This window comes from Cavia porcellus, unplaced genomic scaffold, assembly GCF_034190915.1.
Source record: "Cavia porcellus strain 051 isolate PalLab524CR breed Dunkin Hartley unplaced genomic scaffold, mCavPor4.1 scaffold_22, whole genome shotgun sequence".
Taxonomy (NCBI): Eukaryota; Metazoa; Chordata; class Mammalia; order Rodentia; family Caviidae; genus Cavia; species Cavia porcellus.
This window is the reverse complement of record NW_026947505.1, coordinates 32,858,551-32,930,639: the sequence shown is the minus strand read 5'-3', so window position 1 is coordinate 32,930,639 and position 72,089 is coordinate 32,858,551. Positions and strand designations below refer to the sequence as shown.

General features: G+C 43.4%; 1 protein-coding gene across 2 annotated transcripts; it reads right to left on the bottom strand.

Annotated features, from left to right (window-relative positions):
- Nucleotides 1–35,588: 35,588 nt before the first annotated feature.
- Zc3h12d (zinc finger CCCH-type containing 12D) lies at nt 35,589–61,252 on the bottom strand. Of its 2 annotated transcripts, XM_063233019.1 has the most exons (7): nt 60,583–61,252; nt 53,372–53,730; nt 52,864–53,250; nt 45,810–45,949; nt 41,936–42,170; nt 39,394–39,500; nt 35,589–38,787 (listed from the first exon to the last, which is right to left on the bottom strand). In XM_063233019.1, the coding sequence occupies exons 3-7, from the start codon at nt 53,178–53,180 to the stop codon at nt 38,228–38,230; spliced, it is 1,359 nt and encodes a 452-aa protein (XP_063089089.1). In that variant the 5' UTR covers nt 53,181–53,250; nt 53,372–53,730; nt 60,583–61,252; the 3' UTR covers nt 35,589–38,227. The 2 variants fall into 2 exon arrangements, with proteins under 2 accessions (XP_063089089.1, XP_013004293.1); XM_013148839.3 differs by lacking the exon at nt 53,372–53,730.
- Nucleotides 61,253–72,089: the final 10,837 nt, after the last annotated feature.

Here is a 72,089-nt window from a genome sequence, read left to right as displayed (position 1 = left end):
TTATTCAGTATTCCATTTTAATTGGTTTTATTGTTTTGTTTTGGTTTGATTTTTCTATACCTGATGGAATGGTCAACTATTGTGAAGATAGCAAGATATACTATGGTAGCAATTGTTGTTTTCCTAGTATCCTGCTTCAAAGTTCTGTACCAGTTTCACTGCTTTGTTTTGATTGGATTTATTCTGTTTTGTTTTGTTGGAGTTTATTATTTTAAAAAAATACCAAACACAAGTGCTGGTAAAAATGTGGGAGTAGGGGGCCCCCCTACATTGTTAGGGAAAATATAAACTAGTACAACCACTAGGGAAATCAGTGCAGAGATCCCTGAAAACAAAAAAATAAATAAATAAAACATAGAAAAACCATTTGGCTTGTCTATTCTACACTGTAGTATGCTCATAAAATAATTAGAGTATATTTTATTGTAAAGTATGTGTAACTATATTCTTATCACATACAATAGCTAAGCTGTGGAAACAGCCTGGATGCCCATCTACAGATGAATAAATAAATAAAATGTGGTCTCTGTCTGTACATTTTCAGCCATGAAGAATTAAACCATGTCATTTGTAAGAAAATGGGTGGCACATTAAGCAAAATTCACCAGTCTCAGTTAAATATTGTGTGTTTTATCTTAGTGAGGAATTTAAAAATGAATAATAAAATGAGAGATAACAGGAAACTACAGAGTAGGCCTCGAGGGATGTGTGAGGGGATGGAGAAAAGGGTTAGAATGAAAATAATCAAAATATGTTCTGTGCGTGTACTAACATATCAAAATAAACCTCATTTTGTATTGTTAAAATGCACTATTTTTCAAAAGCCTCCATTTCAGCCCTTGTAACTGTAAGCAAGTTTCAGGCTTTGCGGGGACATGTTTTTCACATTTCTTGTTTGTGATTTTTTTTTAATGACCCGAAGCACAATGCTGATGCACCATCTATAGTCCAAAGCCCAGGAAGGCTGCACTGCACCTCAGGGAGAAAATACACACACTGGAGAAGCCGCCTTAGGGCAGTGGGCACAGTGCTGCTGGCTGTGAGTTCGAAGTTCATGAGTCAGTAGTACAGTTCTGTGTTCAAAGAAACACAGCAAACAGCTCATTATGGAGAAGTTGCTAAAAATGTGAGCAAGTCCCTTCTCAGCGTTCACTGATGCAGTAGCTCTAAAAAGTTTGCAGAGTAACTGCTTTAGCTTTCATCTCTATGGCAAAATACCTGAAAAAAAAAACTTAAAGAAGGAAAGATTTGTTTTAGCACATAGTTTCAGAAGTTTTAGTCCAGGGTTAGCTGGCTCCACTGTTTCTGGACCTATGATGATGCGGACCATCAGGGCAGAAGCATGTGGTACAGCAAAGCTGCTCACTTCATGGTGGCTAGAAAACAGCATGAGGGAGCATCAGGTGAGGAACAAGATGCACCCCCAAGGACATTAGTTTCCACCGCCTCCCAATAGTGCATTCGATGGGGCCAAGCTTTCAACACAAGGAAAGTGCCATGCAAAGTGCAAGGCGGGATGACCCCTCATGCTTAAATTGGGGACAGTTGATGAAATGGAAGCATCTGAGATGGGGTTAGCCTGACAGTTGGAAAGCATTCCACATGCCGAAAACAGTGTGAGGCATGGTGGAATTCAGACACTTCAGGGGCTGTGTAAAGATCCACAGGCATCCTCACTTGAGCCCGTCTGTGAGGATAATTAACAGTATACTTAATATCAGGGTAGGGGCGGACAGGAGATTGAAGTCAAGTGCACGTTAAACACATGCATCATCACTAAGCCCCCACCAACACCATGTACTTAATTTGACACTCAGAAATGCGCTATGAAATGTTTGAGGGATCCTTTGCATAATAGAAATGAAAGTCAGACACAGACCTTAATGTGAATGTTAATAACAATTTTAATCATTGTATTCCTAAACCGGAAACATGAGTGTCCATCAACAGGTAGGTGATACATAGATTATGCAGTATCTCTACATTGGGATACTACTCAGCACCAAGAAAGAACAAATACTGATACAAAATAGATAAAACTTAAAAGCTGGCTAAGGTGCCAAACTCCATCTGGGTTACAGGACGAGGACCCTTAACAAGACACAAATTTACCCATGCTCCATACCCTCCCATCATCTACTGGCTCCTCTCACACGCCCGGGGCTGGAGGCTGCTGCCTTCTGGGCTTCTATGTGTGTTCCTAAGAGCTGTCAGAGGGGCCTTGTGAGTCTTTTCATTTCGGTGTCCCCATAGTAGCATGTGCTCAAATTCAGAAGAATAAATTTCTAAATGTGAGCAAACATTACCTTTTATGAAAATACCTTCTACTTCTTTGTAATAGAGTGACGCTCTGTAATCAAGAAATAAGAAACCAGCCCTTAGAAACCCGATACTGGTAGCTGTGACCGCCGCCGCTGCTGCTGCTGGGAAAGGAAACAGACCTGTGAGCAGCTCTGGGTCACAAGGCCCGAAGGTCTGGGAATTTCTGCTCCAGGTCCTCCTGCTGGTTGCATCTTACACTGTGGTTTACTCGTTACCAGAACTCGTTTTCTTCAGCGGGGTGAATTCCTGAGTTTGACATCACTCTCCCACCCTTTTAACAGGGAAGGGAGAAAAGGGCATCTTAAAAAACAGCATTCCACATTTAATGCTGTGCAGGGGAAGGAACAACCCCCGAGTTTCTTCCTAAGAGCTCCCTTCCTTGCTTTCTAATCACACACAGGGACAAATGTCAGTCCACTGCACCCTCCGTGGCGTGCCCCAAACTGCTGACTGAACAGAACAGAAGCGAAGCAAGGAAAACACAAACACAGACAGCATAATTACAAGGGAACATTTGAAGCTGAAAACATTGCTCACCAGGAAAAACTTTACAGAGAACATTTTAAGCTGTTTTCAGTTTTCCCTTCAGAAATATTTTCTTACAGGGTTGATATTTCCATAGTTCAAAAGAAACCATCAGAACCAAGAGTGACAGCAGTGATTCATCAGGGAGACAGCACCAGCACGCCAGTCCACAGCAGTGAGCCCCACGAGCTCTTCTGCCGCATTCTGTGGAGGGACATGGTCAGCTTCCACCCCCACCTGTGAGGTCTCAGCTCCAGGCCGGAAGATAATGGTTTTGAAAATCCTAGCACAGTGGTGCGCTGCATCGTACAGGATTAAGTCTCCATCCCAGGCTCTCCTGATCCCCAGGGATGGAGTTAAACCCATCCCTGCTCCTCTCTGCAAGGCATTGATGGAAAAATCACACAGTCACCAGTCTGAGTACAAGCTTATGAGGAAGGACCTCCCTCCAGCAGCCACTGTCCTGGGGAAACCAAAAGCACCCAAAGGATGACTTCACACCTGTGCTTCTCAGACGCCAGGCTCCCAATCACTCCCGATCTGTAACTGAGGGTTTTTTCCCCCCAGTGATCTGCAGCAAATGTAGAAAATGAATTTTTATAAAGCCACATTGATTATGCATGAAAGGCAGCCTTTTATTCTAACATCTCTTGAGTTTGTTACAGCCCCTCCTGAGACATGGCTCCACAGATCTTCGGAATCCAAGCAACAGCTCTGCTGGTCCCAGGCGCCGTGCCTGGGTTGAGTTGCAAAGTGGGCTGCAACCAGGGCCAGGGGAGTCCACCAACAGCTGCTGCCTATCACAGAAGTGCAGTGCCTTTGCACAACTAGGTTGACTTCACAGCCCACTGTGGAGGCCAGCGAGCACCCATGGGAGGCTCCAGGTGATGTTGGAAATGGAGTAGACTCAGCAGCCCCCACAGAACATGTCAGCTCACAGCTGTTACTCCAGCCAAATTCCTCCCTTCTACCATCTTCTCTTGGAGTCTGGAGAGCACTTCCTCCACGGGGACAGAGGAGCTGAGAGGAGCTACACCACCTGCCACTGCAATGGTCTTAGGGCTGACTGACACTCACACATCCTCCTCCTATTATCCACTCCAAATCCCCCTCACTTCACAGCAGATCTACGTAAACTCAAACCTCCTTTCCCTGGCTTCTGAGTCTTTAGCAATCATGGCTCATAGGGTAGCTGCAAATGTCTGTTTGCAATCACATGGAGGCTGGAGAGGACCAAACATGGCCAAGAGGCTCAATGACTCCCACACATCTTCCTCTCTGACCTCCGGTTTAACAAGAAACCCAAGTTGAACGTGGTAGTACATATCCATTACCCCCAAAGTTCTAGAAGGATGACACAGAGGATTAAAGGTTAAGCCCAGCCTAGGCAACCTAATGGCTTAGCAAGACTCATGTTTTAAAAATTTTTTAAAAATCTAAAAAAGTATAGGAATTGAGCTCAGTGCAAAGGCTCAGAGGCCATGTTTTGGTACTCTCCAGCCTCCATGTGATTGCAAACAGACATTTGCAACTACCCTATAAACCACAATTGCTAAAGACACTGTTCCCATTACCGGGAGGAAAAGCACCTACTATACTGTCATGGTGTTCTCTCACCAGTTGATCCCAGGAGACAAAAACTATATGACCTTTCAAGTCATAGACCCTAGCCGTGTCCTTTTTCTGAGCCAGGACTAGTAGCCCTGCAGAGCTCACAGTAGGGCAAAAGGAAAATAGTAGTCCTTTGGTGGGTCATTGATGGTCACAGTAGGTAGACCCATTCCTATTAACTCTTTGTGTCCTAGTCACACAGACTCTTTTCTTGCTAGAGATGCAACCCCACAGAGGAACTTCTGATTCAGGCCAGCACTACCCCCTGTAACATGGCAGTCTGTCTGTCTTCCCAGTACGCTGCTGCTTAGTTGGGGCTTCAGCTGTTCCTTCCAAATGCTACTTCTGTGCTCTGTGAAATTTACTGCTTCCAGTGAGACAGAATTTGAGATGACAGTGAATCTTGGAACCCACGAATTGGCTGTTTCTATGCCTCTCCCACTGGGAAGAGGCTCTGTGCAAAGTGCCACGGCTAAAACCTTCTGGAAGCCCATACACAGGCACCAGCTAGAACTCTAGGCACACAAGACAATCCCATTCCAGAGTCACTGTGGCTTCTCAGTCTTGTTTTTGTTGGCTCAGATCCTACAAGTAGATCTTAAGATGGGCTGGGTGTTGAAGGGGCATATGGAGAAATGCTGTGAAGGATGAAGGAAGACGCAGGAGAAGGAAGGGAGAGAGAAATAAGAGAGAAGAGGCAGGAAGGAGAGCCAAGCAGGACAAGCTTTGGGCTGCAATCAGTCTAAGAAAGCATCTGCCATGTCCACGGACATCCTTGAGCAAAATTTGCCTAGCAGGAGGCCTTCCAGGTTCAGCGATGAGCTGAGAGTAGTTGGTGGGAAAACTGGCCTCACACAGACACTGTGGGGCTCACAGGGGAGCATCTGGGGATGTCAGTCACACAGGCTTCCTAAAGAGATCTGAGGAATGTGTTTTTATGGCCATCACAGCAAATCTTCTCCTGGCCCCACCATTATGCCCAAGGATGGTTTAATCTCAGAGGCCAGCAGCTGGAAATGGCTTTCACAGGAAGGACCCAGGAGCCTGATGACAATACTTGCCTGGGCCAAGAGAATGAGGCCACGCAGAACCTAACAGGTCAACAAAGCTGTTGTGTTCTCTCAGGCTTGTTTGACATGGTATTAACAATGCAACATCAAGACTTGGTTTTACTGCTGTGAAGCCACAACATAATAAAAGATGTTATTCCATTTGGAGAAAGATTCCCACTGCCTATAAGTGTATGGAAACATGTAACATTATATTAGCAATACACGTTAGCATCCTTCATTATAGGTATTTTTAAATCTCACAAGAGGCACAGCCTTTTTATCTTTAGAAATGTTGGGAATATAGCATCATAAAGAAAATAAGAAGGAAGGAAATGGGTCCCCCAGACCCAGGAAGAATCTGAAGTACAAACAGAAGCCCACAGAGAGTGTAAAGAGAAAAACTTCAACAAAGAAGGCAGTAGCTGGTGGCGCCTTCACCCAGAGATGAAGCTCACTGTGCAAGAGAAGCTGTTGGAACCTGCGGATGCACGGTCACAGTGACCATGATGGCTGACGACCCCAGCGGCCTCTGCAGGCAGACACAGCAGTGGAAGGGAGTGGTGGATGAGGAGGGACTGCGCTGGCTGGCAGTGAGTACACGGACTCAGTCCTCCTGCAAGAAAGAGCGGTTATCCGGGAACAATTTTGGAGCCAGGCAGAATAATCCCTGAACCCAGAACTGCTGCCAGCTTCCTCTAGCAGCTCCTAGCTGGGTACATACCATGGAAATTGCTTGGACTGCAGCGAGCTCAGTGAGTCTGGTCTCAGAGCACGCCTACTGAGATTCTCTACTGCTCTGCCATAAAGCAACTGCTGGTTTGCTGGGGTAGAGTGGTATGATTTGGGACTCTGTCTCCACAGGCCGTCTGCTACTGAAACCAGAGAGAATCCTGGAAATGGACTATTTGTTTTTCTTTTTCATTTTCATTTTTTTGTTTGTTTGGTTGGCTTTTTTGTTGTTGTTTTCTCTTTTGTTTTTCTTTTCTCTTTCTCCTTGTTTATATGAGTGTGAAAGTGGTTCCTAACCTCTTTGTGGGTGTCATTCTTCTCGATCTTCCTTTTAGCTCTTCCATCTCTCCTTTCCTTCAGTCTTCTGCACCCAGGTTGGCGTGATGCCCCTTTGTCCTCGACCCTTCTAATCTCTTTCTCTTCTTCCACTTCTCTATTTTCTTCTTAATCCATTTTAAATCTTAAGCCTTAGAGCAAAACTGGCAGATTATGGACTTATATATTGCATATAATTAACTGATTTGTTTTACATTTTGTTATATAATCAGAAACCTAGTTCACAATGTTAAAAGTTGCAAATTAAGGGTTAACTCAGTTCATTGTTTTCTAAGCTGTGTTTGATGCTATTGGTACCACTACAGCCAAAACTGATATAATTGTTCTATACAGCTGTTGGTCCTGATAGTCCATGACTGAGATTAACTAAGGGTCACAGAAAATACAGCACAGTGCCCAAGAACCAGAGATAAGGTCAAACAAACAACAACTTCTCATCCCCAACAAACTGAAGGTAAAATCTTCCAACAGACTCAAAACACAAAATCTAACTACATCTAAGAGAAATAATCATCATCTAAGGGTCTTAAATACTACCAATAAGGCAGTCCACCATAGGGAACTTACAAGCATCATCCCAGAAATTAAACTTAAAAAAGAGAGAAAATAAAGTGAAAAGATACTTAAACAAAATACAACCTCAGATATCCAGTTCACCAAAGACAAATCCAGGGGGCAATGAGGTGGGACAATCTGATAGCCTCCCACCAAGTCACTTTGAAGTGGAAACAACACAGCAATCAAATGAGGCTCTGGAAAAAATAAAATCAGAAATAATCTCTCAGATAACTATAGAGATTGCCAAAATATATACCATGCTTAGTGATGTTAGAACAGACACAGACAAAAAATAGACAATCTCAAGCATATTATGGAAGCTTAGCATAGAAGAGAAATGGAATCCATAAAACAGATTCAAGCAGATATCCAGGAGAATAAAAACTCTATTCAAAATATTCGAAGAAACTTAGGCTGGTGTAAGGATAGAATCTCAGATATTGAAAACAGACTTGCAGTTAGTGACCAGGAAAAGAAAGATTTCTCAAAAGTAGAAAGGGACCATGAAAAATCAATCCAGCAGCTGCTATATGAGATAAAGAAGAATAATTTAAGATTAATAGGAGTCGATAAATAAGCAGGAGATGACACATAATAAGCACAATGACATTTTTTTAAAAGTTCACAGACATCATGACAGAAAATTTTCCTGGTAGAGAAAAAGAATTTGACATAAAAATAAATGAGGAATATAGAACTCTATTTAACAGTGATCAAAAAATCTATAGCCTGATATCATAGTCAGGACTCCAGAAATTCAACACAAGAATAAAATCTTAAAAGCCATTAGAGGGAAAAAAATTACCTATAAAAGAAATCCCATTAGAATTATAGCTGAACTCTCAGCACAAACTCTCAAGTCAAGGAGAGCTTAGAGAGAAGCACTCCAAGTGCTAAAGGAAAACAACTTTCAACCTAGATTGACGTACCCCACAAAACTACCTTTCAAAATTGATGGAAAAATATTTCCATGACAAAGAACATCTGAGGAACTTTACAACTACCAAACCAGCACTCTGAAATGCTCTGAAGGATATTCTAGAAAGAGATAATAAGGACTGCAGCTCCATGAAGCCCAACAGAAGGAATCCACCAGGGAAGGCAAACAATTGGAGAGAAACAGGGAGGAGCCAACAACAGGAAAGTAACATGACAAGGATAAATCAATACATGTCAGTTATGGCCATCAATATTAATCGTCTCAATTCACCAGTCAAAAGGCAGAGACTGACAGAATGGATCAAGAAGCAAGATCCAACAATATGCTGCATTCAAGAAACACATTTAACCCAAACAGAAATTCATAGTCTAAAATTCAAAGGGTGGAAAACAATTCTGCATGTCACAGGAACCCAGACAAAAGCAGGGGTAGCTATTCTATTTGCAGACAATGCAAACTTTAAACCAAAACTGACCAAAAGAGATGAAGAAGGTCATTACATACTGGTAAAAGAAGCAATTCAAGAGGAAGAGATAATAATCATAAATATATATGCAATAAATACCAATGTACCAAACTATACAAAGCAGATACTAATGGGCATGAAAAATCAAATAATCCCTAATACAATGTATTGGGAGATCTCAATACCCCACTGTCACAAAAAGACAGATTAGCTATTTTGAAAAGAACAAGAGACATTATGAAAGCCATTGTTGATTTTCCTATTGTCTGGTTTTGAAGGCCTATAATGCTTTCCTTCTTTTGTTTTGATCAGTTTTATACTATTTTGTTTTGTTTGAATTCAGCATGTGTGGAGGTTTAGACAACTATTTCAAAGAAAACAAGAGATATTATGGTAGCCACTGATGATTTCCTGTTGTCTTGTTTTGAAATCCTGTGTGGCTTGCATTGTTTTGTTCTGATCTGCTTTGTTCTGTTTTGGTTTGTTCTCTTTAAAATAAAAAAAACAGATCAACTAAACAAAAAAATCAATAATGAAATATTAGAACTAAATCAAACTTTTAAACACATGAATCTAGAAGATATCTATAGAGTGTCCAAGCCCACAACATCAGAATACACATTCTTCTCAGCTGCACACAGGACATTCTTCAAAATAGACTATATTCCAGCCCATGCTTAAGTAAATGCAAGGGAACTGAAATTATTGCATGCATACTATCAGATTACAGTGCAATTAAATTGGAACTCCATGCCAGAAGTAACCACAAGAACTTCATAAACACATGGAAATTAAATAGCACCCTACCTAACAAATGGGTCACAGATGAAATTAAAGAAGTTAGACAGTTTTTAAAGTTGAATTATAGCAACACAACATACCAACATTGTGTAGGACACAATGAAAGCAGTTTTAAGAGGAAATTTATACCAGTAAACACCCATGTCAAGAAAACAGAGCAAGCTCATTTAATGACTTAATGTTGAACCTCAAACTTATAGAGAAAGAAGAGCAGGCTAAACCAAAAGCTTGTACAAGGGAGGAAATTATAAAGATCAGAGCAGGAATTAACACACTGGATACTAAAAAACTAATACAAGGGTCAGGGATTTAGCTCAGAAGCATAAGCACCTACCTGTCTGATGAGCAAGAGGGTATGAGTTCAATCCTTGGTACAAAAAAAATACAAAGAATCAATGAATTAAAGAGTTGGTTCTTTGAAAGATTAAATAAAACTGACAAACCCTTAGCCAATCTTATCAAAAAAAGTAAAGACTCAAATTCACACAATTAGGAATGAAAAGAGTGAAATCACAACAGACCCTGCAGAAATCCAAAAAATCATCTATACCAACTTTGAAAATTTGTATTCTAACAGGATGGAAAATACAGAAGAAATGGACAGATTCCAAGATACACATGAATTACAAAAGCTGAATCAAGAAGACATAAAAATCCTAAATAACCTAATATCAATAAAGGAAATCAAAGATACAATTAAAAACCTATCAACAAAGAAAAGCCCAAGCTCTGACAGTCACTGCTGAATTCTACAAGAAATTTAGAGAAGACCTAACACCACTACTTCTCGAACTCTTTAATGAAATTGAACAGAAAGCAACACTCCCAAATTCTTTCCTTGAAGCAAACATTACCCTGATACCAAAACCAGAGAAGGACCCAACTAAGAAAGAGAATTACAGGCCAATCTGGGAGGAGAGAGAGTGGCAACACATTGTCAAGAAGATTGTACACCATGATCAAGAGGGATTGATCCTAAGGATGTAGAGATGGTTCAACATATGTAACACATAAATTTAACACAGCCAAGGACATAAATCATATGATCATCTCAATAGATGCAGAAAAGCCTTTGACAAAGTTCAGCACCCATTCATGATAAAAATCCTACAAAAAATTGGAATAAATGGTCTTTATCTCAATGTGGTAAAAGCCATCTGTGACAAATCAACAACCAACATCGTACTAAATGGGCAAAAACCGAAAGGTTTCACTCTAAAATCAGGAGCAAGACAAGGATGTCCACTGTCTCCACTCTTATTTGATGTAGTCCTCAAAACTTTAGATGGAGCAATTAGATAAGAGAAATAAATAAAGATAGAAAAGGAAGAAGTTAAGCTATCATTATTTGCAGATGACATGATACTCTACCTAGAAGACCCGAAAACTCTACCAAAAGACTTCTACATTTAATAAGCAAAATCAGCAACATAGCTGGTCACAAAGTCACATTAAAAAATCAACAGCCTTCCTGTACACAACAAACTCACTGAGAGAAAAATCAAGGAAACAATACCTTTTAAAATAGCATCCAAACAAAAATGGAATATCTACAAATTAATCAATCTAACAAAGGACGTAAAAGACCTCTACATTGAAAATTACAGTACTCTGAGAAAGGAGATTGAAGAGAATATTAGGAAAAGGAAAGATATCACTTGCTCTTGGGTAGAAAGAACCAATATAGTGAAAATAGTCATACTTTCAAAACTGTTTTACAGATTAAATGCAATCCAAATCAGAATATCAATAGCATGTATCACAGAGTTAGAGAAAACAATCCTAAAATTTATCTGGAAATAGAAGAGACCTAGAAAAGTAAAAGCAATCCTGGACAACAAAGACAAGAAACAAGGGCGTCACAATCCCTGACTTGAAATTATATTATAAAGCTTCTGTGATAAAACTATGTGGTACTGGGAAAAAAAACAGACCCAAAGATCAATGGAACAGATTAGAAGATGCAAAAATACTGTTTTGTTCAATTCTATTATACCTTATAATATGGGCAACTCTTTTCAAGATAGCAAGAGGCATAATGGTAATCATTTTTGATCATCTGGTATTCTATTTTTGCATCATATATTATGTACATCCTTCTGTTCTAACTGACTCTGTTTTGTTTTGTCACATTTGGTTTTATCCTCTTCAAAAAAAAGTAATAAGAACTATGGGAGTAATGAAACCCAAAAAGTGTAATTGTTATTGTAAAAAAGAGAAGAAAAGAAAGTGGCCTAAGGATATAACTGCATGTATATTTAAGTGTGTAGGATAGAAAACCATATTACTGAGTTTTTGTTGGATCATTGAACAGAACTGTCTGCAATCTCATTGTATGAATGTCCACTTTGTATGCTTTAATTTTGTAATTTGGACAACTATTTCTAAGATAACAATATGTAATCTATTAACTAGTGATTTCTTACTGTATATTTTTTACTTGAAATTCTGTACTACTTGTACCCTTTTACTGCTGTTTTTTTCTCTTTTTTGTCTTTAAATAAATAAAAAAAATAACTCCAGACATACTAAGCCACCTTATCTTTGAAAAAAGATGCCAAACACAATCACTAGAAGAAAGATAGCCTCTTTAACAAATGGTGCTGGAAAAACTGGCTCTACACATGATGAAGATTAAAACTGGACCCATATCTTTCACTGTGTATTATAATAAAATCAGAATGGATCACATTTAAACAGAAACATTAAATCTTCTGGAAGACAGAGTAGGTAAAAGTCTTGAAGACATTGGTGTAAGTAAAGACTCCAAGAACAAAACCCTGATTGCACAGGCACTATCACAAAAAATCAATAGCTAGAGTCTCACCCTGCTGAAAAGCTTTTGCACAGCAAGATAAACCACGAACAGATAGAAATGACAACACACAACATGGAAGAAAACGTTTGCCAGCTGTACCTCAAACAAAAGATTACTATCTAGAACATATAAAAATTCAAAAGAATCAGTCCTCCCAGATTAAAAGATCCCATCCAAAAATTGGCATCTGAGATGAATACACATTTCTCAGATGAAGAAATATGAACAGCAAATAAATACGTGAAAAAATGTTCAACATCACTGGTCATTCTAGATATGCAAATTATAATAACACTGAGATTCCACCTTATTTCAGAAAAAAAAAATGGTTACTATCAAGAAATCAAGCAATGGACTTCTGGGAGAACATGGCGGACAGATAACAGCAACTACCGGAGGCTCTCTGAAAAACTAGGCTCAGAAGCCAGGAATGGTGCAGACTAAAGAGAATAAGCAGGTGGAGATATGCTCTGCTGACTCAGGAACGAACTGGGCTGAGAGAAACCAACTTGGAATGCAGTCCTGGTGCTAAAACAGGAACAGAAAAGCCTCGGTGTGGAGGCTGAACCCCACGCCATTGGAAGCCGCGATCTGGGTTTCCCGCTGCGGCGGCTGGCCGCCTCTACATCAGCTTGGCAAGGAGAGAGACGCGCGGAAGCTCTCTGAGAACGGCAATCTGCGAACGGAATCGAAAACAGGATGGGCAGGGAGGCGTGCACTGACTTGTGGTGAGGTGAGTGAGAGAAACTGACACTCCACCACAGTTTGACTCCAGCGGACTTTCTGGGCCCAAGCAGTCCTGCGGGAGCAGGGCGCAGTGGCGACTCCAGCCACACATCCCCCTCTCGGACGGGATTGGTGAAAAGTACCTGGCCTGCGTGACGCTGCCGGTGGACCCAGCAGGCTAGCCCAACCCAGATCCCAGAGTCTGATGGTGGCCGGGAGGGGCGGGCCCCGCATAGGCTGCCTGGTGCGCAGCGGTGAGCGGGAACACCTAACCGGCGCAATTCGATCAGGCTGTGGCTGACAGGGAGAGAAGCTAGGCCTCTCATATAAACTTGCATATATAAGAAACAGAGAATATGGGAAGAGGAAGCAACAAGAAAGGCTCCTCAGCCCCCAATTCTGAGAAACAGGCAATAGCGGACACCGCACCAATAGACATTAAGTGCCATATAGAGAGCCTCATAGACCAATTCAGGAATGAAGTTATCAACGACCTGAAGCTAGAAGTATGCAGAATAGTTAGAGAAATGCTAAGCACCACCCAGGAAAAAAAAAATGGTGGAATGAAAGAACAGAAAAAGAGGGGAGAATTGTTTGATGGAGAAAACAGAGAAAGCATAGAGTACGTGAAGCAGGTTCAAAGGGACTATCAAGAAACTAAGAAGTCTATCCAAGACTGGCATAACAGCTTGAAAGAAACTAAGGACAGACTATCTGATCTGGAGGGCAGACTTGTAATATGGGAGAATGAAATGAAAAACTTCTTTAAAATAACAAAGAAACAAATAGCAATAATACAAAGACAAGAAGATGATAAGAGGAACCATAACTTAAGGATTAAGAACATAAAAGAAGAAGTAGGGACACAAACAAGTGAACTACAAAAGCTACTCACAGAAATAATCCAGGAGAATTTTCCTAATTTAGCAAAAGGTAAAGATACTCAGATGTATGAGGCATATAGGAACCCAGCTACCTACAACCCAAACAGAGAAACACCCAGGCATATAATAATAAAAATTCCAGAAATTCAATACAAGAACAGAATATTAAAAGCTGCCAGAGACAAGAAACAGACCACTTACAAGGGAACACCCATCAGAATTACAGCAGATTTCTCTGCACAAACCATCAAATCATGAAGAGCATGGGGGGGAGATAATTTAAGCTTTGAAAGATAATAATCTCCAGCCAAGATTGAGATATCCTGCACAACTGTCCCTGGAAATTGATGGAAAAACAAGGTGCTTCCAGGATAAAGAGGAACTGGGAGAATTTGCAACCACCAATTCAACTCTACAGAAAGTATTGCAGGATATTCTAAAAAAAGAAAAATACAAAGAACCCAGAAATATTGGCGGGGAGGCCACAACGAATGGAGCAGAGAACAAAATGAAGAAGACAAACTGACAGATACTGACAGAAAAAGAGCTCAACAGAAATGAGACAGAGAAGATTGGATGATAGGAACAGCTATTTTGGAGAAAATGACATCTTAATAGGTAATACTGATTTAGTATCATCTTGTTTTGAAGTCTCATCTAGCTTTTGTTCTTCTGTCTCCAATGGTCTAAATAGGTTGTATCTTATTGGATTTTATTATGTACAATAGTATAAGCAAAAACCTTTTAAAGACAAGGAGATTATACAGTAACCATTGTTCATTTTCTGTTAGTCGATTCTAAATATCTGTAATGCTGTCATTCTCTTAAATGGTTTTACATTGTTTTGATATACTTAATGCTACAGTATATGAAGTTGTACTCAAGGACTTCAAGGAAAGAGTCAATATGGTAACTACTTTTAGGTCAGGATTATCTGGTGGTGAAACACTATTCTGCTTAAATGGTTATGTTTTGATCTGCGCTGTTTCGCTGTTATGCCCTCTTTTATCTCAATCTTCACTCCATTATTTACTTTTTTATTTTTTTTATCCGTTTAATTAAAGGGAAAAAAATAACAGGATATATTATAGTAACCCACTTTGACCTTCTATTATCTCGATTTGAAGCCCTGTATTACTCTCACCATCTTGTTTTTGTCTGATGTTCCCCTATTCTGTTTTGCTGGATAGTATCAGGTTCGAAAGTTTAGGCATCAGCTGTGAAGATAATGAGATTCATTATAACGCCCATTCTCGTTGACTTTTATCTACTTTTGAAGACCTACAATGTCTCCAATGTTTTGGTTTTGTCGGTTTTGTTCTTTACTGTTTTGTTCAATTGTATTATAACTAATGATATAGGCAATTCTATTAGAGATAGCAGGAGGCATTATGGTAACCATTGTTGATCACCTTGTATTATGTTTTTACATTTTCTATTATGTCCACCCTTTTGACTTGACCGATTCTGTTCTGTTATGTCACATTTGGTTTTATTCTCTTCCAAAAAAGCAATAAGAACCGTGGGAGCAATGAAACCCAAAATGTGTAATAGTCATGGTACAAAAGAGAGGAAAAGAAAGTGCTCTAAACTATATACCTGCATGTATATTTAAGTGTATAAGATAGAAAATGATATCACAGAGTTTTATTGGATCATTGAACAGAACTGTTTGCAGTATCATTGTTGGAATGTCCACTCTACAAGCTTTAATTTTGTGACTTGAACAATTAATTCTAAGATGGCAATATGTAATCCATTAACTAGTGATTTCCTACTGTTCATTTTTTTTCCTCTGTAAATCTGTATAACTTGTACCCTTTCACTGTTTTTTTTTTTCTTCTTTCCTCCTTAAATAAAATAAAATTAAAAAAAAGAAATCAAGCAATAACAAATGCTGGAAGGGCTGTGGGGAAAAAGAAACACTTCTCCACTGTTGGTGGAAAAGCAGACTGGTGCAACCACTGTGGAAATCAGTGTGGAGACTCCTCAAAAACTAGGATTGGAGGTCCCATTCAACCCAGCTATTTCTCTCCTGGATATCTTCCCAGAAGAATTAAAACCATCATACCACAGTGATATATGTGCATGTTTACAGCACCACATTTTATAATAGCCAGGTCTTGGAAACAATCTAAATGCCCACTGACTGAGGAACGAGTAAAAAAGATGTGGTATTTTTTACAGTGTAGTGCTACTCAGCCATAAAGGATAAACTGGAGACTTTTATAGGGAAATGGATGCAACTTGAGAACATACTAATTAGTGAAATAAATAAGACACACCTGGGTAAACATCATTAGTTTCATTAGTGTGAGAAGCTGAAAGAAAAAACATGTATATGCATATATAAAAAAGTTAAAATAGTTATACCACTAATTCTTTTTTTATTTTAAGGAGATTAAGACAAAACAGGACATAACAAAGCAGAGCAGAACAGAACAATGTAAGCAACACAGTATTCACCAGAAGACAACCCGTAATTAACAGTAAATACTATAATGTCTCTTTCTTTGAAATAGTTGAGCATAACTTCATATACAGTAGTATCAAACATAACAAAATATTATAAAACCATTCAAGAGAATGAAAGTATTACAGGGCATTCAGAACCAAATCACAGAAAATGAACAATGGCTACTCTATTATCTCATTTTCATAAAAATTTGTTTATACTATCACATAAAATACAATCCCATAAGATACAACATAATAGAACCAATGGAAACAGAAGAACAAAAGCATGGTAGGACTTCAGAGTAAGATGATATTAGATCAGCACTGGCTATTATAATGACTTGTTTTCTTAAAAATAGCTGTTCATACCATCACAGATCATAAAATCCAGCAAACTAGGATAAACCCATTCCAACTAATGAATGCAATCATTATAAGGCTTCAAAGCAATGTAATGGGAAATTATGACTACCATAAACTCTTATGTACTCTTATCATTTCTTTTTTTTTTTTTTTTTTGTCTTTTTCATTTTTATCGGTACCAGGGATCGAACTCACGACCGCCTGCTTGCAAGGCAGGTGCTTATGCCGCTGAGCTAAATCCCCAGGCCCTCTTATCATTTCTTATACTAGGGAGACTATATGGTATTTACACATGTGAGTTTGATTTATCTTGCTTATGAGTATGGTCTCAAGTTGTGCCCATTTATTTATAAATATTTCAATGTGATCATTCTTTATAGCTGAGTAGTACTTCATTGTATAAAATACCACATCATTTTATCCATTCCTCAGTTGATGGACACTTAGGTTGTTTCCAAGATCTGGCTATTACAAATTGTGCTGCTATAAACATGGGTGCACAAATATCATTGTTGGTTTGGTGTTTTCAGTTCTGGGAATATGTCTAGAAGTGGAACAGCTGGAACAAATGGGACTTCCAATCCCAGCTTTTTGAGAAATCTCCAGACTGACCTCCACAATGGTTGCACCAGTCTACACTCCCACCAACAGTGCAGGATAGTTCCTTTTTCCCCACAGCCTCTCTAGCAGTTGTTGGTTTTCTTGAACCTGGCCATGCTTTCAGGAGTGAGATGGAATCTCAGTATTGTTTTAATTTGCATTTCTCTAATGACTAATGATGATGAACATTTTTTATGTGTTTATTTGCCATTTGTATTTCTTCATCTGAGAACTGTGTATCATCTCAGATGCCCATTTTTGGGTTGGGTCTTTGCATTTTGGGGGTCTGATTTTTTTTTTAATTCTGTATATGTTTTAGACAGAAGTCCTTTGTCTGAGGGACAGTTCACTAAGATTTTTTCCCAGCTTGTGGGTTTTCTTTTCACTATGCTGGAGATTTCTTTTGGTGTGCAGAAACTTTTTAATAAGACGTGATCCCAGCTATTGATTCTGGGAAGTATATCTGATGTGGTTTCATTCCTGTTCATGAATTCTCTACCTATACCTATGTCTTCAAGATTTTTACCTACTTGTCTTCCAACAGATTTAGTGTTTGTTTTAATATTCAGATCTTTGTTCCATTTAGATTTTAGTTTAGTATATGGTGATAGGCATGGGTCTAGTTTTAGTTCTCGGCATATGGAGAGCCAGTTTTTCCAACACCATTTATAAAGAGACTGTAGTTCTTCCAGTGAACATGTTTGGCCCCTTTATCAAAGATAAGGTGGTTGAGTGTGTTTGCAGTTGTGTTTGTATCTTCTAATCTATTCCAGTGATCTTTGGCTCTGTTTTGATTCCAGTACCATGCTGATTTTACTACAGTAGCTTGTGTATAACTTCAAGTCAGGGATTGTGATGCCTCCTGCCTTGCCTTTGCTACTTAGAATTGCCTTTGCTATTCCATCTTCTGGTTCCAGATGAATTTTAGGAGTGATTCCCCTAGATCTATGAGGTATGTTGATGGTATTTTCGTTAGGATTGCATTGAATCTGTATAACAGTTTTGGGAGAATGGCCATTTTCACAATATTTATTCTTCCTATCCATGAACAAGGAATGTCTTTCCATATTCTGACATCCTCTTCAATTTCTTTTTTCAGGGTATTATAATTTTCCCTGTATAGATCTTTTACTTCTTTCATGAGATTAATTCCTAAATATTTCATTTTTTTGGGTGCTAGTGGGAGGGGTGTGGCTTTTCTTATATCTCTCTCTGTAATTTTGTTGTTAGTGTATAGAAATGCTATTGATTTTTGAGTATTGATTTTGTATCCAGCTACATTGCTGAGTTTATTTATTATATCTAGGAGTTTTTCAATGGAGTTTTGGGGGGTGTCTATGTGGAGTATCATGTCATCTGCAAATAATGATAATTTGCCTTCCTTTTTTCCTATCTTTACCCCTTTTATTTCTCTCTCTTGTCTAATTGCTCTGGCTAGTATTTCCAGTACTACATTGACTAGGAGCAGTAATAAGGGACATCCTTGTCTTGTGCCTGATTTTAAGATAAAGGCCTTCAGTTTTTGGCCATTTAATATGATGTTGACTGTTAGTTTGTCATAGATGGCCTTTATCACATTGAGGTAAACACCATCTGTTCTAATTTTCTGTAAGGTTCTTATCATGAATGAGTGTTGGACCTTATCAAAAGCTTTTTCTGCATCTATAGAAATGATCATGTGATTCTTACTTTTGGCTTTATTGATATGTTAGATTACATTTATTGACTTATGTATGTTGAACCATCCCTGCATGCCTGAGATGAATCCCACTTGGTTGTGGTATACAATCTTCTTGATGATTTGCTGGATCCTATTTGCCAATAGTTTATTGAGGATTTTTGCATCTGTGTTCATTAGGGAGATAGGTCTATAGTTCTTTTTTTTAGTTGGGTCTTTCTCAGGTTTTGGTACTAGAGTAGTATTTTCTTCCAGGAATGACTTAGGAAGAATTGCTTCCCTTTTGATTTTATTGAAGAGTTTGAGGAGTGTCAGCATTAAGTCTTTGTATTTCTTGTAGAATTCCACAGTGAATCTATCTGAACCTGGGCTCTTCTTTGTAGGTAAGGACTTAATTACATTTTTAATTTCATTAATAGAAATTGGGTTATTCAGCAGTTTTACATCTTCTTGACCTAGCTTTGGTACTTCATATGTTTCTAGGAATCTGTCCATTTCTTCTGTGTTATCAAACCTATGAGAGTAGAGGTTTTTGAAATAGGTGTTTATGATCTTCTGCATTTCCACTGAGTCTGTAGTGATTTCATCTTTTTCACTCCTGATTGCATGAATTTGAGCTTTTTATTTCCTTTTTTTAATTTGGTTGAGTAGGGGCTTATCAATTTTATTTATTCTTTCAAAGAACCAACTCTTTGATTCATTGATTCTTTGGATTGTTTTCTTAGTCTATATTGCATTAATTTAGTCTCTATTGCATTAATTTCTACTCTGATTTTTATAATTTTCTCCCTTCTTTTGGCTTTGCTTTTCTTTTTCTAGATGTTTGAGGTGTAGCATCAGATTGTTTATTTGTATTCGTTCTGTTTTCCTGATGTGGGAGCTCAGTGCAATTAATTTTCCTCTGAGGACTGCTTTCATTGCATCCCACAGATTCTGGTAAGTTGCATTTGTATTTTCATTTGCTTGTAGGTATTGTTTAATTTCTTCTTTAATTTCCCCTGTTACTCACTGATTGCTCAAGAGTGTATTATTCAATTACCATGTGTTTGTGGGAGTTTTGCAGTTTCTTTTATCATTAATTCCTAGTTTCATGGTGCTAGGATTTGATAACATGTATGGGATAATTTCAATTCTTTTGCACTTATTTAAATATGTTCTGTGGGGTAGTAGATGGTCTATTGTAGAGAATGTCCCATGTACTGCTGAAAAGAATGTATATTCTGACATTGTTGGATGGAACACTCTGTATATATCTATCAAGTCCATTTGTTCACAGGTGTGATTCAGTTCTGTTATTTCTTTGATTTTCTATCTGGTTGATCTGTCCCCTGGTGTCAATGGTGTGTTAAGGTCTCCTGTTATAATTGTGTTATTGCTAATTTGATTTTTCACTGCTATTAATACTTGCTTTGTATAACTGGGTGCTCTGGAATGTGGTGCATGTATATATAAGATAGTTATCTCTTCCTCTTGAAGTTTTCCCCTAACCAGTGTGTAGTGACCTTCGTTATCTCTTAGGATCATTCTTGGTTTGAAGTTCATATTGTCTGCAAGCAGAATAGCTACTCCCACTTTTTTTTTTTCAGTTCCTGTTGCATAGAGTATTGCTTTCCATCCTTTGACTTTCAGTCTGTGAGTTTCCTTTTGGGTTATATGAGTTTCTTGTAGACAGCATATGGTTGGATGTTGTTTCTTGATCCCTTCTGCCAGTCTGTTTCTTTTAATTGGTGAATTGAGACCATTTACATTAATGGTTATAACTTTTATATATTGGTTTATTGTTGACATGTTATCTTTCTGCTGTTGCATCTTTATCTTTCCATTCTGTTTGTCTGCCTTGCTTAGTGTTTTTTTCCTATGTGTGTCTAAACTGTCTTTCAGTATTCTTTGCAGGGATGGCTTGGTGATCATGAAGTTCTTCAGCTGTTCTTTGTGATCCATTTTGAAGGACAGTTTTTCAGGGTACATCAGTCTAGATTGGAAATCATTTTCCTTTAGGATCTGAAATACTTCACTCCATGCTCTTCTTGATTTCATTGTTTGTATTGAGAAGTCTTCTGTGATTCTGATAGGTTTTCCTTTATAAGTGATCTCTCCTCTCTAACAGCTTTTAATATTCTATTTTTAAGTTGGATTTCTTGGATGGTGATTATTATATATCTGGGTGTAGTTTTATTTTGGTTATGGCTATTTAGAGTTCTATATGCTTCACTAATTCTAATGTCAGTTTCCATTCTCATGTTTGGGAAATTTTCAGCTATTACTTCTGTAAATAGTCTCTTGATATCATTTGTGTTGTCACCTTCTTTTTCATTTATCCCTATCAACCTAATATTGTTTTTCTTTGAATCAACTTGCAGCTGTTGAATTGTTATTTCTTGATTCTTTGTTATTTTTAAGAGATCTTTCCTTTCCTGTTCACTAGCTGCAATCTTGTCTTCGAGGTCTGAAATTCTATCTTCACTTTCATTGAGGCAGTTTTGACAACTTTCAATTGAATTTTTGATTTCCTGTATATCTCTTTGAATCTGCTTTATGTATTCAGTTTGTTTCTTATATTGTTCATCCAGGGATTCTATCTTTTTGTTTTGTTCCTCTAATTCTTTAACTGTGTTTCTTTAGATGTGTTCAGCATCTTTTTCATTACTTTTATCATTTCTTCTTTTGCCTGGGAGATTATTTCTAGTTTGAATTCCTTTAAAGCTTCCCAGAATTGCTTCTTTATTTGTTACTATTATTTTGTGTATTTCAGGTGTATGGCATATATTTTCTTCTATGCACATGGCTCCTATGCTTTCTTGGGATGGGCTGGATGTTTGAGACTTAATTTTGATCTTTAGTTTTGTCATTTTCCTATATTTCCATGTTTCAAATGTTGTTTCAAAGTTTTCCCTGGGCGTGTTGGAAATCATCTCCTATGTCCTGGGCTCCTGGGACTCCTCTGGCGACGCAGCTCCCCAGGTTGAAAGAAGGTCACTGGGCATGGCCCAGGGAGGCCTAAAACCTGCAGAGCCCCATCCAGAGTGGCTGCAAGCCGGGTGGGTCCCTGACCACCAGGAGCAAGGATCTCAAACTCTCCCGAGTTTCAGATGGTGTGCAGGAACCCACCTCCTCAAGCAGTGAAGCCTGAAAGAAGGCTGAAAAAGCCTTGAAAGAAGGTCACTGGGTGTGACCCAGGCAGGCTCTAAACCTCCTCCAGCAACTCAGCTCCCTCCTCTATACTACTAATTCTCTGAGTTCACTGAAGAGAAAGATTTATTGGTATTGTTCAGACAATTGAATGCAGATATACTGTGCTCTGGGTGAATGATTTGGGGATGAAAAAAATAATTTCATTTGTGACCCACTGATTGGTCAGGAAGGTGTTATTTAATCCCCATATCTTTATGTGGTTTTTATGGTTTGACATTGATTTCCAGTTTCATTGCACTATCATCTGAGAATATGCATAAGATAATTTTATTTCCTTTGCATTTACTTAAGGATGTTCTTTGACATATTTTGGAGAAAGTCCAACTTGCTATTGAGAAGAATATATATTCTGTTGTTGCTGGATGAAATATTCTGTAGACACCTACTAAATTCATTTGTTCAAAGATTTGGCTTAGCTCTGATATTTCACTGTTGATTTCTTGTCTAATTCATGTCTTTGTGACAGTAAGGGGTTGGTGTCCCCCATTAGAGTTGTACAGTGTTTATTTGATTTTTAGTATCTATTAACATTTATTTTTATAGTTGGGTAGACCAGTATTTGGAGCATATAAATGTATGATTTTTAGCTCTTCCAGTTGCATTATTTCCTTACAAGTATATAGTGACCTTTTTTTTGTCTCTTTTGATCAGTCTTGGCTTGAAATTCTCTTTGTCTGCAAATAAGATAGCTACCCCTGCTTTTTTCCAGATTCCTATTGAATGGATATTGTTTTTCATCCTTTGACTTTCATTCTATGAATTCCTTTTTGAGTTAAATGTCCTTCTTATATGTAGTATATTACTGAATCTTATTTCTTGATTCATCCAACTAATCTGTTTCTTTTGATTGGTAAGTTAAAACCATTCACATTAATGGTTATAACCAATATGTATTGATTTATCATTGTCATTATTTTCCTGTTGTTTGCTCCTTTCTTTCCCTTTTGTTTAACTGCTTGCTTTGCCTGGTGGATTCATTCTATTGAGTTCTTGAAATTGTTGTCTTTGTTGTGTTTTTCTAGAATATTCCTCATAACTTTTTTTCTTATTTTAAACAGAATAAAACCTAACAAAATAAAACAGAATAAAGCCAATTGTGGTAGTCAGGGCTTGTGCAAAGAACAATTAGAATCAGGACATGGAGTTTATAATATTATTTTTATAATGGTCACCGGAAGTTAACACAAGAAATGCAGGAAATCTATCTGCAACACCAAAGACATAGAATATTTAGTCAAGGGCCTAAATCTCACAGCAATGTCTCACATGAGTCCAGATGAAAACCCAGAGCTCATGACAATGCCTCCCATGAATCCAACTTGAGGTCCAGAGCCCACAAGAATGACTCAAGCCAGTCTCTTTTATAGATTCATGCCGAGAAAGCCTAAAGGTCTGCGGTGGAAGCCAGAAAGTCCATGCCAGCGGGGTGAAGAAGCTGTGCTGGTGGGATGAGGGTTCTACTCTGGAGCCAAAAATCACACTCACAACAAAGGCCAGCGCTATCCGGAAAGGCGCCATCCTCAGCGACACTGAGAGCCCGAGCTCCTCTGACGACAAGCACAGTCAGGTACATGCCAGGAAGCCAGTGTGACAAGTTTATCCTGGAGACCAAGCGGCACACGTCTTCCCCTCCAGAGTCAGGAAGCAATGCTCAGTGTGAGGACCAGAGCTTCTCCAGGAGAACCAATGGCTCAAACAGCAACTTGTAGGAGAACCCACAATGCCTCAATGCAACAACGCATTAACACCTAGCTTTTCCTTCTCTACCTCTCTATTTATGCCGGCAACTTTCCTCAGGTGAAGCAGCTATGCTCAGTGCTATGCTGATATAATCTAGCTGGTGTTAAATTGACCACCAGTTCTTAATCCATAACACCAATCAAAAAAAAACAGTGAAAGAGGGACAGAACTTCAAAACAGGATAATAGGAAAACAACAGTGGCTACCATAATGTATCTTATTATCTTCAAAATAGTTGTCTATACCATCAGATATAGTAAAATCAAATAAAACAAAGCAGAATAAAACCAATCAAAACAGATTAAATAAATTGGAGCAAAACAAAACAATGAGAATAATACTGGATTTCAAAAACAAGACAGAAGGAAATCCCTCATATTTGCTATATTGCATACTGTCATCCTCCTAATAGATGCTCAGACTACCAGCCTTAGGTAAGTCAGTCAAACAATATAACCATTAAAGTGTTTTTGTACCTCAGTTGCTATCAACTCAGCCTGTCCTCTGAATCAGCCAGTTACCTGCTGAGGGGAAGAGGTGTCCTGTTCTTGACTCTCAGCTTAGTGACTCAGAAGTACTAGTCTCAGCATTTAAAAAAAAAAAAATTGGGAAGGTAGCTTAGTGCAAAGGCTCTGGGTTCAATAAGCATATCTCTCCCTACCCCCAAAAAAGAAAAAAGCCAAGATTTTAAGTTTTATCTGCAGAATCATCTCAGTTATATACCTCACAACAACAAAAACCTCATACACAGTATTAAAACAAAATATTAAGTGGCTGACTTTTTTCTTGTCACTTTATTCCCTGTGTCGTCTCTATAAGCTGTGATGTCTTTAATAATGCAGTGCACATGCACATTTTTTCTGAAGAAAAACTGATGTCTGGGCTTTTCACGGAGAATGTGGATTTGTGCTTTGCTTGGCTATCATGGCCGCACAGGACTGGAAGACTGGAGTAGTGGGTGCTCCAACATCAACACATGGCGAGAAGTCATGGGACTTCTTGACATCTTCATATTTGAGTTCAACTTGAGTGGTTTTCTTATTTTATTTCCCTAAGGAAAGCTGAAGCCTTCTTTCTTTACCATGTTTCTTGAGGATGGCAGGAAATAATGAATGAGTGGCCAGTGAGCCACCAGCAAGGAGCCCATTCATCCACACAAGAAGCGGTCAGGAAGCAAAGCCCAGCAAATGGCACACGCGGTCCAGTGGCAGACGCGGTCCAGTGGCAGACGCAGGACCAGCGCTGTAGGCCCCCACCTGTCCAGCATAGCAGCCACAACTGCGGGTGACTATTTGAATTTACAAATTAGTTCAAATTAAATAAAATGTAAAGCTCATCTCCTCAGTCACACTAACCATGCTGCAACTGCTCACCATCCGTGTGTATCTGGGAGCAGGCATTTACATCACCCCAGAAACTTCAATTGCCATTGCTAACAGAGAACATTAACTGGCTTATCCCATTTGCAAAGTGGCTCAACATTCAAAAAGTATCAAAAGGAGTTCATATTAACAGATGAAAAGAAAGGATATAATCATCTCAACAGATGTAGACAAAGCTTTCAAGGAATTTAGGATTATTCATACAAAAATAAATATTCCTATAAGAGATCATAGGAAAGTGTGAATTAAAAACCCTTTCATAATAATACTAATAGCAGAAATTACCAGGTAACCAGGAATGATTTCAATAATGAACTAATACCTGTTTAGAGAAAATGACAAGCCATTATTGTATGACATGGCTGAAGAAAACAAGGCAAGAAATTAAGGTCTAATTCAATCATTTGTTATGATTTTATGTCATTTCTATACATTTGAAGTAGTTTATAATTAATTTTAAAATACATGTATATTTAAATTGCCTTTCCAGTAGCCCATGGTACCCACAGCTATTACAGCTCCCATCACAAACAGCTGTAACTGCCAAAGCACACGTGTACGTGTCACCTGTGTCATATGATCATGAACTGTGCACTAAATGGTGGCCTCAGACTCCCCATTACTAGATTTGCAGAACTCTACCCCAAGTGAAAGCCAGTGACCTTTCAATCCGTGTGGGCAGAACCTGCGCCAGCCTAGATCAACGCATGTTGTGCTACAACAGTGCCACCTAATGGTCAGTGTGAGCACTCACATGCGCTGCGGAGTTGGAAGGGCAGCTGGCCACCGACCGTGTCAGCACTGCTTTCTGATGGTGGCCTGTCCTCCTCTTTCTAGTCAGCCCTGTTGAAAAGAGGATGGAGGGAGTGGAAGGAATTAGAGTTGATCAACTTTCTCAGCTGCACCAAACCCGCAGCTCCCTGAAGACCAGAGCTACAGTTACTGGGTGATTTCCTCCCCTTTCAGAAGCTGAGGTCTGTGTTCCCCAGCTTCTCCCCAGCTTTGCCAGCACCGAGGCAGTGTCTGAAGCCCTTGAACACAAGCTTCTAGCACACATTTGAAGCAAGTTGGAGGGAAAACACTATTTCGGTAACTGGTGGGAAAAGCCTGCATGGGGTGGGACTTTTGAAGCAAGTTGGTCATAATGCTTCCAAAATGTAAGGGGTGATTTTTATAAATTGCAGACGGACCATGCTGGTGAGACCTTGAGTGCATGTTACCAGCTCTCCTCAGGACCTTGGGAAATCTTGACATGACCACAAGTTCACGTGTGACTAAGAACAAAACTTACCCAGTAATACTAGCATGTCTAGCACTACCCACAGGTCAATTAAAATAAGGATGTGTTCCCCACACAGGCCGCATACCACATTCCACAGCCATTTATGCACTCAAGATCTGCAAATAACAGGCCGCTCATAAAGCTCACGTCTTCGGCTCTATTTACAGTACCTCATTTAATCCTCCCTGCAATGCCATGTGTCAGATGTTCTTTATGTTCATTTTACTGATGAAAAAAATTGAGATTCAGAGCTTAAGTCATTTCCTAAGGGCACACAGTGGGTAGCGAGAGGCAGAGCTGAGATGAGCACTTTTGCTGCCTGAGACCAAGGCCAGTTCACTTACCATGAAGGTAGCAAACAAGATAAAAAAAAAAAAAAAAAGACAGCAAATAACCCCTATGCAATTGCTACTCACAGGTATAAATAAGGAAAGGAGCCTTGGACTGGCCCCATCCACAGCTGCAGTCCCACACTTACCAGCTGAGTGACCTTGGGAAGCCACTCCTCAGAGCCCTACTAGTCATGAATTAATACAAAAGTACATGATATAGTCCTTGGAGACGTGCGAGGTCTACCATGCCACACAAATGGAAGGCATCTCTTTTACAGAGTGCTTCCCCTGGTCTCAAGCATTTTTGGAAGCTTTCTCCTAACAACGACTAATTTTACTCAGAAAAACTTCTGAAATTTTGCTTATTAACAGTCTTCTGAAATGTTTGTGTGTACACTCTGATGATCATCTAAAACATAAGTCATTCCTGGCTCATTTTTACCAAACACAGTCTAGGGAAGGGGATTTACTCTGGCTTTTAGTGTAATGAGCATTCTGAATGGGTGTCATGATATCACTAAGCTGGATTAAGGTGGTGGCATTCGTCGGTAAGATCTGAGTGATTATTTCATATTTTTTCCACTGGCATTCAACAGCCCTTTCAGTAAACTCTTTTTTTAAAAAATTAGACCCATTACTGCATAAATCGATGATTTTGATTACTGAATAAATTTTGATTTTTGGTTTGGGCATGGAAAATATGATGTGATAAAAATGACATTTTTCACTGCACACACAATAGCGTACATAATTTTACAATCAACATGATAAGAAATAAAAGCAAAATATATATTCTTCTTGTTGCAACTATGGTTGTGGCTGCTGAAGAAGACACGCAGGTTCCCTATCTGGACCTTCAGGCTCCAGGCTGAGCAGGACAGGGAGCCCATGAGTACCTCTGACCCCAGTTCCTTGGAGTCACAGCAGAAGAGAGCAGAACTGGCCCCCAAATAAGCCTCCCTCCCAGCCTTGCTTGAGAACAGGTGTGGACAAGGATGAGTCAGCAAGCAAACATGAGTCAGCTCGGGAGCCCGGGTGCACTGCTCCAATGTTCCTTTCTGATGCCCACTGGTGGCAGCCCAGCCCCTGACAAGCTACCTATGTGATGCCTTTGACAGTCATGGAGTGAGCAGTGCTGGAGAGAGCCAGCTTCGACAGGGACTCTGAGCCTGCAGAGGGGACAATAGAGGATGAGGAAAGGGGCTCTCTGGGCTCAAGGATGGCCTGAGGTCCTGGCACAGAAAAGCGGCCCTCAGAAGTCGCACCCAATCTCCTGCCTCAGCCTCTTTTATTCCTGAAATGAGTTGCCAGGTCCCATCAAGCCCTCCTCTAGTAGATGCCCACCCGTCAAGGGGCATTGGTGGGGTCAGGGGCGGGGCCTACCCCTGTGGAATTTCAGGAATCACTCAGCCTGGCCTTGCAACTACAGAGCTTATGAGGACTCAGATGAGCACTCACTGGGTTGGCATGAGACAGGGTTTCCAAAGATGCGGGGACCCTGCCCTGTCTCAGGGCCTTCAATGGGCTCTGGGATTTCCGTCATCCCTAGTTTAGACACTGGGTCAGCCTTGGGACCCACAAAAATATCTTGTGGTCTCAGAGCCCAGTGGTTCTGCAGCTGGATCAGCTGCAACTTGGGATCCAGATGTTTTCTCCAAGAGGCAATAATGATGGACATTTAGCAGCTGCTTTGGTTGGCTGCTTTTATAGCCCTTGATGTGGTAGCAACTGTCATAGGCCATGACCCCAGGGTGAGCCAAGAACAGCTCGAACCTGAGCCCCAAAACCACACTCTGATTATTGCCAACAAAATGTCCTCCCGGGCAAGGCCAGGCCATGCACTTTCTGGTCCCAGTCAAGCTAATTGCCACCAGTTTATCCACGTAACCATGGCAGCAGCCTGGCTCCTCCCCTGTCCCATAACTCCCACTCATCTCTCATTCAGGGAGCTGCTATAATAAGGGCTCTCAGACATTAGAGCCAAAGGACCAGGAGCTCATGAGCCAAGGGTTCTGAGAGCGGCCTCCCACTGCTGAGACATGTAGGATGCTTCAGGAGGTTATATGCACCAGCTTGCTCGCTTGTCTTTCATTTAACGAGAGCTTTACTGGAATATAATTGACATTCTGTACAATTCACCCATTTAAAAGTGCACAGTTGGGGGCTGGGAATATGCTACTCGATGTGGTACAGTGCTTGCCTACCATACCCAAAGCCCTGGGTTCCATCCCCAGCACTGAAAAACAAAAAATATGCAACTCACTGGCTCTTAGAATAGTCACAATTGTGCAGCCTTTACCCCAATTAACATCAGAACATTTTCACTACCCTAAAAAGGTTTCACTAGCATGCCCTTGTCTCCTGCGACTGCTCCTCTACCGCAGGCTGTAATTTCACTTGCGTGTCACTTACTGCAGTCCAAAATATCGAATGGAGACCAGGCGTAGAGGTGCATGCCTGTCATCCCAGCACTCGGGAGGCTGAGGCAGGAGGATTGCTGTGAGATTGAGGCCAGGCTGGGCTACAAAGTGAGTTCCAGGCCAGCCTGAACTGCATAGTGAGACCCTGTCTCAAAAAGACATTTAAAGATTACATATATGACAATTTCAAGAGTAAACAATTTCAAAGTTTTAAATTGCTCATCATTCTGAGTAGTGGGATAGAATTTCACAACCTCCCTCTCCCTTCTGCCCAGAATGTGAATCAATCTTTTGCTCAGCATATCCACCTTTATACCCTTCCTATACATAAGTCACTTATTAGGTCACTCAATTATCAGATCAGCTGTCGTGGTATCAGTATCACAGTTACTGTGTCAAGCAATCTTTACTTTACTTACTGATGGTCCCAAAGTTGAAACTTTATTATACTACATTGTTAAAATTGTTGCATTTTATTATTGTTGTTGTTAATCTACTCTGCTAAATTTATGAATGAAACCTAGAGCAATCACAGGTCAGCTCAGGGGCGTGGGTATGAACAGGAAAAAGCCACAAGGAAAGGTACAATCTGTAGTTCAGGTATTCACTAGATACCACAGCACCACTGCTGCCCACCACCTGTCTGTCACACAGGACTAGGTGTGGATGCTCTGCCATTACTGCTGCATCTGCTTTTGCAAATTGCCAGGGTGGGTGATGAGGATCTTGTGTATGCTGCATGGGGAGAAGAAGTTGAGAAGGAAGCAAAAATGAGACAGGAGAGTTGTTTTGTTTTGCTGAGAAGCTGGTTATCCCAGCTCTCACCTGCTCCTCCTGCCCTCCGCAAAGAAGGATCAGAGAAAGGCTGCAGGCTTCACAGATGGTGAGCGGCCTGCTGGGGCTGGGCACATGCTTTGAACAGCTCTCTTTTTGACATTAGTAATTATTTTTAACATCCTTTATACTAATTGATAAGGTTATGGTGTCTATTTCCAAAGTGATCATTAAGGCTCCCAGGTACTCCCTCTGAAAAAAGAATCCCCAGTTAAGGGCTATTATGGGTTAGATATAGAATGTCCCCTCACATATTGAGAGGCAGGGCTTTTGGATGGTGACAGATGGTGGGTGAGCTGCTCTTGTCAGGGGATGGATGCACTGATGAGTTTGTAGCTAAATTTGGTATTAGGAAGTTGAGCCTGCTTGAAAAATAGATGCATCTCCAGCAGTGGGGCGTTCATCTCCCTCCTCAGCACCTCTCTTCTCTCTCTCTCTCTCTCTCTCTCTCTCTCTCTCTCTCTCTCTCTCTCTCTCTCTCTCTCTCTCTCTGCTTGCTGCCATGGGATGAGCAGCCCTAACCCTAACCCTAACCCTTCCACCGTGCAGTTTCTGCCTTGGAGCCAGCCAACTTCAGACTGAGTACTGTGGAAACCATGAGCCAAGTAACCCTCTCCTCCTTTCAATCAGCGGTATTTTGTTTCAGAGATTGGAAATAATTAACATAGGGACCCTCGAATATTAACCAAATAACTTTTGAGGGGAGATTAGAGCTATATATGCACACACACAATTACTTATATGGAGTTATTTCTAAAGTAAGCTTCTATGATTCTAGTGTGAAATTGACCTTTGGGAATATATTTTTCTGTACCTCTGTTTTTGTCTTCTGGAAAGCACGGCGCCCAGCCCAGCAGAGACCAGGATCTATCATGACCTGTGCCAGGTAGAAAGATCATACACAATGCAGAAGTCCCATCTTAACTAGAAAGTAAGCAGTGTGAGGACGTGGTTTTTCCAAGTCTGAGTAGAGTCCTAACAAACTGTACGTGATAAATGAAGGAACAGAGCCTTTGTTCAGAAATCCCTACAGGTCTGGAGCCTCAAGTTCCCCTATTTGCCTTGAGTCAGATATGTGTTCCCCCTGCCTAGCCTCTGAATTACTTTCCTACTTCATCATGACACAAATGTACTAAGTTACAGAGCAAAGCACGCAGTCCTCACGCACAGGCCTAAGGTTACCTGGGACTCCTTCTGCCCCCTCCCGCTCCAAAGATCAGTACAGATGTCCACTACAATGCTGGTCCTGGCCATGCTCAGGGGCTTTGTAATGCAGCTAAGGCTTCAGAATAGAATAATAAATAATAATCAACAGGATGGACAACAAGAATTCATTCTGCTCCCCTCCGCCATGGAGGCTCAGACTCCTGCATGAAGCATTGAAGAAATCAGCGGCAGCCAGCAAGGCGCTGTGAGGCAGGCAGCTCTGGGCCGCCCCCTCGGTCACTCTTAGAAGAGTTACAGGCCAGAGAATAGCCAGCACAGCGCAGGGCAGCCAGAGGAAAACTGCCTCTTTGTGTAAAATATGAGGCTGAGTCATACCCAGAGTGTGAAGCTGAGGGCAGAGCCATGAGTTCAGGTCTTGGGGCGGAAGAAACGGGGAACCCTTCTGGCACTATAGCGCCTAAATCACTCTGAGTAAACAGGTGAGGGCAAACCTTCCCGGTACTTCAGAGGCGCTGTGCCAACATCTCAAAGGTCAGCAAAGCTATAAATCAACTGCATTTGCACCAAACAGACCATGCAGCATTATTTTGAAAAGAGTTTGGTCCAAAAAATTCCCTAGAGGTGAACTAATTCAAAGAACAGGAAGAGAGCAGAGGGAAATGCCACCTCTCTGCTCCTACCTCGAGACAAGAGGCCACGAGGACCAAGCCAGGGCTGTCTCCCTGTACCTGCCCCGTCACACCCTGGAGGCACAGCCCAGGACAGTGCACACGGCCGGCCGAGGGGGCACCAGGGTGACGGGCCTCCTGTGGGACAGAGGACCCTGCTTCACTGAACTCAGTGTTTCCTTCAACGTTTTCAGCCAGGTATTTCCGCTAGGCCACCGCGGGTGGGTTTCAGTCTCCAAGTGTGTCCACCACATGCAGACAGTAGCAGTGTGGCCTTTGCAACACCCAGGAAATTGGGGGCTGCTGCAGGAGTCATCTGGGCCAATGATGGGAGCAGCAGTGACATCTGGGTGAAAGTTTTGGGGGAAAGCACATTTTGTCAGAATCTTTTCTTCCCAGATTCAGCGCCCCTGGAAACTGGCAACAGGCAATCAGTGAATCAGGTTTGTCACTGTCAGTCAGTGGCCTGAGTCAGATGTCCTCCAGCCTTGGCCAAGGCATAAACAGTCCCAGGCACCCCACAGGGGTATATGTCAGAGACAGGAAACAGACTCTGTGCTCGTAACCTGAAGATTCAGGACTGTGTTGTTCCGTAACATACACTCCTTGTTGTGACAGACAAGGCTGTTGGAGAGACCAGGATGAGACATAGTCTCACCGTTTTAAATATGTGTGGCCTAAGTAAGTATGACCTAAATACAAGAAGAAAAATAAAAAATAAATAAATCCAATAACAAGCAATAAACAACCATTCAAACAAGCTGTGGCAAGTGTGTCAGGAACAGAGCGGCACTGCTCAGCCTCAGAAAAGGTGGTTTTGAGAAGGGTTTGTGAAGATGGCTGAGGAGGCCACACTTAAAGAAGGAGAGGTGAAAGAGGGCTCTGAGGAGCAGAGGAGAGGATATGGTGAGTACCAGACAGAGGAGGGTGGAGGCTAAGGGAGTCTGATGGAGCGGAACACGGAACTCAGCGGACTGACAGGAGGCGATTCTGTGTGAAACGGGAGCTTTAGAGCTGGACACAGCCTCAGACGGGAAGGGCCCAGATAGAGCGAAATTGCTGCTGTGGGGAAAGGAAACTCACTGCACGCCATTCCCAAGCTTCATCTGTTTGTGAAGAAAATCCTAACTGCCTCATTCTGGAATGAGATCAGCAAAGCCTAGCACTGGAACTTAACGTGACTTGTAATCACACACACACACACACACACACACACACACACACACAGAGTATGCTGGAGTCAGCTGGGTGCATAAAATGCCAGATCTATCCTGTTTTTTAACTATGTTTGAGTAATTACTCCAACAACTGCAGGTGCTGACCACAATTAAGGTTTGTCAGTCAGTGTGAGTCAATCAGTGAGTCAGGTTGGTCATTGTCAGCCAGTCAGTGAACCGGTCAGACAGTGTCTTGTTGGTCTGTCTGTTTCTGTCAGTCATTATCAGTGTCAGTAGGGCCAGCCATAGTCAGTAGTCAGACAGTGTCTGTCAGTCAGTCAGCATCAGTGTGTGTCTGTCAGTCAGTCAGTCAGCTAGTCAGTCACTAATGGCCAGTCAGTAAGGGCAGCATTCAGGTAGCTTCTGAGCACTGTGCCCATCTGCCTTTTAATTTATTTACTCAGCACCTTTCCTGAATCTGGGAATTGGGATAGGATAGGTGTGTTATTCCTCCATGAGACTAGAGAGAAGAGCTCAGCAGCTCAGGATGAATTAATTACCAAGCGAGGTCAGGTCCCTTCTGCCAGGCTAAGCTTTGTAAGCTCTGAAAGCATCAGTTCAGAAGTGAGCCAAAGAGAACGATGTCAGCTTTGAGTTTGAAGAGCCTCTTCCTACCCCGTGGGGGTTTTTGGTGTTAACCAAAGTGCTCTGGCCTCAATCCCAGGACTGGTACCACATCCAGGATGATGCCTTGGGCTCTGCTTCCCTCTCATGGAAGGTAGACAGGCAAACACAAGGTGTTTCCTAACACAGTTGCTTCTTTCTCAAATAGAACCACAGTTGAGGGTGCAGAAAGGCGGGGCGATTGGGAGCCTGGGCCCAGTTCCCAGATTGCATCATTGTTGTGGGCATTCACAATGTCCCCGTTTCTTTGAAAGAACTGCTCATCTCCCCTCCTCCTTCAACACTCACCCACCCTGTGGGGTTTGTGCAGGAGCTCGCAACCACAATGCATGCCCTTACCCTAGCCAGATGTGGGTGTGAGACCCAGGCTGAATTAGCTGTGGAACTTCCTTATTCCAAAGTGACTGGTCCTGGGATAGGCACATGACCCACACCCCGCCAATCAGAATCCTTCTGGCCCTGCCAATCAGAATCCTTCCAGGTTTTTCTGAGGCTGTGTCTTAAGTCCTTTACTAGAAGCATATGCACCTAAGTCTGGCCTATTATATAGGGAGGCCTTAGAAGGCGACAACAAACAGAAGGAAACAGGTGCAAAGGAAGCAGACCAGAGATGCCTGACAGAATCCCTAGCCTCTAACTCTGGTCAGCCTCCCAGCTGCCTCCATCCCCAGCCTCCCATCATTTAGTTTTCTGAGCCACAGTTGTAGCCCAAGAACCTCGCCTCATGCCAACACTGTAATTGCTGCCAGTTTTAGGCATCTCTTGCCCATCTGGAAATAGGTGATCAGTGTAGAGTTAGCAAAAGCCCAGCAACTTCTTCTTGGTCTCTTGGTCAGGAGTGGACAGGCACAGTCCTCAGATATATGCAACAGGCAGACCCTCAGGAGGTGACCTGGGGGACCAGGACCTTTCCCCAGTGCTCACGGCCTTTGCCTGCTACAAGGTATGTGTGTCTTCATTCAGTGTTCTGCTGAGAATGTTCCCTTACTTACCTCCTTGGTGACTTTATAGGGATCTGTGCAGTCACAAGGGCCCCACACTTACAAAGATCCCCATTCTTACTTCAGTGTTCTGCTGTCACCATCTAGAAATTCTTCATCATTTGGAAGAAAAGGCCTAGCACTTTAATTTTTCAAAGATCCCCATTAAGCATGTAACCGGTTCGGGCTCTGTGCAGTCCCTTGTAAAATCTGTGATGCCAGTGAATGTTCCAGCTCTCAGAACCCTTGCTCCATTGGTCTCATATCGTGCTCTCCTTATTCTTTACTGTCTCTCCTCCAATCCCATTCTATAATCTTGCCCTCATCCTACCCTGATTGGTAAACAGACCGACAGCCTCTGCAGCCTCACCTCCACCCTCCCCACCCTGCCTAGCAGCTGGCTCATCCTCCACATCCAAGTCCTTTGCAAAAACCAAAGCTGAGAGTCACTTTCTCCGAACAGGGCTGATGTAACTGGCTGCGCTTGTTTTCACCCCTCAAACCCCAACATCCTGCACTTTGGCCTCCAATCCTCTTCTAGGTGGAGCCTTACTAATAGGAGAAGTCAAGGACTTTACTGCTCCGTCCAATGAGTAGAGCCGCCTGTATGAGGCCAATCATTGGTCAGTGGTGAGGATTTAAATGTCTAGCAAACAGTTGAGCAGCCAGTGTCCTTGGGAACAACCAGCAAAGGTATGTGCTTGCCATGGGCCTGGCCACCTCTCTGGGAAGGGTGGATTCCAGCCCCTCTAATGCAAAACGCCAATCAGCAGCTGCAAAACTGGACACCACCTCAGGCTTCACACCCACGGCACTAAACACATGAAAACTCAGTGGAGGCGGAGAGGGAAACACTGACACACAGGTCGACGACGAAGTCCAAGTGTGGTAAAAGGGATTTATTTCTGGAGCACAGTAACTGCCATGCAAGTAGGAACATTCCACTTACCAGTCCTGTCCATGTTTTTGTGTCACAAAGACATACTAAGACTTTGGAAAAATTCCAAAGGGGATTGCACTTGAAATGTGCTGTTTTATCCCTCCCCTCCCTCCCCACCCCGGCACTTATCTTTATCACACTGAACCAAATGTAATAGCTTTACAGCTTACTAAAACTCAAACTTGTCCTCAGAGGAAGCAGTTCAAACATTTCCAACTGTAAATAAGCAATCCAGTGATTCTACAGCAGGAGAGAAACCAAAAGCTGCTGCATCAGCATGCTGTCCTGTCAAGAGGACACACACATGAAGAAAATCCACCTGTTCTGGGAAAAGTGGACCTCTTCGGAACCGAGATCCCAAGATGCAAGGCAATCTTGTGGGTACAACATTCTCCTTGTGATAGGGAAGTAAGGAATAGACTAGAGCCAGCTAAGAATAGGGACTATAAAGAAGATGCTGATGCCGGGGATATAGCTCAGCGGCACAGCCTACCTGGCAAGCACGAGGTCCTGAATTCAATTCCCCAGTACCAAAAAAAAGGCACTGAGCATGACCACTGACATCTGTAATGCCAGCTATTGGGGAGGCTGAGGAAGGAAGACCAAAAGTCAGTCTTGACCACTTAGGAAGATCCTGTGTTGAAATCTAAAGACAAAAAGGGCAGGGGGTACAGCTTAGTGGCAGAGTGCTTATTTAGCATGCAGGAGGCCCTGGGTTCGGTCTCCAGGATCACAGAGGCACAGAATGATAGAATATCATTGCAGTGCTCCCAAAAGATAGCTTTATCGTGAGTAAAGGGCTGGAAGGCAACTCTCTGAGGCACTGTGCCAGCAACACACTCGGCCCAGTAATAAAATGGAAGGAGTTTCCCCATGCACTTGCCAGAGAGCAGGGACTTGAAGGCATGGGAGACCAGGTTCGACTAGCAGATGTCCACATGCTTCCTGAGTAGCTGAGCTTGATATGAACACAGAACAAGATAATGAACACAGGAGCCACCATCCAGAAGGCTGTCATGATAACCAAAATGGGCAGGTGCCAGCCACCAGGGATACCAGGGTCCCCAGACAATATGGCACCCATGCTCTGACAGCACTGTCTCATTTCTTATCCGGTGCAAATGGCTTGTCCCCTTCTCCTTCAAATACAGAGCAGTAGCTCTCTAGAAGAAGCAGAACAAGGAGAATGTGGCAGTAAATTTCTATAAAAGCCCAGCTCTCTGCTGATGCACCTGAGGGTTTCTGGGCAAAGACTTCTGACTCCTGGGCCCAGGTTTATTGTAAGGTATGGATGGTTTAGAAGGTATTGTTTGTGCTAGACAAAAGCAGAGAGACCAAACACTGAGTGGAGCAGAGTGTAGGGTGGTATATGCAGTGTGTGTGTGAGTGATATCTGGGTGGTATAATGTGAATGTGCCCAAATGGGGGTGGAGGGCCCCTGAGCAGGCCCTTGGGGTCAAGTGGCCCCACCACTCTAGCAGCCCCATACAGCCACACTGCAAACCTGGGTCTCTCCTGGATGGGGTTAGCAATAGGTAACCTGAAAACTCCCATAGCAAACATCCCCTGGCCGCCTGACTGCATATTCAAACATTATTTGAGGCAATGATTCAAAATCATTCACCAAACTTTTTCAAACTTTCAACCATGAACCACATTAAGTTTATGTGGCTTTCCACATTGCACAGGCACATACATCTAGAAACAAGTTCATACTTAGCCTGATCACATGGGGTATGCTCTGATGTGTCCTATTCTGTTACTTATGTGGTGATCATGATCCACCCTAATTGATTTTTCTTTTTCTTTCTTGGTACTAGCAATTTTTTTGAATTTTTATTTTTTAAATACATTATTATTTTCAATCTTATTTATTTATTTATTGGTTTTTGTTTTGTGGTGCTAGGGATCAAACCCAGGCCTTGTGCATGGAAAGCAAGAGCTCCACCAGGAACCACATCCCCAGACCAGTATTAGGAATTTAATCCAAGGCCTGTGCACTAAAACACATCCCCTGCCTTTTTAAAATGTTTTCGAGACAGGATCTCACTAAGTCAGTAAGTTGCCCATGCTGGGGTAGAATTTGCTATTCTCTCTCCTCAGTCTCTCAGAGTGCTGGGATTATAAGTATGCACCAACACTGAACTGATTTTGTGACCTACTTGCAACTGGGCACAAACAGTTTTTGTCTGTTTTGGTACCTACCGGGAATCCAACTCACGACCTTGCATTTGCCAGGCAGACAATTACGCCTCTGAGCTAAACCCCCAGCCCACAAACAGCTGTTTTACACCAAGCCTCCCTCGACAGAGCAGACCTCAGTGAGGATCACTAAGTGCCACCATGGGGGCACCTACCATTAAAAAGGAGAATGAAGATTTTCTGACCTATGTAAAGAAAAGGGGTCCTGCCCAGGTGGACTCAGGCCCAGGCTGACAACCATCAATCGGTCCACCTTCCCAAGTCACTGGGGAAGACTGGGTCACTCACTGGGGTCAGCCCGGCGCTATCTCTGCCTGAGCCAGATGCGCCTGGCTAATAAGAAAGAACGGGGAATCCAGGCCACCCTGAGGTTGGCCAGATCTAGCGGAAAGACGCTGCGGGAGCACCGGCGTCTGCTTTGTGCTCTATCTCTGGGGAGCACAGACCAGAAGGTCTCCTGAAGGCGCTGTCGCCCCATACCGGCTCTGCCCAGATCGAGTGACCCAGAAAGCGATCAGAACTGAGCTGTGGGGCCCAATGACCGTCACATGGCCTGCGTGGGACAAGCAGGACCTTGGAGCCAGGTGCGTCCCACCGCTGGGCCTGAGGGCGCAGCTGGGAAGGGAGGTTGTCAGAGGTGCACGGGCTCCGCTGGAGTGGGAGGCTGCACGGGCCTGGCCCCAGCTCCCCCGGGCAATGCTGCCTGGGGCTGCCAGCGCCGCTGCCTGTGGGCACCCAGTCATCATCACAGATAGACAACCGCGAAAAGCCCCCTCGCAGGTTGGTCAGGGCCGTGGGGGCGAGGCTGTGCATGCTGGGCTCCAGAGGAGATGGCCGGGCCCTCGTCTTGGCACGCAGCTCGTCTGCCACCGCCAGCTGCACGCGATGCGGCCTCTCAGGGTGGTAGAACTTACACTTGATGCCATAGGTGCATTTCTTGCCTGCAAAGGGCAGAGCAGAGAGGGCACAGGGTGAGACTTGATGCAGGGACAGGCCTGCAGCTCCAGCAGTGCAGGGCCTTGCCCTCTTCTCCAGGAGTCCCCAAGAAAGGCCTGTGGTCCTGGCGTCTGGCAGAAGTGAGAAGCACTCTGCTTACAGGGTGAGCTATAGTGCTCTGAGCACAGTAACTCCCAAAGAGATTAGTGAAAGGGTTGCCTAGAAGGTCAACTGGGATAAAATCCTTAAAATGGGCACTCTTACTGGGTGGAGTTAGGGGCAATGGTGGGGCAGGATGGGGACACAGTGAAAGGGCTGAGAACTGGACCCAGGGGCACATGGCACAGCCTTGGCCCACATGAGACTCCAACATCCAGCCCAAAGCTCCATGCAGCAGTGTGTAGGACTTCATTTCAGCCTTACAGCAACCCTGCCCAGAAACTGCAGACCAGAGAGGTTACGGTACCTCTCAAGGGAAATGCTGCCGGTGAAGGGCAGAACTTGGGAGGAAATCTGGGCTGCTGACTGCCAGACCAGCGCTTCTGACTGTACCCCTCTGCTGCTCCTACCAGTCCCTGAACAGGAGTCAGAAGGCCATGGGCACCACCCACCATAGGGGCAGTGCTGCCAGGATGGCTCTGGGGGCCTCGGCTTCCTGCTCAGGAAGTTGCTCAGGGTGGGTCCATGGCGGCCCAGAGGATCATCAGGAGGCATGAACCTAGGAAACAAGCACAGAGCGGTGATTGCTAGACCAAAAGGAACTCACTACTGGCTTTACATAGGAGCTGGGGGTGCAGGCCCAGGCCACCCAACAAGTACCAAATGACACGGACCGTCTACCTGGGGCAGTTGTCAGATCATCTTAAACAGCTCAACCCACTTCACCCTGAGCCTGTGAGCACAGCACAGCCCCAGCCGTTCCCCAGACTTCCTCCTTGGGTGGTGCAAGCCAGCAGGCACAGAATCACCTAGCAACTGGGTTATGGACACAGCCTCAGAGTTCACATGTTCAATCAGAATCTGAAGTTCAGAAATTTGCATTTTAACAATCTCCCAGATGACTTCCATCTAGGAAAAGCATAACTGCTCTCTTTCCCCTCCCCAGATTCCCATTGTTTTCATAGGAACCTCCATGGAGTTAACAGAAAGTAGCTACAAGATTTAGGGACCATATGAGCTCCTTGAGGCTTGGGCCCCTTTCTCCTGGGTGCTTCATCCCACACCAAACTAAGCTCAGGATGTGCAGTGCTGATAATCAGAAGCACCAGCCAGGACCTCAGTGATGAAAGCAGCCAGAACACTGCACCCAAGCACCACCGGGGCCCTCCGCAGCAAACCCAGGGCTTCTGGGCACCATCTCAGCTTCCCCAGCTTTGCTCATGTTGTTCTTGGATAGCAGCCTACCCTCCTCCTCCCTGGCACAGGGCCCTGGCAAGGAAGAGAATGCACGCTCAGGGTGCCCAGGAACCAAGGGAAAAATAAAGTGCCTCAGGAGGAACACTCACCCATTTCATGAGAGCTCCCTCTTTAAATCAATATTTTTATTCCCAGGAAACCCTTCTAGGCCACATGAAGGTTCTAAATGGAGGATTCTAAATGGGAGAGAATCTAATGGGAGAGGGACTGATTTATGGGTTGCTGTCCACCCTTCAAGAGTCACAGAGTCATGACAAGGTCCCGCCCTGCAGAGAGCTGGACGGTCTCCATGGCTCAGTGCCAGACTCCACAGCCAGCTTCTCTGAGCTGGGCCTCACCCAAAATCTGGAGACTCACCCACTATAGTTTTAAAAGTTCCCAAAGGCCTTACCTCCCAAGAGAGCGGGAACTGTACCAACAAGGACACACCCGGGGCCCAAAGGAGCAGACACTGTCACTCACAGTCAAGCAGGCAGACATGGCCTAGCCACCCATTAGCAGAGACCAATGCATACAACAGACTTGGCCTGGGCCCCTAGCTGTCACCAGGCCAGAGGCAGCCATGACCCATCAGCCCCCAGGGAGGATTTCTGAAACCCACAGTCACAAGGTTTGCCAGATGTCTAGGCCAAAGGTAGACAGGGAGAGCAGCTGGCTCTGCATATCTGGAAATGACAATGGGTGATTGCAGGTGAGCATCTGCCTCAGGGCTCAGGAGGCCACCTCCACCCCCTCAGCAACAGTGATGGGGGCAAAGGTGTACCCTGAGGATGCCACATCCACATCTAGCCTTGGAAGAACAGTTACCAGTTTGGGACGATTCTCTCCAGTCCTCACAGCAATCTCACAGGTACTATTGCTTTCAGCCTTGGGACAGAAACAAGTGGGAATGATGTGTGTGCATGCTGTGCCACACGGTCTGTTCCCCAGGCCCACGTCCACCGTCTGGGCTTTTTTCCAGTGAATGCCGGAGCACATTTGCAGTAGACAAGCCATGGTTCCCTTCTTCCATAGCTCAGGGTCAGGGCCCTCCCCCAGGGCCTGCTGACAGATTTATGCCTTGTGACCCTGGCATCCACCCCTTCCCCAGTCACAGCCGCTTGGTCCAGGGCTGACTTGATTCAGGGGACCACCCTCGGAGCCAGCAGAATGACAGGGTCTCCTGACCAGTTCCTGACCAAGCTCCTGACCAAGAGGTGTGGGGACAGCCATTTCCAGGCAGATTTAAGATCTTTAATGCCTGAAGACTCTCTACTACACTCCCATGTGTAATTCAAAACTTTTTTAAAACCCTAAAATAGGGCTGGAGAAGTAGCTCAGTAGTGCAGCACCAGCCTGGGAAGCTCAAGGCCCTGAGTTTGATTCTTGGTACTGGAAAAAAAAAAAAATGACAAAAAACCCCAATGATAAATGACAGGAAATACAACAAAGTTCAGATTTTTTTTTTCCCATGATGACTATTTCAAAGGTCTTATTGAAAGGATTAAATTCTAAAAATAAAAGAAGTTTCTGATGTACCCTGGCCCACCTGTTGGGCAACTCTGCCATGAGTCTGTTGGATATGACCATGGGAACTTCAAGGTCCAGGTCAGGTACCAAACTGCCCCGTGGGTGAAGGGACCCACCAGGAAGCTGGTCACGAAAGAGAAGAGACCCAGAGCAACAAAAGTACCTTATGGCCCCGGGAGGCCGCGCGCTGTAACCCCAGTCCGTGGTGCCAGGCCCCCTGCTCCGTACCTATCATTGACAAAGGAGAACATGAGCAACCTCTGCTCAATGAACCACTTCCACTCAGGGTTCTCGCTCTGCAGATCTCGGTAGTTGTCATTGGAGACGATGACGCCGTCCTTCTCATAGGCCACCTTCACGATGTAGCGGTCATCGTAGCAGACCACCCGCTTGCCGTTCACCTTGCGGGACGGCGTGTACACAAGCACAGCCTGGCGCTCCAGCTCCTCCAGCACGTGCTGCTCTGGGGCCAGAAGCCGAGACCACAGTCAGCGCCACTGTGCCCCAGTCTCCTCCCACCCCGCCCCAGCCAATCAGATGGAAGCAGGGGCGGGAGCAGGCACCAGTTGCTCCTCCCACTCCTAATGCTCACTTTTTCTCCTAAATTTCACTAAATTTTCCAGCAGCCTGAAGCCAAGGTGGCTTTTGGCTTCTGTCCTGCCTCAGTTAAGACAGCCTCCTTGGAAGGAGGATTTTAGCCACACCTCTTGTCCTTTTGAGGATTACATGCCCCATTGGCCCTACAGTGGTAGACGTTGGGGTCTTTCTGGGGGTGGACTTCCTGCCTTAACTGGAATCCTACTGATGCCTTAGCGATGATTAGCAGCCTGGCATCCACCAGAAAGACTCCTGGGTGGACCCTTCTCTGCAAAGCATCCCACAAGTGTCTGCTTGGCCACCTTTGCATTGAAACAAAGACATCTCTGCCACAGACACCTCTGAGTGACTCCAGAATGTAAGAGGAAGAGTCTGGGACTCAGAATACACAGCCTGGATTCTGAGATGGACTCCAGTTCCTTACATCTCTTTAACATGCAGTGCGACAGTCATAAAATAAGGTTGATGACACCTTCTATACCTGTCTCATGTGCTTGTGAGCAGACTGAGCCAGCTCAGGAGTGTGAGAGGTCTGGCAAACACTGGGGCTGCACCAGATGGTGCAAATATTGCAATATGTTTCCTTGCAGAAGCTGCAGTCTCTGCCCTGGGAAGGGCCACTGTTTGATCTTAGATTTCCCTTTGGAGACTTACAAGGAAAATCTGTTTTCCACATAACAGTTACCCAGAACTTAAAAAAGTATGAACCTATTCTTCATAGATTATCTCTTCCCCTAAGTTTAAGTCCAGTATGACATGATTTGTAGACTTTAAAAAGACAACAGAGAACATATTTGTGGTACAAAGTGCAATAAAAAATACCATAAACTTTGAGGAGCACAAAACAGGCCGTGCTTGGGAAGCTCCTGCTGCTCCCCCCTGTTCAGTCCTCTCCATTCCCCTTATAATAGTTCATATTTTACAGCACAGTGATTTATAAACTACAATTCCCTTGTTTCAATTACGAGATATGTGTGTATGAGGACCATCTTCAATACGGTTACATGTTGAGCTTTGCACAAATGGAATCATTATGCATGTACTTTATACAACTGCTTTTTTCACTGATCGTGGCTGGTGAAGTTTGGTGGTCTAGTGTTCACTCCAGTAGCTTGCAAGTAAGCCCCTGGCACAGAAATCCAAGGAACTCTCTGGAATGTTCCTTAGAAATTCTCTAATAATTTTTGCCAAACCACTGACTATAAAGTGCCCTCTTATGGTAGTTTTACTTTGTATTTGTCTGGTTACTAATGAGATTGAGCATCTTTGCATAGGTTTATCGGCCATTTATGTTTTCTCTTCTTTGAAAGACTCATTCTGGTTTTAGCTGATTTTTCTATTGGTTCATTGTCCTTGTCTCATTCATTTGAAGATGTTCTCCATAAATCTAGATATTAATCCTTCATCAATAGTGTGTGATGTGACCCAGGCATGGTGGTGCTCTCCTGTAATCCCAGCACTTGGGAGGCTGAGGCAAGAAGATGATGGCAAGTTCAAGACCAGCCTGGATCACAAAGCGAGACCAAGGCCAGCCTGAATCACATGGCAAGATTCAGTCTCAAAAAGACAAAAAAAAAAATATTATGTGATGTGTAGCCTCCCCCAGTTTGAGACATGGTTTTTCTTTTTCTTTATTCTTTTTTTTCTTTTGTGATATTTTTATTTATGTATCTCCCATAGTACATTCTTTATGATAGCTTGTTTCAAAATTCCTTTCCTGCTTCAAAATAATTCTCCTATTTTTTAACTATTATATTTATATTACTATTATATTAATATTTTATATTAATCTAAAAATAGATTATATTTACCTATGGAATGAATGGTTGAAAGACAATAGTCTGCACATTGGTGCCATAAAGAATTATTTGGGGGTAACCAGTTCATAATGGACTATTGCAGAGATGTGTGTATCCCCCTTTCTTCCTATAAACTCCATTGAAATTTCAGCTAAGGGACTCAAAAATGGTACCTATCATATTAAAAATGGGTTCAGGAATAACAGCAGACCCAGGATTTTAATAAGTTCTGGGAAGAGAGAAAGCAGAGAGGACCGTATTGACTGTAGAGCAGGGAGGGCAACACGGCCCAGAGTGTGCCCACGAGGCTGACCCAGAGCTGGGGACCCTCTCCCTGTGCAGCCACAAGACAGTCGAGGCTGCGGAGGGGCCAGGGCCAGGACACACTGGCTTCCTGGAGGGCCACTCACGACAGGTGTCCCAAGGTGGGGACCTGCACTGACTTCCTATCCCAAAACTGTAAATAAAGGAAGGAGGAAAGTCCCACTGTGTTGCTCCCCTAGCATCAAATTCCCATCACTGGGGCACCAGACACGCGGTGGGCAGAGGTGCCTACTGCTCGTCTGCCCATACGGGGTGTGTGGAAGCGGGTCAGCACCGAGGGTCAGCCCTGCCTTTCAGGGAAAGGTCCCCAAGCCAGAAGAGAAAGCCCAGGGCAGTTGCACAGGAACTGATTACCACCAGCCTTTGAGGAGGAAAGCTGGGGAGAGGGTAGGAGAAGAGAAGAGGAAAGGAGAGAAAGAGAGTCAGGAAAAAATAGCATTGTGGAAAGTAAGAGAACTTTTTAAAAAGTTTGTGTCCCTGCAGAAATATTCAGAAAGATGCTGCAGCAAAAAGACAATCATGTTTTTACTTAAAAATAAAAAGCAAAGGAGACAGAAGAAGAAACTAGTAACCACTGACAGAATTAAAAACAAACCACAGACAAAGACAAAACTGTCAGTAAAAAGACAAGAAGAAAACACGAAGGAAATTTCCCAGCATGACGGAGAGGCTGCTGGCTGAGCTGAAAGGGCCACAACAGAGTTTCAGCACCTGATTTCCTGGTACCACACGGCTGAACAAAAGCCGCACAAAATCCTGTTGTTTAAACCACTTTGTTCAGTCATTTTGCTTAAAAGATTCTCTTAGCTAATATATGAATTAAAGAATTTCCTGGGTCTCAATTACCATTTGTTTTAAATGAAGAGATGGGACTAGCTATTCAGTACATAATAAACGTTACCTGTCAGGGTGCACATCTTTGTGTGACCCTATATACCAGAGCCAATCTTTCTTCAGTGTTAAAAGTTGTAAGACACAATCATTTTGGGAATTTAAGCATTCACACTAAAAGATTGAGTAATTTTTTTTAATCTTTTTGAGACAGGGTTGTACTGTGCACTTTAAGTTGGCCTTGAGCTCACTTTGTAGCCCAGACTGGTCTCAAACTCACAACAATCCTCTTGCCTCAGCCTCCCAATTGCTGGGATTAGACTGAGTAATTTATTTGTTCATTTATTCAACTTTCTTTTCTGAGCAGCTACTGTTGTACTCAGGTGTCTTGCTGGCACGGAACAGTCACAGAAAGTGATTTCATAGATGTTTTTAACAGACACCATTAAACTGGTCACTAGAAAGATAACCGACCACAAGCATTACCAAGAGGGGGAGCATTACCAAGGAAGGGTGCATTGCATCCCTCAAGCATAACCAGTCCAGCTTACCTCTGATAGGGGTATCGGATCGGGATGGCTCTTTCCTCCAGGATGGGACAAAAACTTTGATATAGGTGTGTCCTCTGTCCTTGAACCAGTCCACAGCCAGCTGGATTCCCCGGCAAGAGAAGACTTCTTTATTTCCATGGCTATGAAAATAAGACAAAGAAACTGAGAAGGCACAGGAAGGGTTCCTAGGAGTAATTTCTCCTGGGAACATTTGGGATCACAGTTTCTTTACTGAGAAGGAACCAGGCAGATCTGCGTTTTAAAGATAATGTTTCTAACCACAACTGTAGCCCATAACTAGAACCAGGAAGCTGGTGGTAAGGACATAGCACGCTAGCTCCCCAGGGAAAATATTCCAAGAAAGAGGAGGACAGGGAGACTGAGGGAGAGACAGGTTCTTGAGAGCAGAGGCCCCTGCAAAGCCTGGTGAGAAGCAGCCAGTCTGAGCCTGGAAGGGGACCGTATTTAAGCTTTAGGTACCATCCTTTCTTACATATGTGACCTTTCCTGTTATTTTCTCAGAGGACTTAGGACAGTCACGGGTCAATGAAGCATTATAAAATGGATAACAGAAGTCAGGCTCTTTGGAGTTATCAGAGAGCTTGAATTCCTTCAGCTTCAATAACAACTGAGAACGCTGGCTTTGCAATTTTGTAGGGGAAGGGGGACTTCTCCTGGTAAAAAGAACACATTGCTTTGGCCATCAAAGCTGCACTAGGAGACTTGTATAAATAGTGAGAAAATCTCATTATGGCTTGTATTTAGATGTCCCCCCAAAGCTTCATGTGCTCATAGGTGGGGCTTTTTGGAGCTGGCTGGATCTATGCTATATGATACTTGGTGAGGGGTATATGGTTCTAAATTTCTCCACTGATTGGTCTAACATAATTGTGAGTGTGGATAATGGGAAGGTCTACCCTGGGTGTGAGTGACACCACCCAAAAGGCTTGAAGCCTGAATGGGATAAAAGGGGAAGGGAACCTTGGTACGTGCTGCCTTGATGACTCCTGCTTGGTTTGCAGTTTCTCCTCCACGATGCCTCTCTGCCATATCATACCACCTTGAAGCCAGCTGACTATGGACTAAAACTTCTACAAACTGTGAGTTGAAATAAACCTGTTCTCCTTTAACTTTTAGCGTTGGGTGTTTTGTCTTAGCGATGAGAAAAGTAACTAAGACAACCCTCAAGAAGATGGGGATAGAATGCTAGTTCTTCCATCCAGGGGAAGCTGAGAGAGGAAAGTAGATGGGGTATATGAGGAGGTCATTGCCCCTCACTCCCACTGAGCCCAAAGAGGAGGGGGGCATTCAGTAGAGGAAAAACGTGGCATGTGATCAGGCATTGGCTGTCATGCTGGTCAATGGGGCCGTGCGTAAGACAAAGGCTTCCATTTGTCCACAGACTTCATCACTGTCTCAGCGTGGATTATGAACCTCCACTACAAGCCTGCAGTAGGTGCGGAGGAGGGATGTTCCTCCCTTCTTGGAGTTCATCTTTAATAGGTGTGAATAGTTCTGTCTGCCAAGTGACTTGGCACATTTTGTCTCATTTAATTACTACAAGTCCTTGAGGAAGTGACCTTCACCTTGTTTTACCCTTGAAGGAACTGATGTACAGAAATGTGCTGGATCTGGTCTAGTGCCCCTGCCCTCTGAGCCTGATTGTTGGCTGAAAACTCTTTCTCCCTTGGCACCAGGTTTCCTGGGCCCCAGGCGTGGCTCCTTGGAGCAGAAGCCACCCAAGGTTAAGTGCTCCTGCGGGAAGGAGCCTTCCTGGGTTACTGCCCAGCACTGGGAGGTGGCTTATCAGGCAGCAGGCTGATGGGCAAAGGAAATGAGAGCCCAGAGGTTTTGAATAGCGTGAGGGTAGAAAGGGGAAGTGGGTTGGTGCCTGAAGTAAACTATGCCAACGTGAGAACTGTGCCTGGGGCAGTCACGGTTGGGGGTACTGTCATTTATAGAAACCAAACTATCTTGTGAACCACTGGATCTTTGATTTGTACCCAGGAAGTTGCTGCAGAAGCTAAAGCTCACCAAACAACCCCTTTGGAGCAAGGCTGGGCGAAGAATAGAAGGGAAGAAAGAGGAGCAATGACTTCTTAGGGGTCTGGGATAGAAACACACACCCTTGTTTCCACTGTTTTTTATTTGGGATTAAATTACCAGTGCTCAAAATCTTCTCCCCAGGAGATCGAGCAAGTCAGGGCAAGAAGAGGTGGGCAAGGGCTGCCTCGGGTGCTCTCACCTTATAAAGAAATGGGTGCAGACTAAGTTTGGTCAGAACAGATTCAGGGGCTCAGAAGCCAGTCTGTTCCCCAGCCCAAAAGTAAACTCGTATCTATCTCTTGCCTGCCAACTTGTAGCCCACCAAGAGGGACCTGATGAAAACAGAGGCTATTTCCACCCAGATTCTTTGCACTGACCAAGTCCTTCTTCTGGAAGAAGCGGAATCTTCTAAGTTTTATAATAGATTTAAAGTGTAGCAAAAAGTCCAGCATAGCCCCAATGAGGACACAGTGAAATGAAACTGTCCTCTGAAGCACTAAGAGGATGTGAAACTCTCAGGTGACTTCCTCCACGCTGGAGGCTTCGAAGCCCACCATTGCTAGATTTGCCCACAGAATGTGAAGCAAGCTGGGAGCTTGTGAGTTCTCGGGTCCTGCAAAAAGTTGCTGCCTCGTGCCTCCTAGAAAGCCACATTCTTCCCAAACACCATGATGCAGCTGCTAACAGGCCACCTCACAAGTTGCCTGATCTCTAAAAAGTTGCTGGACATTTTGTTTTCAAAGTCAGATGTCTAGCAACTCAGATATTCAGCTGAGTGACCCAAACATGCTCTCTCTCTCTCTCTCTCTCTCTCTCTCTCTCTCTCTCTCTCTCTCTGAACCTCTGAAGAAAAATTCCTTTAGAAGAAAATATGCTTGTGTCTTTCTAACACATGTGAAATAATCACCTTTAACCTTGGCGTGTCAGAGATGAAACATCTATTGGAGATTACTTAGTCCAACCTCTTAACTGTGTAAACAGGACTCAAAAAAGTCAGGGACTTGCCAAGGCCACACAGCTGCTTAGCTGAAAACCCAGAGCTGCACAGCTTCGTGCACAGCTATTTAAAGTCAAATGAATTCAAGGGAAATACAGTTTAAAATTCAGTTCCTCAATCGCCCGAGCCACCTCTCAGGTGCTGGGTAGCCACGTGTGGCAAGTGGCTGCCATAGCTGATAGCACAGACTAAAACTTTCCATCATCACCAAGAGCTGCGTTCGGCAGCCATGCGTTAAAGTCCAAACTCAGACCTTCAGGCACTGAACTGTCTGCGGTCCTGGGTTCTGACCCAAGCCTGGCTCCCCAGGTCTCGGACTGATGCTCACCCACTTTGCAACACACAATTCTTATTAAAGTTGCCTGACTACAGCCAGGCATGGTGGCTGTAATCCCAGCATTCTGGAAGGCTGAGGGAGGCAGATCACAAGTTTGAGTACAAGCTGAGCAATCTGGCAAAACCACGTCTGAAACTCAAATTAAATCAAAGTTTTTTTTAAAAGGACTGGCATGCTCACTTCAGCAGCACATATGCTGAAAATGGGCCGGGGCTGTAACTTAGTGCAGAGGCCTTGGGTTCAATCCCCAGGAAAGAAAAGTTGACTAACTGCTTATGAGTGGGGTGGGTGGAAATCCATTAGTCCTGCTTTTGGGAGCCCAGTGAATTTTCTGCATTGCAACAGTGAGGAGACAGAAGGGTCTTTAGGTCCATTGTAAGGAAGTGCCACCCGCTTAGCCCTGTTCTATTGAAACATCTCAAGGACAGAGAACAGCAGCCTGCCTTTTTAGTACAAGTTTTGTTTTTGTTTAGTACAAGTTGTGTTTTGTTGGTCCTTATTGACTGGCATCTTAGTTTCCTACTGCTGTTTGGTGGCTTAAAACAAAACAAATTTATTCTCTTCTAGATCTGGAGGCCACAAATCTGATACAGACTCCAGGACTAAACTCAGGGTGTCAGCCAAGCTGGGCCTCTTTCTGGAAGCTTGAGGGAGGAGTTTGTTTTCTTGTATTTTTCTACTGACTTGGGGGCCTCTTCTTTCAAGTGGGCTTGAAATAATACACACCGTGAATCACTTATGTGTGCATATCTGTGTTTCTCTGAGAAGATTCAGAGCTTTTAACAGATATTTAAAGAATTTGTGACCCTCTAAATGTTAGGGATAGCTCATGCAAAATGAGAAATTAGCAGCGATGTTGTGTTTGATGGCCAGGGATTTCTGTTTTCCTCTGCCTTTTAGGAGGCACTAAGGGGTGCATCCCTTGTCAGCACAAGGAGTGTTTGAGTGAGCTATCAGTCCTTAGGTCTGACCCTCTCTCACCCTGGAAGGGATATAATATGCTTGGCCAGATCAGGACTGGTCAAGTCAGCCCTGACTTCTATGCATGTACTTCCACTAAGGTCACCAGGCAAGACATTTGGGGCTTCTACCCCGAAAGTGTGGGATGTTGGGCTCAGGAGTGTTGGTTGTGGATGAACATGGAGGCCTATGTCGGCCGCTGTTCTCTGTAGGCACAAGTACAGGCCACCAGAGGTTCCTGGGGACATAGAGTCACAGCCAGTGGCAGACACTCTGGAGGGTGCTCTGGAGGGAGCTGCACATCTCTCCCCTTCAGGGAAGAAAGGGCATGTGTCCCTCTCAGCTTCAAGCTCCTTCTCAGGCAGCCTCACCTTCAAAACCAGAAGACATGAATGTCTTCCATACTACAAACCTCAGTGAAGGAGAGCTTCCAGAAACACTGTCTCTGAGGGTTATTGGAACTCTGAAATCAGCAGCTAATGACACACCAGTTTGGGTTTCAACTGCCCATCACTTGTAGCCTCTGCCTCAGCCTCTGCCTAGATTTCAATCACAGGATCTGGAAGGCCCCGGGGGATATAGCTTCTCTTGAAACTTCAATTGGAGGACACAGTAGATGCCACCGTAGAAGAGACAGGGAAAGGGATGGAACCTCAGACTCTCATTCTTTCCCAAAACTTGCTTTTAAGGGGAACAAATTAAGTTCCAAGGTCAGGTGGTTGCTGTACAATTTTGACTAACTAATGGGATACAATGGGCAGGCATACATGTTTGCATGTGGATACACATGTGTGCATGTATTCATGTGGACATATAGCCATGTGCACACACAGAGAAAATGCATTCTGGTTACTGGAGGTGTTTCATGGGCAGCAAGTGTGTGGCAAGCACCTCACAGTAAGTCTGAGGAAGGATTTCCACTTGTCACCCGTGCAGGTTGAACATGAGAAGAATAAACCGAATGCTGCTGGGAGAGTAGAGGGCAGAGGTGATGAGACCAGATAGATTCACCAGGGTCATGGTCATATGCAGATAAAGGATGTAGTGTAAGTTGTAATTCCAGGCAGCAACTGAGACTCCCATCAAAAGAAAATCTTGCACTGCTACCCTGTAACAACCCTAAAAATATTCTTGTACCCAAAGAAAAAATGCTAATGATTTCCTATAATGCCCCAAAGTAATCTTTTTACCGTGTGTCCATTCTACTGTTTGATTTGGAATCTAAAGCTAGGAATGTTTTTAACTAATATGATTATCATTTTACATGCAAAGCCCTCTTTCTATTGATGCCTAGAGAAAGAGAGAGGAGTCTGGTCTAGATCATTCAGAGACCAGGCTCCCTCCAGCTCTTTCCAGGACCCTTAAAGCCTACTGGATTCCTACAAGTTCCAGTAATGCTCTAGATCTTAAATGGAGCAGGATTCTATAGGCTCCCCTACAAGGAACATGCATAAGAATATGAAAGCACCCCAAGGGCCAGCTCATCAGTCCCAGGGAAAGAGGGGCTCATCACCTTTTGCAGGGGTGTAGAAGTGTATGTTTTACTGGGGATTGAATCCAGAGCCTTGGCACTGAGCTACATGCCCAGTCCTTTTCATTTTATTTTTTAGTTTTGAGGCAAGGTCTGGCTAAGTTGCCTACACTAAGCTCAGATTGCAATCTTCCTGCCTCAGCTTCCCAGAGTGCTAGGACTCAGGCATGCAACCCATGCCCGGCTTTATCATGTATTAATACAACAAGATGCTAGACCTGCCTGAGGAAAAATGGTGCACTGCTCTCAGTGCAAAACACACAATGTGGGAGGACAGCATCCAAGGGTGGTCCATGTTGTGTTGAACCTTTTTCCAAACTGCTATCTGTCTTGCAAAGGCAAATCCAGCATGAGCCTCAGTCCCCAGGAGAAACTTGAGGATGCCTTGTTGACATGGTGGGAGCCTCTGAAACTACTTTCCTGAATTCTTCCCCATAACCTCTTCCCCATAAGATCTTTCACCCGGGGTGGAGTGTGGGAGGCTGCAGAGGCTATCGCAGTGGGGTTCAGCCAAGCCCGGCACAACGGCCATTCAGAGCATGATGCTCACATCCCCAAAATGCACAAAGGTGTCAAGAGCAGTCTGCAGCTAGACGAGGACCACAAACACCTCTCAGACACAACAAGGGAACTGAGACCTCCCCCCAACCAACCCCCAGCAGAGGGTTCCCAGGGCAGCTCTGGTCTTTCTCCCACGAGATTCTCACATCCCTGAGGGAGGCAGAAGAGATAAGAGGAATCGAGAACTCTTGTTTTCCCAGAGTTGTGCAGCTGGTGAGGGACAGGGTCCAGAGAAAAAGCCACATCTGTCCACACCTGACCCTGGGCTCTTCCCAATTACCCACGCCTCCCTCAGAGGAAGGAAGACTTTGTATGTTTCTTCTTCTGCATGATCAGAGAGGGGCTGTCCCCAGCAAGTTGTGCAGCCCCGATCCTCAAACTACTTTCTCAGAAGGGCCGATCCCCAACAGTACAGATGGAGAAATGAAGGCTCAGAGATGTTGAGTGGCTTTACTTAAGGCCACATCGCTACTAAAAGATGAAACAGGGATTCTACACCAATCCATTGGCCCCAAAGCTCTTCAGAACAGCTACAGAAAGCAAGAATGATTCCTAGGCCTCCTGAGACTCAGTCCTCCACTACCCACCCCCAGCTACTCAATGAGGAAAGCAGGAAAGATACCTCATAGCCACGTTGCTGCCATCGATCACTATGGGACGCAGAGAACTGGCCGGGTCACTGCAGTCCTCTTCCAGGGCTGGCCCTGGGCCCCTCCAGGCAGAGTCTGGGGCCCCACAGGAGCCCCTGGGAACAAGTAGGGGCCCAGTGCCACTGTCTGAGACTTCCTGAGCTGCAGCGGGGCGGCTGCCTGTCCGGATCAGCTCCTGTAGCACGTCATTGACCAGGGCGCCGTCACCCAGTTTGTCCAGTACCCTGACCACATCCTCCCGGCTGTAGCCCAACTTCTGGAAGAACTCCATCTTGCTCGGGCGCTCCATACTGTTCCAGCCAGCACCTTGTGTGGGTCCTACCCCCAGCTTCCTCCTGGCAGAGCCCCACGGGCATGAGCTAAAGGAAAAACAATGTCCATCAGGTGTTTTCTATGCAGTGTGGCAGCCAGGCTGCCAGGTGACTGAGGGTAAACTGGGTACAAGCTCCCTCCCTCCAGCCTTATCAGTCAGGAAATCACCTTGAGCCTGGTCCCCTTGGGGATTTTCAGTTGCTCCGTGTGGTTGGGGAGCTGCAGATGCAATCAGACTGCTTGCGCTAGCGCATTCTCAAAGGTCTTTACCCCATCGCGCCTGTGCAGGGCTCGCCAACCACACCCCAGGGTGGCAGGTGCTGAGCAGGGCACCCAGCATTCAGAGCAGGACAAGGAAATGTGCCTGAGGCTCTGTTAGAGACTGGAGGGTGGCCCCCAGATTCCTGTGCTGAAGTTCTTAACCCCAGGACCTCACAGCGTGATTGTACTCGGAGACAGGACCTTTAAAACAAGGTCTTCAGCATTGGCCTTTGTCCAGTGACTGGTGTCCTACAGGAAAAGGAAATCTGGATGGAGAGAGGGGTAAATATTTGAAGTCACAGGGAGACCAGATTCAACTCTTCCTCTCCAACCTCACTGCCTGGGTCCCCCCTGTGGGGTGATGAGGTTGGAAAGGAGCTAATTATCTTGTTTTGGAAAATGGCTATTTCTTGTTATGGTATTTTCAGAAGGAGATGATGACTAAACCAGTATGACTACTTGGGACAACTTGATCTCTCCTAAATACAGCCATAATCATGAAAACGTATTTAATGTGAAAACGTCAGACAACACATGAGTGTAAAGCGTACTGCAGACCCTGATTCTCCAGTCCCTCTCTTCTGAGTCTGCTAACTGCTTGCAATGTCTCCAACACTTTCTCTACACATTTAACTTGAAAATTAATAAATAAAAACAAATACAGTTTACGGTTGTTTGGTTTGATTTTTTACATAAATGATGCCATGCTGCACATATTGTTCTGCAACTTCCTTTTCATATTAAAAATGCATTTTAGAAATTTTTTCCAGGCCACTTTACCTATCCTGTTGCCTATGGTATCCCCCAAATCTGATGGATGAATGGATGGATGGATGGATGGATGGATGGATGGATGGAAGGATGTTGCTTGCCACAGCTTAGTCATATGCTAAAAGATGGAAGTTTAAGTTGTCTCCCATTTTTATCTGTTAGAAATACTGCTGATTGAAGATTTTTTCCCATTTCTTTCACTCTGTCCTTTTCTCAGAAGTTCATCCTATTCCTCCATCTGAATCCTTCGCAGCATTCAAGACTGTGTGATTCCCACGTGGCCTTCATATTTTCTCACAGGCCTCTTCCTGTAGTGCAGGGGCTGTGGCACAGCTAGGGTCGAGGTCTGGCAGGTGGAGGGTACTTCACAACCAGCTCTGGATAGATGGACCTCTGCTGCAGTCCTCCCTCACGTGTCTCCTGCTCCGACGCTGCCCAGGACAGCGCCACCACCATTGAAACACTGAAACCGCCCCAAGGTCACCTTCTAACTGCCAAGGACAACAGCATCTTCACCACTCCGGCCTCATCCAACCTGTCTGCTGCTTTTGACTCTGTGGACCACACTCTAACCCATTAGTTTCAGGTTTAAAACCATGGACTGCCTCTTCTCCAAACTCTGTGCTCCTTCAGGCTACATAGCTTAGCCTGATTCTCCTCTTACATCTGTCCAGCTCTTTCCTCTGCTCCCTCTTTCAATGTGGGACTCCTGCACAGGCCACCCTGTAGCCCCTATAAAGGCACACACACACTATGTAAATAAAGTGTTGTGGGAACTCAGAATGCTGGCATTCAACAGAGACGACCACGGATCTACTTCAGTGGTTCTCACAGGGTGATCTCACAGGGTGATCCTGGGGGACCTCAAGACTTTTTCAGGGAATCCATGAAACTATAACAACTCATAATTTCAAAATAATAATTTCAATAACAATCTCATAATAATAGTAAAGTATGTGTTTATTTTCTTCCTTTCATAGTATCCCAAAGAATATTCCAGAGACTATCTGTCCTGTGATACTGCTGGGGTTTAAATGCAAAAGCAGATGTAAGAATCCAGATGTCGTCTATAAAACTAGACATTAAAGAGATTTGAAAAAAATCATGCCACTTTGGGAAGATGGAGTTTTTATAAAGGTGTGACTGGCACATTGCTGTTTAAAAATAAATGGGTTTAGGGGCTGGGGATTTAGCTCAGCGGCATAAGCACCTGCCTTGCAAGCAAGCAGTCATGAGTTCGATCCTTGGTACCGATAAAAAGGAAAAAGACAAAAAAATAAATAAATAAAAAATAAATGGGTTTGCGAGGTGCTGAGTTCAATCCCCGGTACTGCAAGTAAAAAGGTTAATTTACTGTTTCTTAGTTTTAGTTTCTAACCAAGTATATTTTAATAGATAAATATAGCCCTCAGCAACAAAAGTCCATGGAGATCCTTCAAAATATTTAAGGGTACAGAAGGGTTCTGAAACCACAAAGTTTCTTCTAAAATCAAGAGCCATCCCCACAGGTACTTCCACAGAGACAGCCTGTAGCTGTGTGGCCATTCTCCTGGGCCCTGGTTCCAAAGGCCCGGTGTGTTTCCTCCCCTCAGCCTGTCCCTGAAAACCCCCATCTCCATCGACTCACTTGCTCCCCCAGCCTCTCTCCAGCCCTCCTCATCCCTTACCCAGAGCACCACAGCCTTCGAGGGCCTCCAGCCTCACACCCATCTGCCTGGAACTCACATGTAGCCCGCATCCTATATTACCAGCAGGCTGACACCATACGAGATAGGGCTGAGAAGCACAGTAGATTGCTTGTTTTTGCTACCGTGAAAGACATATTGCCATGATCGCTCTTAAAATACGTCCCCTCACTTCAAACACATGATCCCCTGGCTATTTTCTGAAGCATTTCTGGAACTCTTCTTTCCTGAATGTCTTTAATTTGCATTGTTCTGGCTCGTTAATGTCCTGAATCAACTCAACATTTTTATTTTTAGGAGGAGCCAGAAGTTGCAAGGTATCAAATGTGGTAGATATGGTGGACAAGGACATACTGTAATGCTTTTATGAGCCTAGCTTTTGTCGGAGGGCACTCGGCAGCAGCATTCACCGTAGTTTTGATCACACCTCAGAAATAGATGCATGAAAGAGAATTTCTTTAAAACGTGGCAAAAACAATAAGTATGTTCAGGGCAGAGGGAATATAGTTGTTAGTAGACAAGGCAACCAGCCTGCGGGCCTGTGTGCTGGCAGAATCCAAGTGAGAGACAGCCCAACAGGACAGAAGCAGGGAGGTAGGGTTGGCAAACTTCACAGGGAAAACACAAAGGAACATTTTGAGGAGACTAACACCAATGTGTCTTTTACTCTAAGAAACCTTGAAAATTTAAACATTCATCATTACTTTGATCATTCCTCAGATCAACCCCGGTTAGAAGTACATCCTGCCAACTCTGACTACAAAAAGATCCTAAATTCTGATCAATTGTGCCATGATATAACTCTGACCCTGCCTCCCTCACCCACCATCCACCAGCCGCAAACCCAGCCCTTCTCAGAACCCACGGAGAAACCCTCCCTGCTCCCTAAGAATTCCAGAATATTCTCATACACATGCTTTTCTCTTTATCTGGAATGTTCCTTTTGGCTGGACAAACTTTAAGATTCAACTCATGTATCACTCAGAGACCTCCTTCCCTGCCTCCAAAAGAATCTCCATGTTCCTCCCCCTAGACAGAGTAAAGGACAAAACTTACACATGAGAGCACAAGTCTCCCCTTCAGGCTGGCCTACCTTCCATCTCTGGTTCAGGTACCTCTGCTCTAGTCTCTCCTTCTTTCTATACAAGTCACAGTCTTTCTGTCTCAGGATGGCTGCTTTGGGCTGGGGTTCAACTTCAAACCAAACTCCGTGGAGGAAGATGATATTTATCCAGCCTGACAGATCAGCCTAAGAGGCCACTCACTGACCTTAAAGGCTTCTCCTCAGGTTTCCTCCCAAGCCTAGAGCACCTGTCCTCTTATGAGGCACAGCCCACTGTCACATCCTGCAGAAAGCCTTCCCGAGCCCTGTGGTCCTGTCCACATCCAGCTCCACCCTCCCTGCTCATGCCTTCAGGCTTATTTTGCTTTGGAAGAGAGAAAGATCAACAGATGACAGAAACATAGACATTTATATTTATGTGGCTTTTCATGGTTTCACACAGAGAGTCTTGTTTAAATTTCCTATTGTTCCTGGTGGGATAATGGAGTAAACATAAGGCTTCTCCTTTCACAAATGAGGAAATTGAGGCTTCGAGTGGTACAGGGTGAAGATTGTATAGCTGGTAAATAGTAGATACTGACAATCAGTAGGTCCTGAAAATAATTCTGTCACTCTGAGTTTCACTCGGGCCCATGAAGTATCTTGTTATTGCAGAAATGGAAAAAAACAAAATAGGAAGAGGTCAGGTGGCTTTTCTTTAGTCATGAAGGAACAGGTAGGAGAAGAAGCTGTGTTTATTTTGTAACTCTGCATTTGGGTGTGACAGAAACATGAACATTTCCACAATGAGAAGAGGTGCATTTTTGACCGGGTGGGGACACAGAGTGGCCGTGAAAGGAGGTTGTCCATGGCTGCAGCTTCCTGAGGAGCCCACCGGTTAGATCCACAGTGCCTTTTCTGAAGAATTTTTAAAAGTTTTATGTGGGACAAAATGGCTGTTTTTATATAAAATTAACAAAAGTAATTCATGTTCTTTAGAGATTTTTTTTTCCTTCCTTGAGGATTTAAAACAAAACTTTATATCCTTTAAAAATTTTTTTCTAAGTAAGAGAGATCCTAGCTGGCAGAGGGGGTTCTGTGTACAGGAGCCAACCTGGGTCTTTGGGTGACAACCTTCCCCTGGGACGTGATGGCCCTTGGGCTCCAACACCCCAGCTGCTGGTTTGCCTTTCTATTTTTAAGACCTGAAAGTTTGAACAACCTTATCTCAGTTTTCTTCCTCAATCTTGACTGGAAGTCACAAAGCACCCAGAAGATTAATAACAAAATCTTCATAGTTGCCTCTTACCAGGAAATCAGCACTTTCTTCCCTAATCAGTAGTAAACAAGGCAACCAGGCTGTGGGCATGTGTTCTGGCAGAATCCAAAGTGGACAGAAACCAGGAAGGGGGTGCTGAGGGGCTTCATGGGTAGACTAAGGGGAATCGGGTCAGATCTGTTTCTCCTAGAGCAACCTACCAGGTTGAAGACCCCCAGACCAAACATCTGTACCCTCTGACCAAAAGACACCCTGAGGAAATGAAAGAAAATCTGAATGAGAAGGCTAAGATATGGAAGGGCGCAGCTACCCACACCCACACCCCTGCCCTCACCCCCACTGTGTGCAGGATTTTGTAATTACAAGCTGCTTCCTCCCGTATTGTGTGTTGCAGTTCCAAGGAAATACAAAACACCACCTCGTTCCTCATGTTGCAGTTTCTCTGAGGAAATTGAGTAAAAGACAGGATTTAGCGATTTATCCAACATTCCACAGCAAGTAAGCACCAGACTACAAAGGGCCACGATTACCTAGCAAGCGTGAGGCCCTGGATTCGATTTCTGCCACCAAAAAATGGGGCAGGGGGGCACAATTCCCATCACCCTTGCCAGGAGGTGACCCCTAGCCATGGCCTGCTGCCATGAGGCCACAGCTCAGGGCCAGATGAGCACATTCAGTATCTTGTCCTTGTCCGTGTGGCCTCTGCCAGTTCCAGAGAAATCCATGACACAGTGGCTGCCAGAATTCAGCCACTAGGATGAAAAAGTCGGCCCAGCTTCTCAACAGAGTTGAAGCAGAAGTTTTGCGGTTCAACACAGATCTCCAGGCCCTCAGCAGACTTGTCAGTTAGATTTTGAGGAAGTCAAAGAGAGGCAAAGATTTCAGCCCGTAAGACTGGCTTTTTCTCTCTCTCTCTTTTTTTTTTTTTTTTTTTTTTTTTTTTTTTTGACATGAGCTTTTTAAAAAAGAAAGTATTTTTTAAAAATTTTAAAACTGTGATCAGATATAAAATTTACCATTTTAACCATTTTAAGGGTACATTTCCATAGCATTGAGTCCATTCACATGTAGGACAACTATCACCATCATCCATCTCTAGAACCTCTTTCATCTTGCAAACTAAAGCTCAGTGGCATAAGTGCCTACCTGGCAAGCATGAGGTTGTGACTTCAAACAAACAGAAAACCTAAAGCTTCACTCATTAAACACTGCTACCACTACCCTCTTCCCCCTGCCCTCCAGCTCTTGGCAACCACCATTGCACACTGTCTGTGAATTTGGACACTCCAATTACCATGTGTCCTTTTGTCACGGTTTATTTCACTTAGCGTAGTATCTCCAAGGTTCATCCATGTTGCCACATGTGTCAGAATCTCTTTCTTTTCTGAGGCTGAGTAACACCCACTGTATATAGCACATACTATTTTTACCCATTCTATATGGGTACTATACTATATTTACCCATTCACCCACCCATTCATCCATCAATGAACACTTCAGTCATTTCCACCTTTTGATGACTGCTATACCTGCTGCTGTGAGCATTGGCATGCCAGCCCGGCCATTTGTTATCTTCTTAAACTTGCTCCTGGATCTTCAGGCTATATGTTGCCTGTTACCTTCGTACAGTTTTGGGTCATACAAGTATTTGCAGCCCTGATCTATGCCCCAGAACAATGCTCCTATATTCTACATCCCAGTATCCATGTGTCAGATGCTGGTATTCTGAGAGTAGCAGCTTCTGGCTTGGGAGAAAAATCCACAGTCTTGAGGAGTCAAAGCTGAGGTTTCTTATGACAGCACAGAATTAGCTGAAATTATCTTCAGCACAATCAGATTTAAGAGTTGGATGTGTTCATCAGCCCACTTGAAGCACCTACAGCCCTCCTCTAGAACAGTGGTGTTTGAGGTCATTGCCCTGAGGTCCTGATCTGCATTCACCCAGGAAACTAGCTACCAACATCCATGCTGGATGCTTCATGAGCACTGAGAGAAAACTGAGTTGCATTCCTATATCTTTACAATGCCTACATACACCACAGCAGGAGGTTTTGCTTAAACTGAAGAGCTTAATCTTTCCCCCATAAAATTCTTGCTAAAACTGAACAAGGACTGTCCTTCAGGGAAATTTAAGATACTTGCTTTATTTTTCAATTCGAGCACTTAGAATAATTTCAGGTGTGAGCAGTCAGATTGTTCAGGACAGTACTCACCCAAAGACTGCTCACCAAATGGCCCTTCTTCCTCCCCACCCCAAGGGTCAGCCTCTGTTCCCAGCCCCTTGACTGAAGTCTGCACTCTGTCTGCCTCGCTGACTGAGGGCAGAGGCACATGCACTCACCATGCAGGGTATGACCTTCTGGATCTCCCAATATATGATGGCCCAGCTGCCCCACAGGCTCCACGTTGATGCAGGGGTCCCGGAGTCAGGAGAGGGCCGCCAGTCTGGGCCGCACCACAGCTGGAAGCCACTTCATGCCAACGTTCCACTTCCTGTGTAAGAAGTCACAGTCAGCTGCAAAGGTGGTTAGCAATCAAACGAGGGAGGAGAACTTGATGTTTTCGCTTCAGTATGAGTCACCAAATCAAAGTTCAATAGCCATATGCAAAATGAACTTTCCGGAAGGTGGCAGCAGGAGCCACTACACAGGAAATCCGGGAGCGTCCTAGAGGAAAAAGCCAAGAAGAATCTGAGGGTGAGAACTGCAGCTCCATGTCCTCACTGTTGCCTGTGCTGGGGAAGAGAGTTTGATCCTAGCTGATCCTCAGGGAGGGAGAACTCAAAACTAAACATGAATGCAGGGGCAGGGGCACGGGAGAGAACAGAGATGGCTCTGGGGTACACCCTGGACGTGGGGTGGAGGAAGACACTATTCCTTCTTCCACAAAGAGAGGAGGCTCAAATAAAGCATGAAATCCTTTGGCGGAGGAGCTTGGACACAGGAATAACATGACCCTGTGGCTCTCCTTACTGCTGCCCTGCACGGGGTGGACGGTGCTTCTGCCTCCCTGGGTGGGGTAAAGTCTGACCCCAGGACCGCCTGATCGCAGCACTCTGCTTTCAGGTGCAGTCAACAGATGCAGAGCTCAGCATTTATTTCCTGAATCTGGGGGTGTCCATCAGTGATTAGAATAAAAGGGGAAGTGGCAACCCAACCATACTGCAGCTCAGCTCCCGACAAACACCTCGCACAGCAACTTCCCCAGGGACACAGCCACCCAGCAGTCACACAGAATTTACAACCTGGGAGCTGGTGCCAAGGAAATACCTAAGACAGAAATTAGACAGGGCCGGGCAGGGGCACACACGCATCTGTAACCCAGCGCTCTGAATCTCATGTTTGGGGCTAGATAGTGAGTTCAAGACTAGCCTAGACTACATGTGAGACCTGTCTCAAAAATCAGCAACAAACAAACAGACAGACAGACAGAATGGCACAAATTAGCCACAATTTATTGCCCCACTTTATTTATTCTCTCTTTCTCAAAGAAGACTTGAAGCAGCCTAGAGTTTTAAAAAAGCTTTGCTGAAATAAAACTTACTCTGGTATGAGAAACCAAAAGTGTAAATAAGGACCAAAATGTATAATAGATATTATAAAATAGGAAGAAAATGTTCAAACAGGAAAGAGACCAAGGAATAGGGAAGGGGGAAAGGAAAAGGAAAAGAGAAAATACGATGAGAAAAGAAGGAAAAATGGAAACAGCTTTTTGTAAATAAGGAGGGGAATGGAGTTTGGAGGGAGGGCAGGGAAATGGGGGGAAAACCAAGTTATGTCATGTATATGTACAAATTCCCCATGATAAATGTGATCATTATGTATACCTAAAATGTATTAATAAACATAATTAATTTTTAAAAAGGAATAAAACTTAAATGCACCATCATAAATCACTAGATAAAAAAGGAATATTGTCTGAGAAAGCTAGATTATAATAGTTATTATATTGAAATTCTGCTTTTGGATTTCTTAGCATCAAATTTGCTAATAATTGACATTTTCTTACTACAATATTTATGATATGGTTTTTCAAAATTAAGATGAGGTCACTGGGATTGAAACAGGGTAACTAAAGCTATCTGAGTTCACTTAGCAAGTGGTTGGGTCAGGATTGATACCCAAATCCACTGGGCCCCAAACCATGTTTGTTTGTTTGTTTTATGAGACAAGATCTTGCTATGTAATTCACGTTGGCCTTGAACTCACTATGTAGTCCAGATTGACTCAAACTCAGGAAGATCATCCTGCCTTTGCCTCTGAAGTGCTAGAATTATGGGTGTGGGTCACCACATCCAGCCCAAAGCACGGTCTTTATAGAACCCACAAGCAGCCTCCGTACTCCTGAATCCCTAAGAAAGCATGAAAAGTGTTCAAAAGAAATAAATATTTTCCCTGGTATTAAATTCCCAGAGAAAACAAAATCCTAATGATGAGTGTCAAAAAAGACAGTATCCCTAGCGCTGGTCCCATAAAAGATGCCAGGATGGTCTCAAATGTCCACTCTTCCCTGGAAGTCAGGGAAGAAGCTGACCGTATAACTTTACACCTCCACTAGGGTGGGCATTTCTATAGGGAATGAACCAACACTGCCCAAGTTTTCTACCTGAACAAAGCAACAGAGCCTACAGACACATACTTCCAATGGGCTCCTTGGGCAATCTTTCAAACCCCAGAGCAGTGAGTCACAATTCCTTAAGGTATAGGACAGCAACCCACCTAAGTAGAGATCCTCTTAGGAGATTGCCAAGTGTGACTGTATTGTGCACTTAAAATGTAAACCTGGTCCATGGAAACTTAGAATCCTGTTTCGAGACCCAGACTAACAGCACCTCTGCCCAAGACAGGGACCAAGAGGGCAGCCCCAATGGCTGCTTTGAAACCATGGTGAGACCCACTCAAATATCAAAGGAGTTCATATTTGGTGGAAGTCCCCAAAATTCTGTCTTAATTCCTGGAGACATTATTTCGACTAGAAAATGTACTGCTCAGTTGTCTTCTGTAAGGAAATAAAAACTACCATACAGTCCCTGTACAGTGTCTGGTTTAGAGAAACCTCATCTGGATTCCCCCACAAAAAATGACTCAGCAACCACGACTCTGGCAGGTACCCAAAAGGATTAAGCCATGGCTTAGGCTGCTTGTTGACCACTTAAACAAAAATTAAGGGCTGCCAATTTCATTTGCCCCAGTGTTACCCCAGAGGAGGTTCTGCCCAGGAAAGGGTAAGGAAAGCAGCAGCTCCCTCTGGCAGTGGTAGACAGACTCCAGCTCCACCCTCCACATGCCACTGGAGCTCTAAAAAAATAGTGGGCAGCAAGCCCAGCACATTTCCTTCTCAGGCCAGGTTTAAACTTGGCATAGATCTGCAAAAGCTATTTTTGCTTACTCTGGCCTTACTGGTGAGACAGAGGTCTATGCTTTCAGGAAGTGGCCCAGAGGTGCAGAGACTAGATCATAAGCATGTGGAGACAGATCCTCATCATACAGGAAGGTACAGAGGTATAGGTGGGTAACATGTGCCAGGAAACCTGGAAACCCATGGCTGGCACAGGCCAGGACCTCCTGTCTTGGCTGTCTCTTCTCTGCAGCATCAGTAGACACCACAGTCTTTGCTACATAATCGTTTTCCTCAATGAACTAAAACAGAGTATGTTTATTTGCAGAGTGACAAGGACAAACATAGATTCAGCCCTACTAACCGCAGCCCAGTTCTCCATTAATGTAGACCCTGGGGCGGGGAGGCCATTTCTCCATATCCTACCAATATTCAGGCCTGTGAGACAGTGCTTTTTGCCCATCTGATATATGAGGAAGGGGGAAATATATGTCACGCTTATTTTAACTTTGATTTTCCTGGCTACTAAGTTAAATGGCGCATAATTTAATCCAGTTACTGGCCATATAGTTTTCCCCCTTTTTTCCTCCATTCCCTATTTCCTATTATGTAGCTTTTTTTCTTTTTTAGCTTTTATATCCTCTTTACACTAAGTCCCATGCTCCCAAGCTAACAAGTGTCTTTTAGTCTTGAATATGTTTTGGGATCTACAGACATTTTTACTTTCATGTAGTCAAAATTATTGATTTCCCTTTCAAACTTTTTTCCAACTTTATTCAAGAAATTCTTCTCCATCTTGAGATTAAAAGGACATTTTCCTATATTTTCTCTAAAGTTGTAAAAGTTTTATTTATTACAATCACATCTTTAATCATGATCTAGAGTTTACTTTGATGGAGGAGAAAAAAAAATCAAAGCTCATTATGATAGGCAATTTGAAGTCATCAGCTGGAAATCAGAGCACTCTGCTATTTATTAGCTGTATAACCTCAAGCCGATTATCTAAACTCTCTGTGCTCTATTTCCTTATGTGTAAAATGAGAGCAATAATCTCATCCACCTGATACTCATATTGCAAGAATTAAATCAATGCATTGCTTAGAATAGTACCTGGTATATTTTAGGGGTTCAATCGGTGACTGTTATTTTGAGCAGGGTCTTTAATGAAGATAGGACTACTAGAATTTATCTGGTAAAGTCTAGCACACTGGAAACACTGAAAAATTGTCAGAAGGCTATAGAAATGAGCAAAACAACACTCCTAGTCCTCAGTAAAAATGTGTGCACCTCACAGTGCTCACAGAGAAATCCAGGAGGAATAGCTGTAATTGTTATTGAGTTAGCTAATAATTTAATTCAGAACAATTATGCATTTAAAAATAATATTTGATTACTACAGAAAATCTATGTGTCATTTTCTCTGAGTCTCACCTCAGATACTATCTTAAGCAACATCAAAGCCCTGTCTTGGTTACTTTTCTCTCATTGCTGAGACAAAATATCTGATGCCCAAAATTAGAGAAGGAAAGACTTATTTAGCTTACAGTTTGTGAAGGTTTCGGCCTATAATCTATCGTACTTCCCCAAAAAGGCCCCCGAAATGAAAAACGGGGCAAGACCCCCAAGATGAAAAACAGGGCAAGATGACATAATTTTAAAAAGAAGCACTTTTATTTTAGCTGGCCCAGCGACACAGTACAGATAAAATTTGCAAAGCTATGCATCTGAGTTAGAATTTTGATTGATTTTTATAGTTCATTTATGATTAGCTCATTGATCATTAAGTACATAGCAATGAGAAACAGAAACAAGGTGGGCCTTTGATCCCCTTTGCTTGAGATCAGAGACATTTCACAGTGGGTGGTTAGCCAATTCATAGCCCTTGGTCTGCCAATCTGAGGAACATTTGTGTCTCATGAAGGGAACAATGGTTGACACAGCATCATTTGTCTCTTACAAGGGGAACAAAGGTTGACACAGCAAATGGGTTACTGGGGTGGGGGGAAATGGATGCATACAGACCAGCATGACAACGCAGTCAGTTATAATCTATAACTATGTGGTTGGTGCTTGGTTACTAGGGTAACAAGCTCAGCACAGAATGACAATACTGCTAATAACTATCCTTTTAATTAACTATTTTTGTTAATAACTTTTAATTAACTATTTTAATTTTTCAGCATCTTAGTATAACAGAATCATCTGGCTCCAAGGCAGAATGGTGTGACATAGAAACAATAGTTTATGATGGCAGGAAGACAGCAAAAACAGCAAGAGCAAAAAGAGGGGAAAAGGGAGAAGCACGAGAGAAGACTTTCTGTCCCTTATACTGTATGTAGGTAGCACTCACACCCATAATCTCAGCATGACTCAGTCACAAACTCTAGAAGCCCACCACCATGACTGTGTGGGGCTTTGGGGACACATCCAGGCACAAACCATAACAGGAACAAAACTTTGTTAAGTGATTTCAAAAAGTGATGTTTGATACCATGTACTTGGCTGAGGATATGATCATGAGATGAACAAAGTTCCTACCTCTGAGTTAGTAGAGATAACAGAGATAGGATTTTACGCAAATAGTTACAGCCATGTGGTAAACAGACAAAATCAAGGCTTGCCATCCTCAGTGCTGCTGATGTTTGGAGCTGGAGGTACATCCATATGGATTCTCCATGTCCATAGATTTTAAATCCACCAATTCAACTGACTACGGATGGAAACTATCTCCCCTCAAAAAAGTGCCTGTACTGTGTCTTGTCATTCTTCCTTAAATGATATAGTGTAACAATTGTTTACATAGCACTTACATTGTATTAGGTATCATATGTATTAGGATTATAAGTAGCCTAGAGATGATTTAACATGTTTCTGCCAGCTTGAGGCACTCATGATACCTGCATGACTGTCCCACTGGGCATGCCATACCACTGGTGGTATGAATGAATCTATCACTTCTGTGGGCCTTTTTGCTAATATAATTAGTAAAAAGCTGACCTATAGAAGAGGTATGCATGCACCACCAGTAGTTCAAGCTGCCCAGTAGCGAGACATACAAATTACAGTGCTGTCATGAATGTGTTAAGTACATGGGAGGATGTATACAAGCTTTATGCAAATATTATGCCAGTTTATATAAGACACATGGTGTCCTCTGACTTTGTGTCCTCAGGAGAGTCCTAGACATGGAAAGACCATTGTAATTTTATGCTGGAAGGCTGCTCCATGCCCATAGGATGCTTAGCAACTTCCCTGCCTTACCGTGGCTATCAGTAGCAGGTTCTTCACTATGAAACTAAAAATGTTCCCCAACACTATCAAGTGGCCTGCTTGGGGGAAACTCAGCCCTGGTTGAGAACTGCTGGACTAAAGGGCTGGTCAGTGCCAAAGCCCCATCAAAAAGGAAGAACCCATGTGAAGAGGCAAAGAAGCTATGGAGAGAAAATGAGGGCTGGGCTGTCTTTGAATGATGGTTAGAATAATCCAATGCCAAGTGGGAAAGTCTGGTGCTCTGAGACTTTCCAGATGGAGGGAAAATCTAGGTATAGACTCGAAGGCACCGGAGAACACAACATAATCCATATGGCTAGGACTAAGGCTCATGGTAAAATGACTCATCTTAGGAGAAATTTAAAAAGATTTTTTTCAAAAGCATTTTAAAGCCAAGAATGGCGGCACATGCTTGTAATTCCAGTCACTCAACAGGCTGATGCAGGAGGATTGCAAGTTCAAGACCAGTCTGGACAGTTGAGCTAGACTCTGTCTCAAAAAAAATCATTTTAAAAACATTTGCACTTAAATGAAATTACTCATGTGTGTGTGCATTTACACAAATAGGCTGTTTTAATAGGTTTTGAAACAAAATGTCATTTCTAATCATTGTAAAGCTTGGGGAAACTGTTTCCCAGTGCTCTGTGCTGTTAAATGGGTCCCAGTGGAGGGAAGGGTATGGCCATCTAAACACTGGCTAACCTCAGAGGCCCTCAGATCTTATGGTGTGGAAGCAGTGATCTCCCAGGGTGCTCTCTTACTCTAGTCATTGTCTAACCTTGGCTAGACAATCCATTGCTCTGTTGTGGAGTGTCTGATTCACCTGTGGTCAAGTGTCTACCTTGTGTTTGGTCCTGGGGACTTTATCTACTTAGTGAGATTGTGATTACAGAACCCAAATAAACTGATATTTTGGAAAATCTTCCCCTATAGCTGCTATAGTGCATAGTACTTATGGAGAGAAGCTGATTCCCTTCTGCAGGCTATTGGTTTCTCTCAGCCCCAGGAGATAGTTTGTGTTAACACTGTATCAATTGCTAGGAAGAGAGACTATGAGCAAAAAGATATGAATGCTGAGAAACAGGTAGAACCACCTGAATAAAGGCCAAGAATAATGAGTAATAATTCACAATGAGATGATGAGATATGTTATTTGGGTTCTCAGTCCAGGATTCTGCTCAGTGCCTCTGCTGAACCTGGCCAGTGCTATGGAAGACTCTTGAGCTGTGCAAACACCTCCCTCCCTGCGATGGGTTGAATTGTGCCCTCAAAGATATGCTCCAGTCCTAACCTCCCACACTCATGAATGTGACATTATTTATAAATAGTCTGCAGATGTAATCAAGATGTGGTCGTACTGGTTTAGAGTGTGTTCTGAATTGATGACTGGTATCTTTACCAGAGAGATTTGACTACAAAGATACAGGATAGAAGGACATGTGAAGACAGAGGCAGAGATTAGAGAGAAGCAGATGTAAGGTACAGAATACATCAAAGAGAGGAGGCAGCGAGGAAAGATTTGTCCCTCGTGCCTTTGCAAACAGTGTGGACCATCCTCACCTTGATTTCTGACAACCTGCAGAGGTGACTTCTGTTGTTTCAAGTCACCTGGTTTGTGTGGTTTGTAATAATGCAGCCCTAGAAAGTGACTGCACCCTTCACCCCAAAACACCTTCCTCAGAGCTCTCAGTTGTGGTGACATTCTCTCACAGCTGGGCCCTCTCCTACTGCACAACCAGAAGAGCAGCTGAGGAGTGGCCCCAGGCCGGTAGCCCTGGCCATCAGTCAGCAGTCCTGTGCCTGCACGTGCTGGGCTCTGTGGCCAGCAGGACAGGTCTGGGAATGAAGCAATTTTGTACCACCACAGTACTTCCTATAAGTGCATGTAAGGAGAAAGGACCATGAAAATGTATTTTTTGGTTTGTTCTCGGAGTGGTAGATAATTATTAATGAAACAACTCTTGTAGTGAAGATAAAAATATGTACTGCCATCTGATGAGACTGCAGTATGTGCAAGGCCTATGAGGCCCTTCACGCATGCCAAGTGTGCAGAGATGTCTGTGACAAGGTGACCATCCCTAAGACACTCCCAGTTGTCCTTTTGCTAATAGACCACTAATGAGGCACAGACCACCTCAACCCAGGGGCTCCATTGACCCTGCATATGTACAACATCGAAAGGATGATTTACTAAGAACATGTCCCACCACAGCCATTCCAGAGTCATTTGAACTGCTTTCTATAATGACAAAGGAGTGATTATGTGCAAAGGTTTTTCAGTTTTTATTGTTTTTTTTTTAATTTTATTTAAGGAGAAAAGAAAAAAAAGCAGAGAAAGGGTACAAGTTATACAGATTTGCAGAAAAAAAATGAGCAGTAGGAAATCACTAGTTAATGGATTACATACTGTCATCTTAGAAATAATTGTTCAAGTCACAAAATTAAAGCTTGTAAAGTGGACATTCCATCAATGATACTGCAAACAGTTCTGTTCAATGATCCAATAAAACTCTGTGATATCATATTCTATCTTATACACTTAAATATACATGTAGTTATATAGTTTAGAGCACTTTCATTTCCTCTCTTTTGTACAATGACTATTACACATTTTGGGTTTCATTGCTCTCACGGTTCTTATTACTTTTTTGGAAGAAAGTAAAACCAAATGTGACATAACAACAGAATTGGTCAAGTCAAAAGGGTGGACATAATAGATAATGTGAAAACATAATACAAGGTGATCAACAATGGTTACCATAATGCCTCCCGCTATCTCTAATAGAATTGCCTATACCATTAGTTATAATACAATTGAACAAAACAGTAAAGAACAAAACCGACAAAGCCAAACCATTGGAGACATTGTAGGTCTTCAAAAGTAGATAAAAGTCAACGAGAATGGGCGTTATAATGAATCTCATTATCTTCACAGCTGATGCCTAAATTTTCGAACCTGATACTATCCAGCAAAACAGAATAGGGGAACATCAGTTAAAAACCAGATGGTGAGAGTAATACAGGGCTTCAAATCGAGGCAATGGAAAGTCAAAGTGGGTTACTATAATATATCCTGCTATTTTTTTCCTTTAATTAAAAGGATAAAAATTTTTTTAAAAGTATTAAAAAAGTAAATAATGGAGTGGAGATTGAGATAAAAGAGGGCATAACAACGAAACAGCACAGATCAAAACATAACCATTTAAGCAGAATAGTGTTTCACCACCAGATAATCCTGACCTAAAAGTAGTTACCATATTGTCTCTTTCCTTGAAATCCTTGAGTACAACTTCGTATACTGTAGCATTAAGTATATCAAAACAATGTAAAACCATTTAAGAGAATGACAGCATTACAGAGTATTTAGAATCGACTAACAGAAAATGAATAATGGTTTCTGTATAATCTCCTTGTCTTTAAAAGGTTTTTGCTTATACTATTGTACATAATAAAATCCAGTAAGATACAACCTATTTAGACCATTGGAGACAGAAGGACAAAAGCTAGATGAGACTTCAAGACAAGATGATACTAAATCAGTATTACCTATTAAGATGTCATTTTCTCCAAAATAGCTGTTCCTATCATCCAATCTTCTCTGCCTCATTTCTGTTGAGCTCTTATTCTGTCAGTAGCTGTCAGTTTGTCTTCTTCACTTTGTTCTCTGCTCCATTAGTCGTGGCCTCCACTATTTCTGGATTCTTTGTATTTTTCTTTTTTTAGAATATCCTGCAATACTCTCTGTAGAGTTGAATTGGTGGTTGCAAATTCCCCCAGTTCCTCTTTATCCTGGAAGCACCTTGTTTTCCCATCAATTTCCAGGGACAGTTGTGCAGGATATCTCAATCTTGGCTGAAGATTATTATCTTTCAAAGCTTGAATTATTTCCCCCCACGCTCTTCGTGATTTGATGGTTTGTGCAGAGAAATCTGCTGTAATTCTGATGGGTGCTCCCTTGTAAGTGGTCTGTTTCTTGTCTCTGACAGCTTTTAATATTCTGTTCTTGTATTGAATTTCTGGAATTTTTATTATTATATGCCTGGGTGTTGCTCTGTTTGGGTTGTAGGTAGCTGGGGTCCTGTATGCCTCATACATCTGAGTATCTTTACCTTTTGCTAAATTAGGAAAATTCTCTTGGATTATTTCTGTGAGTAGCTTTTGTAGTTCATTTGTTTGTGTCCCTACTTCTTCTTTTATGTTCTTAATCCTTAAGTTATGGCTCCTCTTATCATCTTCTTGTCTTTGTATTATTGCTGTTTGTTTCTTTGTTATTTTTAAGAAGTTTTTCATTTCATTCTCCCATATTACAATTCTGCCCTCCAGTTCAGATAGTCTGTCCTTAGTTTCTTTCAAGCTGTTATGCCAGTCTTCGATAGACTTCTTAGTTTCTTGGTAGTCCCTTTGAACCTGCTTCACGTATTCTATGCTTTCCCTGTTTTCTCTATCAAACAATTCTCCCCTCTTTTTCTGTTCTTCCATTCCACCATCTGTTTTTTCTTGGGTGGGGCTTAGCATTTCTCTAACTATTTTGCATACTTCTAGCTTCAGGTCGTTGATAACTTCATTCCTGAATTGGTCTATGAGGCTCTCTATATGGTGCTTTATGTGTATTGGTGCGGTGTCTGCTATTGCCTGTTTCTCAGAATTGGGGGCCGAGGAGCCTTTCTTGTTGCTGCCTCTTCCCATATTCTCTGTTCCTTATATATGCAAGCTTATATGAGAGGCCCAGCTTCTCTCCCTGTCAGCCACAGCCTGATCGAATTGCGCCGGTTAGGTGTTCCCACTCACCGCTGCGCACCAGGCAGCCTACGCGGGGGCCCGCCCCTCCCGGCCACTGTCAGGCTCTGGGATCTGGGTTGGGCCAGCCTACTGGGTCCGCCGGCAGCGTCACGCAGGCCAGGCACTTTTCACCAATCCCGCCCAAGAGGGGAATGTGTGGCTGGAGTTGCCTGCGCGCCCTGCTCCCGCAGGACTGCTCAGGCCCAGAAAGTCCGCTGGAGTCAAACTGTGGTGGAGTGTCAGTTTCTCTCACTCACCTCGCCACAAGTCAGAACATGCCTCCCTGCCCGTCCTGTTTTCGACTCCGTTCGCAGACTCCCGTTCTCAGAGTTTCCGCGCGTCTCTCTCCTTGCCGAGCCGATGTAGAGGCAGCCAGCCACTGTGCGGCGGGAAACCCAAATCGCGGCTTCCAATGGCGCAGGGTCCAGCCTCAGCAGCGAGACTTTTCTGTTCCTGTTTTAG

Bases quoted from the DNA above. Each gene is read 5' to 3' on its own strand.
- Zc3h12d (XM_063233019.1), bottom strand. From the start codon at position 53,180: ATGGAGCGCCCGAGCAAGATGGAGTTCTTCCAGAAGTTGGGCTACAGC. The intron at 45,950-52,863 runs GTATCTTTCCTG...TTATTTTCATAG, and splicing joins GGCAGCAACGTGGCTATGAG to CCATGGAAATAAAGAAGTCT. The intron at 39,501-41,935 runs GTACGGAGCAGG...CTTGTTTCCTAG, and splicing joins TTCTCCTTTGTCAATGATAG to GTTCATGCCTCCTGATGATC.